This window comes from Vigna umbellata, chromosome 7 (assembly GCF_029865625.1).
Source record: "Vigna umbellata cultivar VRB3 chromosome 7, Vumbellata_1.0, whole genome shotgun sequence".
Classification (NCBI taxonomy): Eukaryota; Viridiplantae; Streptophyta; class Magnoliopsida; order Fabales; family Fabaceae; genus Vigna; species Vigna umbellata.
In genome coordinates, this window is record NC_142171.1 from 14,151,009 (window position 1) to 14,223,097 (window position 72,089).

General features: G+C 36.7%; 3 protein-coding genes and 2 long non-coding RNA genes across 5 annotated transcripts; 3 read left to right on the plus strand and 2 right to left on the minus strand.

Annotated features, from left to right (window-relative positions):
• Positions 1–7,239: 7,239 nt before the first annotated feature.
• Positions 7,240–15,219, minus strand: LOC148195199 (uncharacterized). Its single transcript, XM_088095116.1, has 2 exons — positions 14,031–15,219; positions 7,240–7,562 (listed from the first exon to the last, which is right to left on the minus strand). Exons 1-2 carry the CDS (start codon positions 15,214–15,216, stop codon positions 7,240–7,242), a joined length of 1,509 nt encoding a protein of 502 aa, XP_087951242.1. The 5' UTR covers positions 15,217–15,219.
• Positions 15,220–25,393: 10,174 nt separating this feature from the next.
• LOC148195200 (uncharacterized) lies at positions 25,394–28,481 on the plus strand. The gene is made up of 3 exons (XR_015781041.1): positions 25,394–25,896; positions 26,004–26,093; positions 27,535–28,481. It is a non-coding gene; the product is annotated as an uncharacterized LOC148195200 (long non-coding RNA).
• A 3,699-nt stretch (positions 28,482–32,180) lies between these two features.
• LOC148195201 (uncharacterized) lies at positions 32,181–35,026 on the plus strand. Its single transcript, XR_015781009.1, has 3 exons — positions 32,181–33,139; positions 33,247–33,336; positions 34,778–35,026. It is a non-coding gene; the product is annotated as an uncharacterized LOC148195201 (long non-coding RNA).
• A 5,005-nt stretch (positions 35,027–40,031) lies between these two features.
• On the minus strand, positions 40,032–41,136 carry LOC148195202 (uncharacterized). Its single transcript, XM_088095117.1, has 3 exons — positions 41,074–41,136; positions 40,898–40,981; positions 40,032–40,679 (listed from the first exon to the last, which is right to left on the minus strand). Exons 1-3 carry the CDS (start codon positions 41,134–41,136, stop codon positions 40,032–40,034), a joined length of 795 nt encoding a protein of 264 aa, XP_087951243.1.
• Positions 41,137–53,366: 12,230 nt separating this feature from the next.
• On the plus strand, positions 53,367–55,135 carry LOC124822079 (putative BOI-related E3 ubiquitin-protein ligase 3). The gene is made up of 3 exons (XM_047294044.2): positions 53,367–53,650; positions 53,750–54,125; positions 54,473–55,135. The coding sequence occupies exons 1-3, from the start codon at positions 53,592–53,594 to the stop codon at positions 55,082–55,084; spliced, it is 1,047 nt and encodes a 348-aa protein (XP_047150000.2). The 5' UTR covers positions 53,367–53,591; the 3' UTR covers positions 55,085–55,135.
• The last annotated feature ends 16,954 nt before the right edge of the window (positions 55,136–72,089 follow it).

The following is a 72,089-nucleotide window of genomic DNA, read 5'->3' on the forward strand; positions in this document are numbered from 1 at the left end:
TGCTGGAAGAAAAACAAATCATTCACGGTCCAGAAAAAAAAGAGGAGAAGCGAGAGCTCTCGGTTAGAAGAAAAAGGGGGTTTTGTCCAGTGCACAGGGAGAGCGTCAGCCGCCACCCTTTCTTTTCTGCTTTTCACCTTTGAACATTTGTGGGTGGTCCAGCTGCCATGAAGGAATTTCATTTTGGCAAAAAGGGGGGCACAGCACAGCCAGGGAGAATGGAGGACTACGGGTAGCTTGAAGGCACACGGTCTTGGTGGAGAACTCTAGAGCACCCTTTTAGTTTGATTTTCATTTTAGATAAAACAGTCACTCATTACGCTACTTTCATTTTGCAAGTGCTGGATTTAATAGGAATGTTTGTTTAAATTTTAATTGAATGAAAGGTGCATTTTAATTTTGTTGGAGCAGTGCATACTGTTACGGTGTGGATGGAGTCTTTTATCACATTTTCTTTTAAAAACAAACGGTGCACTCCCTTTTGGAGCAAGAGGCTCACTGTACGTCCATGATGGAGGGCACACAGCTGTCACGTCCAGCTTGGTGTGCAAGGGAATTCTCTTTATTTGAAAAGAATGGCACATGCGGTGATGGACAACGAGGTGTGCAGGGGACGTTTTATTTATTTATTTTTTTTACTTAGAGTCTGCACCGAAATCACTTGGTTGATTATTGATATTGGAATACTACACTATGCTTTTTATTTATTATCTTCATTGCTTCTTGCATTTCTATACGATGCATTTATTACATTCAAGGGTTGATGCGTACTGTGGATTATGTATTTAATTAGTTTAGGCATGGTTCCAAGGCTAACATAGACAGTTCGGTCTTAGAAGCTAGCTCTTTAATGTGTTTTTAGTCACTAATTTGTTATGTTTTATTTCATTTTATTAGCTCATCCTTTTTTCAAGTCCAATTTAATTAACTGGTTGGTGTGCGGTTTAGAATTGTTCGGTTTAATGTTTCCATTTACTTTAAGGTTTCCAAGTATATTCGGTTGTGTTTAATTCTCAATTTTAATTTCGTTATTTGCATTCACAAAACTTTCAAAACCCCCCACTTAGCGTTGACCTGAGACTGAACCACAAATTGGTCCTTGAGAGACGACCTAGGAGTCACTTCCTAGTCTATACTGCATTCTTTTATGCACAACTTTTGTGGGAGGTGCGACCCTCTCATCAGGAAGATATAGAGATACCGCTCATCCTTGGAAGGTCATTCATGAAGACAACTAAGGTTGTCATTCATGTGGATGATGGAGTTATAACATTAAAAGACCAAGATGAAGAGGTGACTTTCAATGTCTTTGAAGCCGGGCAGCCAATACAAGTAACAAAGACTAGTCCTAAAGCTAAAGACGAAGTTCTATCAGTGACTAGTCTACTTGATAAAGCTGCCAAGAGAGTCAAGAGGAATCATAGTTGTTGCTTTCCAAGGATGAAGGAAGATGATGGAGATAAGGAAGAAAAACTTGTTCACTGTGACTCTGTGATGGAAAATATTGAACCCTACCTTGGCAAACCAGTGAAATTCAAGAAAAGGTTATGGGTTATCAAGGATATAAAGGCAAATGGAGTTCTTGAGATTGAGGCTCCTTACTCTAGGAAAGTCAAGTTGGTGACAAGAAAGATGCTGAGATCATGTTGGTGTCATGAAAGGAAGAAGCACATCAACATTGAAAATCAAACTTGAGCTTTATTGGGTCAAGCTAGTGACGTTAAAGAAGCGTTTATTGGGAGGCAACCCAGCTTTCTAAACTTATCTTTTTAATTTATGTTCGTCTGTATGTTATTTAGAATAAGTTATGATGTACTTGGCTTAAAACTTATCTGTGATGCAATGGTTTAATGATGATATGTTGTGTGTGATGAGTATTGCTTTATGATGTTTTATTGTATTGATTGATGTTGAGATGATGCATGATGCTGATATACAAGTGGTTGCTCACAATATTGTGAAATAGATGCATGAGTGATAAACAATTTTTTTATCTCCGAAAATGGAGTCAAAAACTTGTTAAGACCTCGGAAATCGTATCAAGTAATAATAAATGTTAATACCAAGTATCGTTTCCCAAGAGACTCACGACACTAAACAGTTATGTGATTACTCAACTCATTAAGACTCTAAAGAACAAATTTTGGGGTTTTTGGATGCAAATGCAATAAAATAAACATGAATGCAATTTGATCAATTGAGGCTAAACACAAGAATGAATGGATGAAGTTGATGATATTGTTGTTGGGTTTAGATTTCACCTAATTTACTTTCATGCATATATGAATTCATCTTCTTCATTAATGTTAATGACACTTTCTAATTTACCTTAAACCCGATGTCTCGTTAAAGAAAGCCTACTCCCCAATTACTAGTTCACAATGTCTTATCTCCCTAGCATTTAATCAAGCATTACATTGGCACAGAAGCTTAAAGGCAACCGATCCTCCTATTCCTATGTCTAGGTAATATTGCTTCCGGGAGAATTTCCCCAGTTCTAGATTTCCCCGTATGTGTCCATATCGACAAAATCAAAGATCATGCAATTGATTGAGTTAAACAAAGCATGCATAAAGTATAGAGGAAACACCCTAACAATTAATGAAGTAAAGTATATATAATCAAGAATCAATTCAATACATGAGAGTTTAAGAGGTTACATCTTTTCCAACAACAAATAAGGTGTACTTCCCCGTCGTCATGGAAGAACTAGATGAATAATGGAATGAAAGAATGGAAGAGATAGAAAAACCCTAGAAAGAGAAGAGGAGAGTCATCACCATCTCCAAATCTACTCCCAAGGGGTGAAAAGTGTGTTTCTATGCTCAAGCCATCAAAAGATACAATCCCTAGGATGTGCAAATCCTTAAATAGAACATAAAAGTAATAGAAAATTGGTCCAAGCCCACTTAAATGGCGCTCAGCGGCACTTTTGGCGCTCAACGGTAAGTGTGGCTCTTCAAAATTACGCTTAGCGACCATTTTGGCAAGCGTGAGATAGCAAAAATTGGCGCTCAACACCCCTTGCCGCTCAGCGCAACTTTTTATGCACTCTGGTTGACTTTTCTGCACTCTGGTTGACTTGTTGACTTTTCTGGATTTTGGTTGACTTTTCTGCACTCTGGTTGACTTTTTGCATTATGGTTGACTTTTTTGCTTTCCAATCATTCGGTACTTTAACTCTACTTTCAAATCATTCCAATAGCCTACAAAATCAAGGGAATCTAGCACAAAACCATTAAATTCATCTTCAACTCTCTTATTCACAAAACTAAAGCAAAAACATGAGTTCAAGCAAGCTTCTAAGTCAAAAAAAGGGTGTTTTTAATATCAAAATTAAGTATAAAAATAACGGTTTTTCAACCGTTATCAATGAGGTAAACATGTGATTGTGATATTGAGCAGGATGTTTATCTAAATGTTGGAACTTGAAATTAACCTGTGTGAGGATTGGACTCTAGAGTTTTTGTGAATGATTTCTATTACTTTGAAAGCATGAATGATTTTGCCTAGGTTTCTATGATTGAATCACTTGCTTGCTTGTGTCATATGATAAAGGCCATTTGTTGTTATCCTATTTTAGCCAATGCATGTCTTTAGCCAACTAAAAGAGAGCACAATGTGTTCTATCCTTTGAACCTTTAGCCTTAAACATGATATGAAAACCCTTTTTGAAAATCTTTACCTTGAGTTAAGTTGAGAAGATTTGTGTGGTCTTGATAAAGGTTCAAGTTTGGGGTTGTTGGGAAATCTGAAAACGGAAAATAAAAAGAATAAGCATTGAGCTAAGTATTGAGCAAATGAAAAGCAAAAGAAAAAGAAAAGAAAAGAAAGAACAGAAAAGCTCAATGCAAGGGAAAGTTGGGAATAAGTGAGAATGGTTTCTTGAAAACGAAAGATTGTGTTTAAATGATGAAATTATGAATTACTCTCTTAACTCAAGGATTTTGTGATCCAGAAAAACCAATTTTCTTCTTAACCCAACCACATTACAAGCCTTAGAAAAGTCCTTGTGATGACAAATTGCTTGTGAGTTTTATTGATTGTGGTTAAATAAAAGACAAAGTTGATTTATGTGACATTGTGATAATAGAGTGAATGAGTCACCTCTATATACACCTGTGTGTTTGAGAGAAATACTTTTTCCTTGGGGAGGACTAGTTCCATGTATGCCTGATTACATCTTTGCTTGGTTGATTGATCATTCATGAGGATAACATCTCTTGAATATTCTATGATTAGGTCAGCACCACAATGACTTAATTGAATCAAGGCATTTATTCATCTTGACTAATATTCTTTATAATAAACTGATATGAGCGATTACTTGTTGTCAACACCCAATTTCGTTCGGATTGGCTAATAGATTTATTTTTTTCTTAGCATGAAGAGTGACTAAAAAAAAAAAAAAAAAAAAAAAAAAAAAAAAAAAAAGCGTTCGTCCTCTCCTGTGCGTCGTTCGTCCTCCACCATGCTCTTCTCATCTCCATATCTCGTGACGTTCGGCATTTCTTTAGCTACAGGCGTTCCTGCGTTTTGCCGCTCGTTCTCAACCGTTCGTTTTCGTTGACGTTCGTCAATTCTCAACTTCAACCGCTCGGTCATCCACTAGCAACCGAGCCATACCACTACTCCTAGTGCAAACGTTCGTCTAGCCTGCCGGACCGTCCGTCCTCTACACTGAGAAACCGTTCGTCCTTAACCGTGCATGTATCTCTCCATATCTCAATTACGTTCGGCAACCCTCAGCATTGACCGTTCGGTCATGTTGTGTTAGTGAACGTTCGGTCATGTTATGTGTTAGTGAACGTTCGGTTATGTTTTATGTTAGTGAACTTTCGGTCACTTTATGTCAACGTTCGGTCATGTAATGTGTTAGTGAGCGTTCGGTTTATATTGTTTAATGAGCGTTCGGTCTTCACTCGAACGCTCAGTCCTTCATTTGAACGCTCGGTCTCAATGTCGGTTGTCTTTAGCGTTCGTTCTCTTGCTTCATTTCGTCCAGTGTTCGGTTTTAAGCGTTCGGCCAGGAAACAAATAGCGTTCGGCAAAGAGTGTGGTGAGGTGTTCGTCCTAATCATTCCTCCTACCGCTCGTCCATCACTTCCCCTTTCTACCGTTCGCCCAGCTAATTTCTGTCTTCTACCGCTCGTCCTGACCCTCCCTTCCATTCTTCTACCGCTCGTCCTAATCATTCCTGTCTTTCTGCCGCTCGTCCTAATCACTTCGCCTCTTCTACCGCTCGTCCATCCCTGACCATAAGCGTCTGTCCTGCACCTTGCGCGTGCGTTTTCTACGCTTTCAAACGTTCGTCCTCTGTCCTACGTGACCGTTCGTCCTATATTAACGTTCGTCCTATTGGGGAGCGAGCGTCAATAGGTAGCTTTTGGTTTTGATGATGTATATTCTCATAAAGCAATCTCGAGCGTCCGGTCTTGTGGGATTGGTGATTGTGGGCGTTCGTGCTTTAATTTGTAAATCTTAAGCGTTCGGTCCTTGTGGTAGTGTTTGTGAGCGCTCGGTTTTCTCAGGTTTACCTTGTGAGCGTTCGGTCTTATTATCGGTTTGAGTCATAAGCGTTCGGTCTATGTAGTAGTGATTTTGAGCGTTCGGTTTTGGCGTTTGGAATACTCGGGTAACTCTTAAGCGTTCGCGTTCGACCTGGATGAACTTTTACCTTGTGAACGTTCGATCTGGACGTTCGTTCATTTTATGTGCACGGTCGTCCGTTTCCCGTATGGACCGAGCGTCCAAAAGCAGTGGTGGTTGCGTTTTTTAATTTGGCCTGAGCATTACACCAGGGATCCCCACCTTGACCACTAACGAGAATTTGCAGTATGGGTTTCTGCAAGAGAATATTTTTGGCAGGCTTTCACTTTTGGATTTTAATTTGGATAAAGGTAGATGTTTGGCTGGAAGCAGACACGATTGGAAGCATGGGGAGCAACACGCTGGCAACAGCATGGGCAGCTCCATATTCACGGCCTGGCTGGAAGGGAAGCATACCAACGCGGCAGAGCAATTGTCGGAGACACATGATGAAGCAAACACGCGTCCAAAGTGAAAGCTAGCTCATAGTACGGGTTTCTGCAGAAGAGGGGAATCATTTTCTGACACATTCGCTTTTGGGTTTGTCTCCCACGAGCACCCATCCGGAGGCTTCTCTGATTTTTTTTTCATCCTTACACCTTACGGCCAACATCAATCTTCAATCAAGACCTCCACACAAAAAAGTTCTCAATTCCTTCAGTACACTAAAAGCCACAGAACCCACCACTTTTTTTATCCTATCTTCCATTCACTCTCAGACTCTTCTCTATTCACTCAACAAAATCACACCCTCCAAAACCAGGGCAAAAACGATCATCTTGATCATGATACTGGCCTTCATCTCCAACAATATCACACGACCATCATCATTCATACACAGCGAATATACTCTCCAACCCCTCTGCTCCTCCCATCCGTAACCATCCCAACCATTTCCTCTTCACAACTCACTCACTACCTCCACTACATTTTCCCGTCACCATCCTTATTCTCTGGAACATCATCATCTTCATCACATCATCTTCATCTTACTCTTCATTCATCATTCATCTGGAACACCTGGTGACCACGGCTATGGGGGGCACTGGCTCCCCCGCGACACCCTTCCAGCCATCTTTTCCTTCCACTACCACTTTTCACAGACAAGGGAACCAAGCTTTCAAACCTCCCTTCATCTCCAACGCTCACGGCTACTAGGAACACCCATCACCTCCAACATCCATCTCTTCATCCCTACGCCCACTGCTACTAGTAACTGCCCATCCTCTATATTCACTCACTACCATAGCCATCTTGACACGGCCAAACACCCACGGCCACTGGAGGACCATCATTATTCACACAACCAACATGATGATCATCATCTAGAACACACTTTCTACACCTTATACTCGGCCACTACCAACACCGCACGGCCACCATCTATCCTCACCCAGTCGTCATCTTCATCCATACTCACCCACTGTCATAGCCACCCTTCAGCATCCACCCGTAATCGTGAAGATTGAACCGAACCTCCATCACCATCAGCTTCGCGTAACCACACCTCACACCATCACCCATAAACTAACCACAACACAACCAAATAACCCAACCCCTTCCCAAATCACCATCAACAGCGGAGAGGGGGCAAGATCTGACGCTGCGGCCAGCGGCGGCCTTGGAAACGCCTGTGAACTGCCGGCGACATTAGAGATCAGGCAGAGAGCTCTTCGCGGCAGCCGGCTTGGCAGAGGCGGCCTCACGCACGCGAGGAAAAGAGAAAAAGGGGAGCGTGGGACTCCGGTGGTGAGCGGCGGTGGTCAGCGTACCGGCGGTGGCTTTGACTGCAGCTGGCGGAAGCCGGTGTTGGCTGAGGCAGTGGCGTTGCGTGACTAGGTGGAGGGACCTCCGTTGGCTGCCTTGGAAGAGAGACTCTAGGTTTTGCGCTTGAATGAGAAGGTGAGAATCCTGTTCTGAGAAAGAGAAATGGACCTGGGGCCTGGCGTGGGCTGCTTCTTTCTTCCTGCCACCTGCATTCCATTCCCACCCCCATCTCGTTCGGGCTTAAGCCCACTCTTTTTATAAGAAAAAAGGAAAATTGAATCTGGGCAAACATTTCGGGATGCACTCCAAATTTCATGTTTACACCCCTAGCAGATCCAAAGTTGAAGAAGAAGAGTTTTGGGCTCAAACCAAAGAGCTTCATTTCTTTCCACACCTCTGGTTTTTATCTCTACACTTTTATGCTTATTGGTTGCTTTGTTTTATGCTCTTTAATGTTTTTTTTGCTTTTACTTGATTGTTTTCTTTTCATATTATTGTATGTGACTATGTATGCATCTTATGTTTTGCCGGGTTTGTTCATAAAAAAATCTAATAAATATAAAAAAAATTAAAATTAAAAGACAAAACAAAAAGGAAAATACAAAATAAAAATAAAAATTAAAAATTACAAAAATATGTTTTAAAGGGGTTAGGCACATGTGTGATCGCACGCATCGTCCTTGTGCTAAAACCTGTTCTTCTTCTTTTCTCAAATAATAATAAAATATGTTTAAAGGGTTTAGGCACATGTGTGATCGCACGCATCGTCCTTGTGCTAAAAACCTTTTCTCTTTCTTAATTAAAATTACAAAAAAATATGTTTTAAAGGTTTAGGCACATGTGTGATCGCACGCATCGTCCTTGTGCTAAAAACATTTTCTCTTTCTTTATAATAAAATTACAAAAGTATGTTTTAAAGGTTTAGGCACATGTGTGATCGCACGCATCGTCCTTGTGCTAAAAACCTTTTCTCTTTCTTAAATAAAATTACAAAATATGTTTTATAGGTTAAGCACATGTGTGATCGCACGCATCGTCCTTGTGCTAAAAACCTTTTCTCTTTCCTAAATACAAAAAATTCAAAAAATATAAAATCTTCAAAGACTAAAAAAAAAACATCCATACTTTCATACAACAAACAATCTTCCTACCCAGAACTACGTGATCCTTGATTCTCCATCAAAAGTGGAGATACGTAGGAGCAAGGCTAGCCCTTGTCAGGTTCACTTTCCCAAAAATCCAAATTTATCCATAATCATTTTCCAAACAAAATTTTCTAAACAATTTTCAAACAAATTTTCAAGCAGTTTTCTAAAAGAACTACGTAACCCTGATTTCTCATTTTGAATGAGATACGTAGGAGCAAGGTCAATTCTTGTCGGGCCCAAAAAACTAAAAAATATGTTTTGTTTATTTAGAATTTTATTTTAGGGGATAGTTAAACATTTTGAAAACCACATCATATTCGTGCATTTAGTTAAAGGTACTGCCTTAGGGCAGGCGTTGTGGGGTGCTAACACCTTCCCCACGCGTAACCGACTTCCGAACCCAATCTTTGGTTTTCGTGGACCGTGCTTTATCGTTTTATGGTTTTTCCGTAGTTTCCCATAATAAACTATGGTGGCGACTCCAAAATCTCTTTTCTAAAACCCCGTTTCTCTTTTTTGGATCGTCGTCCCGTCGCGATTCCGGTTGCGACACTTGTCTTGAACGAAAAGGTTTTGAAATGTGTTGAAACCATTATATTGATTGTTTGAAAGCTAAGTTACATTTTGTTTGCTTGAGGACAAACAAAGTTCTAAGTTTGGGATTGTGATAATGGTTGAATTTACCGTTATTTGATACTTGATTTTGATACTAAAAACACCCTTTTTGACTTAGAAATTAGCTTGAAATCATAGTTTTGTGTGAATTTAATGATTTTATTCTAGACTTCCTTGTTTTCAACAGGAATTGAGATTATTTGGAAGAAGAGTTGAAGTAGTAAGGAGTTGAACTCAGGAAGAGCTGGAAAAGCATCAGAAAGGAGGATCGCAGCAACTCTGAGCGCCATTTTAGGGGCCCTCAGCGCGGGAGTACACTATCTCACACTTGGTTGCCCTTTTTCTGAAGCCCTTAATGCAGAAAGTCCCTGGCTCGCGCCTGGGCGCCTTTTTTAGGGCGCTGAGCGCCACTTCCTCGAGTCGCACCACGCTTGCTTGCCTTTTGAGCTAACCCTGAGCGTTATATGATTTGGCACGACGCCTGGGCGCCTTAAGTGGGGTGCTGAGTGCCAGTTTCGTGGGCTTGGACCTATTTTCTGTTATTTTTATGTTCTATTTAATAACTGAGACGTTCTAGGGATTGTATCTTTGGACAGAAGAGGCGCAGAAACACACCCTTTGACCCCTCGGAGGAGGATTTGGATGCGGAAGCTCTTATCTTCAACTTCTAGGGTTTTATTTTTCATTCTTTTCCATTATTCATCTAGTTTCACCATGCCAATGGTGAACTAAATTCCATTTGTTGTTAGGGAATGATGTAAACCTTTGTAAACTCTCATGTATTGAATTGATTCTTAATTATATATGCTTCTTTCATTAATTGTTAGGGTAATTTTGCTTCACTCAATGCTTGTTTTGTTTAACTCATTCATTAGCATGATGTATGATTTGCATGAGTACCGGAAGGTATCTTACAATTTAGGTTCTGGAGAATTATTCCCAAAAGCAGTATTGCTCAGGAATGGGGGTATGAGTTATGGTTGTCTTAAGCTACTAATTGTAATTGTTGATGGATTGGCAAGTGTACCAAATCGTACAAGTAATATAAAATGGTAAGACTAAGTATTGTATCCCTGAAGACTCTCAACACTAGACAATTGTGTGATAACTCGATTAATTAAGACTTAAATAAAAAGAGATCATTGGTTTAAAATGCAAAGACAGAAAATTAAATATGAATGCAATTGACCAAAAGCAAAGAACACAACGATGAACGGAGGTTGTTTATAAAATGATATGATTATGTTGTTAGGGTTTGATTTCACCAAGTTTACTCTCATGTATATAAGAATTCTTCTTTTTACATTAATGTTAACGTCACTCACTAAATTACTTAGAACCCGATCCCTCGGTGTAATCAGACTGCCTTACTTCCTAGTTCGTGCAATTCCTAGCCTTCCTAGAAAAGTAAGTCTGAAGATCAAGAGCTTAAGACGACCAAGTACTCATACCCTCATCCTTGAGAAATATTACCCTTGGGAGAATTCAACAAGAACCTGAATTGTAAGGATCCTCCCGACAATCATGCTACTAAATGAGTTAAATAAAGCAAGCATTGAAATAGATGAATTCCCTAACAATTAATGAAAAAGCATATATGATTAAGAATCAATTCAAATACATGAGAGTTCACAAGGTTACATCATTCCCCAACAACAAATAGACTTTAGTTCCCCATATACATGGAGAAACTAGATGAATAATGGAAAAGCATGAGATAGTGAAACCCTAAAAGTAGAAGAGGAAGTTCCCACCTCCAGATCCGCCTTCAAAGAGTATAAGAGTGTGCTGTTGTGTTGCTCCAGCCAGAGATACCAAACCTAGAGCGCCTGGGTCCTTTAAATAAAGTCGGAAAAGAGTAGAGACAGGGCCCGGTCCAAAAGAGTCGAAACAGAGCAAAAATTGGGCCTAATCCACCACGCACGACGCTCAAGCGCCCCATTTAGGGTGCCCAGGCGGTAGACGGTCCTCATGTAGGGCTTGAGCCTTCAATTGGATGCCCAAGCTTAGAGGCCCGGCGCTCAAGCGCCCCAAGAGGGTGCTCGGGCGGTGGACGTCGGTTTCGGGCGCTCAAGCCTCCAAACAGGGCGCCCAAGCCTCGCAGACTGCATTCTGGTTGACTTTTCTGCACTCTGGTTGACTTTTCTGCATTCCAATTATTTGGTACTTTAACTCTTCCTTCAAATCATTCCAATAGCCTACAAAATCAAGGGAATTTAGTGATAAAATCATCAAGTATAACGTCAACTCTCTTATTCACAAAACTAAAGCAAAAACATGATTCCAAGCAAGTTTCTAAGCAGAAAAGGGTGCATTTGGTATCAAAATTACATCACAAATAACCTTATTTTCAACCGTTATTAGTAATGCAGAATTAATTATTAGGGATGCAAGGAATTGTGACCTAGTAATTAAGGATAGGCTTTCTTCGCCAAGGAATCGGGTTTTAAGTACTTTAGATAGCGACATTGACATTAATGAAGAAGTAGAATTCATATATACATGAGAGCAAAATAGGTGAAATCTAACCCCTGTTAGCATAAAGCTAAAGAGAAGAAATTTTGATGATGTCTCAAAGTCAAGTCTCAAGTGCTCTTATTGCAGGAAGATCTTCATGAAGACTTGTTTTTATATTAAAGCTTTTACAATTTAGTAGATTTATGCATAGGATGTGGTTTATATTTGATTCTATGTATTGTTTGTCTTAGGTTGCGTTAAAATTTATTTTGAATCAGAAAACCTCATTTTATACTCAAGATAATTGATTATCAATTTATAATAATCGATTATCAATAATCAATTATGACTTGCCATAATTGATTATAATGAGCAATTATGAGAATTTTTAAGCAAGTTTTTTTAATCGTTGTGGATTCATTAAATGCATAATTAATTACCATAATTAGATAATTGACTATCACACGTTAATTAGTTGACAACGGAATTTTTTGGAGGTATCTTTAAGTGAGATCTCTATAAATCAGATTGGGACTCTCATTCTAAAATACGAAATAAAAAATACAAAGTAAGTGAATTGTAATTTTTACGAAATAAATCAGATTGGGACTCTCATCTCTTGGGGTAACAAGATAGGTGGTTTCTAAACATTTACAAATTGTTTCTTTGTGATTGTAATTTGTAATTGTTTTGTGAGTAGTGAATTGTTTATCTTGTTTTGAGATAAGCGACTGGATGTAGGATTGGTAAAATCCGAACCAGGATAAAATTATCTGTGCAAATTTCTCTCAACCTTACTCTCTTTATTTGTCTTTATTATTTGCTTGGTAAGTTTAATTGAGTAGAAATTAAAAGGCACACGTTCGTATTAAAAACCCTCTTGGTTTGTTATTCCACGCTAACCATTCCGCTGCAGTCGCTCTAACAATCCCAACAATATATTTATATTCCATAATATAAAATTCATCCGTTCATCTCTGCACTTTTGTCCAATTGATCAAGTTGCATGCATATTTACTTTTCTGTATTTGCATTTTAAACCAAAAAATTTTGTTTTCAAGTCTTATTTAATCAAGAAATCACATAACTGTTTAGGCCGTGAGTCCTTTGGGAAACGATACTTGGTCTTACCATGTTTATTACTTGATACGATTCGTACACTTGACAGAGTCTTAACAGATGTTGTGATTTGATTTTTGTCTTTAGAACTAGCAAAGTGCAGAGCCTTAGCTTGTAGTGTAACCCCACTATTTTGAACTCTACTTTTGTCATCTTCTACCTTTGTCTGAAAAGAAATATTATTTATATAGTACCCACCATATGTAATGACATCTGTGTTCGGCCCACGAGATAGCCTTAATAGACTTTCAGAAACATCTGGAGTCATATAATTTTTTTCTTAAACCATTGTAAGAAGGTTTTGACATGTTCATTAAGATGCCATTTTTCACTCATTCTTGGGTATGCTACTTATATTTCATTAACGTGTTCAGAAATGTAAGGAATCACATCAATAGTGTTCTTTAAGATGTACAAATGAGCTTGATCAACTTCTTTTCTACTAACACACTCAATTCTCACACCTCAAACACTCTTATTTTCACATTTTCCTTCATGTCTGCTCTTAGGAAGACCCACTAGTTCACAACTTGGCATATAACTTGAACAAAATTCAATGGCTTCTTCTGCAACGTATTGCTCTAGGATTGAAGCTTCTGGTCGATACTGATTCTTAACATATCCCTTTAAGATCTTCATGTATCTTTCAACAGGGTACATCCACCTTAAGAAAACTGGTCCACAAATTCGAATTTCTCTTACTAGATGAACAATCAAATGAACCATGAAATCAAAAAACGAAGTTGGAAAATACATCTCCAATTCACACAGTATTCTTATTCCTTCATTTTCCAATTGATCTAAACATCTAGGGTCAACAACTTTCTTGCAAATGGCATGAAAGAACAAACTCAGACGTGTCAGAATACCTCTAACAGAAGCAGGTAATATGCCTCGAATAACAACTGGTAACAATTGTTGCATCAATACATGACAATCGTGAGACTTTAAACCAACTAACTTTAACTCTTGCATAGCAACAAGGTTACTAATATTTGAAGAATAACCTTGTGGAACCTTCACACTTCTTAAAGGGTTACAAAAACTTTGTTTTTCTTTTTTAGAAAGAGTGTGACATTCTGGGGGCAGATAGGTGCGTCTTCCAACTGACTGTGGATGTAACTCAGAACAGATTCCCATGTCAGCCAAATCTTGTCGTGTTCTTATTCTGCCTTTTGTCTTCCCTTTCACGTTTAATAAAGTTCCGATGACACTGTCACAAACATTTTTTTTCCACGTGCATGACATTTATACAATGTCTAACATCAAGTTTACACCAGTACAGAAAATTAAAAAATATTGATCGTTTTTTCCAAATGTTTTTTGCAAAGGTACTTTTATGATGTTTTCCGAAGACAATGTCAATGTTTTTGACTTCGTTGTACACTTCTTCGCCATTGCAGCGTCTGCACACAACCTCATGCTCAACACTTCCATTAAATGCCTTTTTCAATCTATGGTAAGGGTGATTACGAGGAAGGAATTTTCGATGTCTTGTATATACTGTCTTTTGACCATGCTTCAATTGAAGGTAACTAGTGTTTACTTCACAAAGGTGACATGCAAAATGACCTTTTACACTATAACCGTTGAAGTTTCCATATGTTCGGAAATCATTTATAGTGCAAAACAACATTGCACGCAAACAAAAAGATTCTTGAACATCAGAATCGAACACTCCGACCCCTTCTTCCCACAACATTTTCAAATCAATTAAAGGTTTCAAGTAAACATCAATGTCATTTCCAGGTTGTCTAGGACCCGATATCATCATGGACAACATCACATATTTTCTCTTCATGCACAACAATGGAGAAATATTGTATATAATCAACATAATTGGCCATGAACTATGTTTGCTACTTAAGTTCCCATAAGGATTGATACCATTAGTTGCAAGTGCAAGTCTTAAGTTTCTTGGATCTACACCAAATTCTGGAAATGTTTCATCGATCTTCTTCCATTGTGGTGAATCAGCTGGATGTCGAAGAAGATTATCGCACTTTCTTTCGGCAGCATGCCATTTAAGGTTCTCTGCATCTTCTTTAATAGAGATACGTTTGAACCTAGGTATTATAGGCAAATACCACATCACCTTAGCAGGTGCACCTTCATTACCTTCATCACTAGTGTTTTTGTCATTTTTCTTTTTAAAACGGGATAAACCACACGTTGGACAATACTTTAGCGAAGCAAACTCCTTTATGTACAAAACACAATCATTAGGACAAGCATGTATCTTTTGATATTCGAGTCCCATTGGACATAAAATTTTCTTGGCCTCGTAATGACGAATAGGTAGAGTATTATTTTCTAGAAGTATCTCCTTCAACAACTCCAACAACGTTGTGAAACCTTTATTAGTCCATCCATTCCTTGCTTTTACACTAAACAACTTCAAAGTTGCAGATAGACGTGTAAAGTTGGGGCATCCTGGAAACAACGGTTGCTCTGAATCATGTTTAAGAGAATCATACAAATTAGCTCTTCCAAAATTATCTTCACCAATATCATGTATCATGTCCTCTAAATGATCACTCATCCATTCTTCCACATAATTTGTTCCTCGTGACATGGTAGGTTGGTCCAGTACTTCTGCATGCCAAGTACAAATGGTATAAGTTCTCATTATGCCGAACATGAATAGATGGTCACGCATTGTCTAAGTCTTGGAGTGTTTGATTAAGACAACGAACACAAGGACAAAAATATGTCTCGTTCACAAACTTAGCATTTTGTTCAACATATTGCAAGAATTCTGAAACACCCTTCTCATATTCTTCACTGATGCGACATTCATTCATCCAGCTTCGATCCATACTATGTTCGTTACTTCATCAGTTTCAATTTTTTAACTCTCACAAGGTTAGACCCTACCCATTCAGAAAAATTATTTTTCATAATTTGCCAAGACACATGCAAAGAAGTCTACATCATGAATTTGATAAGATTTCGGCAGCATTTCACATTAGTCTCCGATATACACGAAATGAGAGTAGTCAAGGATGACCACAATGAAATATGCATCCAGAGAACAATACAAATACTGAACCGAAATTTTATCAATCTTATCCATAAACTCCAACGTACATGTTATAGCAAATTATGAAAAATAATTTTCTCAAATTGTCCAATCGAAAAATTCAAAATTTAACACAAACGATTAAAAGATTAATCATTTGTGTTAAATTTCAAACGGGAACTAAGTTTCACTCAATTAGATACTAATAATCTAACATACCAATCATAACAACACAACAAAAACTTTATCACATGCATATTCAAAAGCCAATAACATGCATACGCAAAAGCCAATAACATGCATACACAAAAGTCAATAACATGTATATATCCAAAAGCCAACAAAATGCAAATCCAAAAGCCAACAAAATGCAAATCCAAAGGCCAACAACATGCAAATTTGACAGTTAATAACATGCATATTCGAAAGTTAATAACATGCATATCCAAATGCCAAAAACATGTATACCGAAAAGCTAATAACATGCATAAACAAAAATTTTAAACAAGAATCCTCACCTTCTTAACCGATTACAAACGTAGTGGAGGAATTGGAGGAGTGGAAAACACAAAAAAAAACGTTGCCCAAAACGCAAGAAATCGCCGCCCAAGGAAACGAGCAAAACTGCACCAAAACACAGCGAAAACTCATTTTAATCAGTTCAAATGGAAGATAATCCATCAAAGACTAATTTCATCGAAGTAAAAGTAAGTTTAAACGGTCCAAAAGAGAAAAAACTTACCTAAAAATGCAAAGCCGCGAGAGAAAACGTGAGGAGGAAGATGATGAATAGTGCGCGTAATTGCCCCGAGTTCGCGCAATGTGTAATAAACAGCATTAGACGTTGGGGATCTCCCCCATCGGACGTCTAAAGATACATCAGACGTCCGACATAGGGGGCCCAAACGTCTATGTGTATTTAAAAAATTAAATTTGGCAGAGGCTATATACGTCCGATATATGGGGCCCAAACGTCTATAGGGACATCAAACGTCCAACATAGGGGCTCGAACGTCTAAAGCAATGGAACAGGGCAACTTTTCACCTACCTGTCAGGTCATTAGGCGTCCGGCATAGGGGCCCCGACATCTATATAGACATTAGACGTCCGACATAAGGGCCCGGACGTCTACACTACGAAATAAAATGACTTTTGGTATTCTTTGCCACCATCAGACGTTCAATTTAGAGGCCCGGACGTCTAAAGCAGTGGAACAGGGCAACTTTTCATTTACCTGTCAGGTCTTTAGGCATCTGACATAGATGTCAGACCTAGGGGCCCGGACATCTACACTGCGAAATAAAATGACTTTTGGTATTTTTTTCCCCCATCAGACGTCGGGGACCAGCCAGGTCGGACGTGTACAACATTAACTTATTTACAAAAATGCCACCGGTCATTTTTTACGTGGGATATTCGAGGGTCGGACGTCTAAAGGGTGACGTTAAAGGCCTTTTCTGCACTAGTGACTTATCAGCCCACCATCGCAACTAATTCCCTATACGAAAGCAAGTGGTATATTCTCCCGCCTCATGAAGCGCCCGCTCGTAGCCTATAACGACTAGGAGAGTATTTACATTTTTGTCCATTTCATTGTATCCATCAATCTCTAGAGCCACATCTACTTTAGCGTAAGTAGCAAACATCGATGCAATAATATTTACATCGTTAACTAAATCTAACGACCGCTCAGTTAATCCCAAAACAGAAGAAGAGGTTGACAATGGCACAGACGACGAAGATGCATCATTAGCGTAGCCCTGGCCACCCTCCCTACGGACTCCTCAAACGATGACAGATCAATGGCTAACATTTTTACTTGAAAGTTCAAAAGAAAACTAGATGCTCTGTGTGTAGATAATAGAAGAAGGCATTGGTGAAAATGACATTGAGGCCCACCACTATTTATAGACACATTAGGGGGGAAGGGGGGGCGCAACAGGTAATCTTCAACCATTGGATTAAGCCATATCCAATGATCCATAACGTGTGACTCTTCGTTTCCTGGAGCACACAAAGACCAATGTGCCACATGTCCTCATATTAGTGGTCACAACTTTTCTTCAACGATCATATTTTCAAACAACGGTAGCAACCGTTAACCAACTGGTTCATCAAAGGTTGAACGACCCTAAAAGAGACAAAACTTTCCTCTAAAGAGGTCAGACGACCAAGACCACATCTTGTCGCAAACCCCTTCGCCTATCACCGTAGGCTCGAGCTTAGGGGCTTATGTACCGTATAATCGTTCGGTCAATTCAGATTCGGACAGTCTAGACAATCAACCATGGGACAAACGCAACCGCGAGTCATCCTCATGACTGTTCAGCTACATCCAAAAACTGGACGGTTAGCCTTTGAAGACATTACTCCTAATACTAATCAATTTAAGAGAAAGTATAATTATTATTTGTTGGGTCATAAATAGGTCGTTGTTAATCAAAGGTCTACCCTGAAATCTATAAATACAAATTTAAGGTAAAAAGGTAAGTTATTACATTTAATACGCACCAGTTGCTTAAGATGTTGAATCTTGATTGACTTTGGCATCAGAGTGTCTTCTACAGGTAACCACTAAGCATAATGAATGAACGACAAAGACAAATGTTATCTAAGGACGAGTATTCAAATCACTAGCAACTCATACGACACTAGATCGTTGATCTTGAACCCCACACCTGAAACATTGACATTATTATCCTTCCAACACTAATAAGAATAATGTTCAAATTTATCACTTGTAGCCTTACAGCTTCCTTCTTTCACAATTTCTTCCTTGGCCACGATATATACTCCTTCTACTGTTACTGGTGTCTTTTTCTATCAGTGTTGTTATCATTTGAGTGGTCTTGAGAGTTTGAATATGTTATTACTAATATTACTAGCTTCACACACACTAAAATAGCTCTCTGCTTGGCCACCTCACAAACATGTCACACACACAACTACTATTAGGAGAATACACACACAGTTAAGATATTATGGAGAGAAATTAAAAGACTATTTTCTCATTAACTATTAAAGTGTAATACAAATTCTAGAATAATGTAGAAACTCCTAAGATAGAAGAATTGAAATGTAATACAAATTTTAGAATATTATAGAAAAACCTAAGAAATGAAGAAAAAATCAAGAACATTCTACATAGGTAGAAAGCCTAGAACTTTCTACATAAGTTCTAGCTAGAATTTTCTAGAATAGTCATGAAAGAGAGATGGGGTCTATAAATACCCATGTGTACTATCATTTGAAACAAGAAGACAACATCTATGACAACTAAGACAACTACAACACTTCTTCCAACTACTACATCCATATTCTACTATGTCCACATTTTCTCTACATTCCATTATCTCTACATTTTCTCTATTCCATCAACTATTCCTTTCATAACCTCTTGTTGAGATTGTTGATAGGGGAGCAAAGGTTCATCTTAACCCACAATCTCAGTGATATCTGTGTTTTTGATGATGACAACACATAATTAATAATACATGTGTATAATGTGTTACACGTTCTATATTTACATGTTATATGTTTTTTATCAATGTGTTAAATTTGTTTAAGCATATATGAGAACACGATTGTGTTGTTCATTGCATATCACTATGTTACATATGTGTTTTTATATGTGAATGCATGACATATGATGTTGAAAGGGAAAACCACAAGCACTTATGTTGAACTTTAAATGTGTGGCAAAATAACAGTTTTAAGTCAATTTCATTATGCGATGAATCGATTAAAACTTGTGTCTTTGCACAAACTATTTCCAAGTGTGCTTTGAGATTTTTTCAAAGAGAAAGTTTTTCAAAACAATGCTTAACATTATCACTTAGTCGATTGCATGCGTTTTGTATTCAATTAAGTCTGTTAGTGTTTTGAAATTCTGCTAATGCTTGACATAACTGTCTAACGGTCATATTTTTTAATTGTGTTGACCAAGCATTAAATGATAGTCGACTGCATTAATTGCGCATTTAATTAATTTTCGTGTTTGCTGCTAACTGTTATAACATAATTGTTATATTCGATTGCTTTAGTAGCTTAGTCGATTAAATTGCGTCTGAAATGTGTTATTCTATAAATTGACACGAATTTGATTTCTATAAGAACTTTTGTGATTCTAACATTTTCATATCTTTTACAGAAAGTTGTGATCTTACAGGAAGAGAGAAAAAGCTCTGAGAAACTAGAGTGACCGTGGTGATCAATTACTCTTGATTTCTTAAAGAGCAAGACTACTGCGTTTTTCAAAGGCTGATCAACTTGCACATTTGGGTGTCTTTGAGAGATCAGAATCTGCAATCTTTTGAAGATTGGTTTGAGGTTCCCTATTGTGATTACATGAAGAAGAGCGTGTGGCGTTCTTGACATTGAGAGTGTCTCAAAGGGTTTAGACGACAGGAGAGGGGATTCTTGTTGTTGGTCTAGTTTGTGTATTGCCTATATTTTGATTAGAGGGTTAGAGAGGTGTTTTATATTTTTGATGTGTGGTCGCTATAACAGCCTTGTTGTAAAAACCTTGATCATTATAGTGCATTGACTTCTTGTGGTTGGAAGGATACTAGATGTAAGCTTGGCTGAACCAGTATAAAAACATAGTGTTTGAATTTTCTCATCCCTACTCTCTTTATTCAATCGATTATGTTATGCATTTATTCGATTAAGTTTCCGCTGCATTGAAAATCTTTTACCTTGCGATTCAAGAAAAGTATCAAGGCATCATTTTTGTGAAAAAGATTTTAAAAGATTTTGTTTTCACATTTCACCAATTCAACCCCCTCTTGGTGTGAGAAATTGAACCATTACACCTCTAAATACTAACAATGGTACCAGAGCTACGTTCGATCATCTATTGAGTGTAGATAAAAAATTTCAACTACCTCAAACAAAACTATAACTCATTATGTACTACTTCCAAAATATTTTCTCAACTCATGGCTTCTACCAATCAAACATCATCAATTCCAAAACCTATTTTCACAGGAGAAAATTATTATTTTTAGAGTGTCAAAATGAAGACATTCTTCTACTCTCAAGATTTATGGGACATCATAGAGGAGGGATTCACTATTCCAAAAGACACCTTCACTCTTACTACAGCTTAAAAGAAGGAGTTGAAGAAAAACAAGCAGAAGGATTCAAGGGCTTTATTTGTTCTTCAACAAGCAGTTGATGACACAATTGTTCCAAGGATAATTGGTGTCACAAGGGCAAAGCAAGCTTGGAGAATAATACAAGAGGAGTTTCAAGGAAGTGATGAGGTATGCAATGTTAAACTTTATTCTCTAAGACGGGAGTTTGAATTAATAAGAATGAAAGAATCTGAGACCATTAAAGACTATTATTCTATAATAAAATAAATAGTTAATCAAATGAGAGCCTATGGGGAAAATATTCTTGACAAAAAAATCGTTGAGAAAATTTTAATTTCTATTCCCCAAAAATATGGTGCAATCGCAACTACGATTGAACAAACAAAAGATTTGGCTACATTGTTAGTAACATCACTAATGGGCTCTCTTCAAAATTATGAACAAAGATTGAAAAGGTGTGAAGAAGACTCGGTTGAAAATTCCTTTCAATGAAAACTGAAATTACGGTCTCAGAATAAAGAATATGAAGGAAATAAGAGTAGAGGAGAAATTTCTAGAAATAAAGAAAATTCTAGAAACTTCTCTATAAATCGTCAAGGAAAATATCCTTCATGTAGCATATGTAAAAAAGACAAGTCACTTGGAAAAATATTGTTGGCATCATGGAAAACCTCAATGTCAGAACTGCAAGAAATTTGGTCACGTAGAGAAGTATATTCTAATAAAAATAAACATCAAGCAAACTTTGCGGAAGAACATAATCAAGAGAAACTCTTATTCTATGTCAATCAAGAATCTTCCAATAGAGAAGGGAGTTGGTACTTGGATAGTGGATGCACCAATCACGTGGCGAAAGATCAAAGCATCTTCAAAGAGATTGATAAATCTGTCAATGTCAAAGTTCGACTAGGAAATGGCACCACAGTGGAGTCTCGAGGCAAAGGAACTATCATAGGGGACAAAGAAAGGTACGAAATTCATGAAGGACGTTTTACTAGTTTCAAATCTTAAAGAAAATCTTTTAAGTTGGTCAAATGATGGAGAAAGGATATTTTCTTCATTTTGTGAAAGATAAGTGCAAAATTTATGACAATAAAATGATAGAAATTGGCCAAGTAAAAATGGAGAAGAGAAATAGAAGCTTTCCTATAAGGTTCAAACCTGGAACTAATATTGCCATGAAGGTAGAAGTTGATGACTCGTGGCTTTGGCATAGGAGATTTGGCCACTTCAACACATATGCCTTAAAGCTTCCATATCAAAAAAACATGATGAGAGATCTTCCATGCTTGAAGAAGAATAATGAATCATGCGAAGAATGTTTGCTCGGAAAACAACACTAATTACCATTCTCGACAGACAAATCATGGAGAGCAAAAGACTTATTGGAGTTGATTCATACTGATGTTTGCAGACCTATGAGAACGCTTTCACATCACAACAACAGGAGGTATTTCATCCTCTTCATTGATGACTTCTCCAGAATGACATGGGTCTATTTCTTAAAGGCAAAGTCAGAAATCTTCGAAGTATTCAAGAACTTCAAGGTCCTTGTTGAGAAGCAAAGTGGAAAACAAATAAAAGTACTTAGAAGTGATTGTGGCAAGGAGTACACATCTCACGAGTTTAACAAATTTTGCGAAGATGAAGGCATAAAGTGACAACTTACAATCGCATATACTCCACAACAAAATGGCATGTCAAAGAGAAAGAATTGTATAGTTATGGAGATGGAAAGATCAATGTTAAAAGAGAAAATTATGCCTAACACTTTTCTGGTTGAAGCAATCTATACTGCAGTTTACATTCTAAACAGATGTCCAACTAAGGCAGTCCAAGACAAAACTCCTATTGAAGCTTGGAGTGGAAGAAAGTCATCAGCTAAACACTTATGAGTATTTGGATCTATCTGCTACATACATGTTCTTAATCAAAAGAAGCACAAGCTTGAAGACAAGACTATACGAGGAATATTCTTGGGATATAACACACAGTCAAAAGGCTATTGAGTCTACAACCTATAAACAAAAAGGCTCATCATCAGTCGAGATGTTGAAGTTGATGAAAATGCTTTTTGGAATTGGGAAGAAGAAAAAGTTGTTAAAAGCAACATTTTACTTCCAGTGCAACAATCTCAAGAAGAAACTCAAGAAGAGGCAAACAATTCAGGTACTTTTTTCTCAACAACAAGATTCTTCAATTGAATCCAGTCCAAGAGGAGTAAGATCTTTCGTAAACATATATGGAAGTTGCAATATGGTCATAATTGAGCCTAATTGTTATGAAGAAGCATCAAAGCAAGAAGTATGGGTCAAGGAAATGGAGGAAGAAGATCAAATTGAAGATATTTTTACGAAGGCATTACCACAACCAAGATTTGAACTACTACGCATATACTTGGAATTACCGAATTTGCATTAAGGAGGAGTATTAAAGTGTAATGCAAATTCTAAAAGAATGTAGAAACTCCTAAGATAGAAGAATTAAAATATAATACAAATTCTAGAATATTATAAAAAAAAGGCTAAGATAGGAAGAAAAAATCAAGAACATTCTACATAGGTAAAAAGCTTAGAACTTTCTACATAAGTTCTAGCTAGAATTTTCTAGAATAGTCGTGAAAGAGAGACGGGGTCTATAAATAGCCTTCTGTACTATCATCTGAAACAAGAAGACAACATCTACCACAACTAAGACAATTACAACACTTCTTCCAACTACTACTTTCATATTTTATTATCTCCACATTTTCTCTACATTTCACTATCTCTACATTTTCTCTATCTCATCAACTATTCATTTCACAACCTCAAAATACTAACAATAACAAATGAATTGAATTACATCAAAGGTTTATATATTATCCAAAATGACATAATTACATCAAAGGTTTATAAACTTTCCAAAATGACAGTTAAGAAAAATAGAAAAACAGATATATAATTCTTTGATAATTTACAACAAAAAATTCTTGAAAAAGGCTTCAGTAGGGTTTTTGTTTTTCATTTTTAAATAGGTACCTAACGTGGATGTGCTAACTCATGTTGAATTCTCATCTAACTTTGCTAGAATGCTCAATACTCTTACACTTTAACACTAAACAACGAACAAATTTGGCAGAAAAAAAAAACATTAGAATTAATGAAATGGTAGAGAATCTAAATTTTTTGCCCAGTTGGACCTATGGGCCTCGTAACACTAAGGGCTGGAATTTTCTAAAAGCCTATGTAGAGAGCAAGATACTATACTGGCCTTTTTGCAGTATTTGAAGAATTTTATCACTAAATGCATTCTCTCAACTACTATATGCACCTTCCTTTAGATTATTCTTATTTTTCTACTCAAATATACCATTTTTGACTTTTGTCAAAACCCTATGGAAAGTATGTATTTGGATAAACCACTTTGATTTGAAACCTACTTTGACAAGAAATTTTTATCATGAATATCCTCATAGTTAAACAAAAAGGTTTCCGTCATTTATATTATATTTGAATTAAAAAATTTTCATAAAAACAAGACGTGAATTTGGCTAATCAATTATAATTAATTGTATTGTGAACTAAACTCCAACTAAACTTAGAATTCCATTCAAGTGGTTTACAAATTAATGTTTAAAATTATCTATTTATTTTAATATATACTGATTATATAAAAAAACTGATTGTCATATATTTTTTCTTCTCTAAACCTAATTGTAATCATTTAAAAAAGTTCACCAATGGGAAATCTTATTTTTCATTCAAATATTTTATTTTTAGCCAGTTGAGATTAATAGTAATTAGAAAAAAAATTAGAGAGAAATTAAAGACTTAAAGTCAACGTGGTATATTTTTTCTTCTCTAAACCTAATTGTAATCATTTAAAAAAGTTCACCAATGGGAAATCTTATTTTTCATTCAAATATTTTATTTTTAGCCAGTTGAGATTAATAGTAATTAGAAAAAAAATTAGAGAGAAATTAAAGACTTAAAGTCAACGTGGGTCTAAGAAAAGTCGAAGGCCCGAAGCAACGTTTCCCACGCCACCAACATGACTGACACCACTTTATAAAAGAGCGAAAGAAGGAAACACAAAAAACAAAGGTCCTCACCTCGCACGTGCTTACTCAGCACCACTCTTTGTACTCTTCTCTCCCACAATCCTGCCACGCACGTGTTCCTTAAGTGGCCCCACCAACCTTTTCTATTCTTCTTTCTCTTCCTTCAAAATAAATATAAAATATAAAATTAATACATAGGTTCTAGGTATATTAATTAAAAGGTATATAAATATCTCTCTTTTATAAGAATTTAATTAAATGTTGTGAAACTGAATAATTTTTATTAACAATTAATACATAATTCAGTTCTAATAAAAATGTATCTTCCCTGAATAAAGTAATTAACATATTACAATTAAAGACACAATGAATAAACACTAATTATCATAAAGAAGTGCTCAATGTTAAAATATCAAAATAGTTATTCATAAAACCAATGAATTTTTTAAAATTAATTAATTAAATTTTATTATCAAGAATATTAATAAAAATATTCTATTTCCTATCTTTTATATAGTACATATATGTGAAGCCCTAAATAATTAACGCACCAAAATCCACTCTTTAATCACCATTAAACACGTTTTGACACGTCAAAACCAATCTGCATGCGCCTGCCATGTGTCACTAAGGGAGCGTTCCGGAAAGCTTGGTGGGAAACAAGTGGCATGCAGTGGATTGGACGTTGGTTCTGCGTAGAGGAAGGAAATTTTTACCCTCTGCATGCGCTGTCACTCTACTGTCACGTCAGAAGCTTCTAAAACGTTAGTGGAAAACCATGTGGCAGTGCGTGAATGCATGGCTGGCTGGCGAGGAAGAGAAAATAATTTCTCTGATACGCTTCACTTCAATTCAAGCTTTCATCTTCTTCCTCACGAAACCCTAACCATTTTTCTCCAACTTCTCTCTAAACCCTTTCCATCTTCTCTCTACGATCACTCACCACCAGCACCTCTGTTTCCATTTCAGAAACCGTAGGATCATTCTCGGAGCTGTAAGCTTTCAATTGAACCGATCAAGTTTACATTCTGTGACTGGTGAGTTCTCTTCCCTGGAACGTTCTTCTCTTCTGTTCCTGCAAACCAAAATTTTGGTTGCATGCGTGAGTTAGGGGTCTGATCTGTCTATGGTTTCGTGATATTAGGTTAAGTGGATTTGGTTGTGTAAGTTGCTGGATAGAAATCTGTGAGAGCAAGAGCGAAACCTTAGCATTTGGAAGTCACTGCTGAACCAGGTAAGGGAAGCTTGAGTAATTTGATTTAATACTTGGTTGATGTTTATGACAGTAAGGAAGTGTGTTGGATGTGAATTGTATGAAATATATGAATTTTGAAGTATGCATGTATGTGTATGTTGTACTGGTTGTATATGACGGTAAATGCTTTGAACTGAATGTTTATGATGTTATTGGTTGAACTGTACGCAGAGAAGTAGAAGCATGATTTAGGATATGATTAAATTTTCTGTATGATTTGGAATGTTAATGTTTTGAACTGGATGTTGATGATGATATGTTAGAACTGGAAAATTTTATATTGATGAGATGATAATATGAATTCTGGAATGTATGAGAATTATGGTGGAGAGAAATCATAAGTTATGAAAATCTGTAAAGTCATTGTAAAACGAGAAGTCGGGAAAAATATTCTGTCTCTGATTGATCAATTACGCTCGTCCTTGTGCGGTCATTTACCGTTCGTCTTCTCTAAATTTGAATTAGAGTCAAATTCTTTCGTTTTGGAAAGGATGCTGTCTTAGAACGAGCGTCCCCATTTGAAATCCTAAATTTAGTGTCAGTACTAAGTGGCGTTCGGTCTTAGACCGAACGTTCGTTCACAAGAATAAATGATTTGCTAGCGTTCGACCTTATGTCGAGTGTGCGTCTTTGCTAGCGTTCGACCTTTTGTCGAGCGTTCGTTGTTGATAGCGTTTGACTTTATAATGAGCGTACGTTCTAAATCACGCAAGGTCTCCTATTCAGCACGCGTATAAATAGCGTTCGTCCTGCTTTCTAAATAGCTTTCGTCCTGCTTTCTAAATAGCGTTCGTCCTGCTTTCGAAATAGCGTTCGTCCTGCTTTCCAAATAGCGTCCGTCTATACAGTGAATTAACGTTCGTATTTTAAAGAAGTGTAACTAAGAATGAAAGTATGATGTTGAGGGAATTGTGAAGTATGCGAACCATATTTGAGATGAAGTTGTGAAATTGGAATTTGAACGAGCGTTCCAAGGAGGAACGTCTCTATGAATGATTATGTTGAATGGTAAAGTGTGACCAAGGAAAAATCGCTGATGGCTGATCATCCTGATATTCCGTGAGTGCTCTCCTCATGTAGAGGGAGTAGGTCATGCGTGGGAATGGCAGGAGGCCATTAGGGTTAACCTCGGTTGGCAGCTGATGGGAATGCCAGTTACTACACCAACCGGGTGCATGAACGCCTGCGGTTACTTGGATTCACACAGTCCGGACGGTCTGTCTTAGGGTAGTTGGATGATTTATATTTTGCTTATACGTATTGGTGCATGTCTTGTGTGTTAAATGCTTGTGTTAAAAATTGTATGTGATATGTATAAATTAAATTACCTAAGCTTACCCTTGCACTCTCCTTGTGTTGTCTACTGTTGCTGTATGTCCGTCTTGTCAATGCAATGATCATCCGTTGTGGATGTGAGCAGATGGGGAGGCGCCACTTGATGCTATGTTGGAAGAAGAAAATTTGGAAGACGCCAACCTGGTCGAAGTGGAAGTTAAAGCCGAGCAGTAGCTCGCTCGTTCTTAGTAGCTGTTAGTAGTTTTATTAGCGTTTTGGACGTTCGGTTATTGTATTGTAAAACCGTTCGTTTTTAGCTTTCGTTGTTTACTTTGGGGCTCGACTTTGTAATCGCTGGAACTTATAGCCGTTCGGTTTCTATCTCTTGTTTAGTTGTAAAGACTGATGACTGATTACTGTTAATTGTAATTAATTCTAATTAATGGTAGTTACTATTTATTGGGATGTTACATTTATTGGTATCAGAGCAGTTTTGTTCTATCAAAGGACATGTAGGGTTATGAGCATACTTTGCTTTCGTTGTGTGCTTGTTATGTACTGGATGAGTTATTGCTCATTTAACTTTTGAACAATTCTGACGCTAGTTTTCTGATGAATCAGAGGACGAATGGCGCCTAGACTCCCTCCACCTCCCCAACCGAGTGAGTCCGATACGTCCAGCAGCACTAGGTTGTTGGAAACCGTAGTTGAACGGCTGCATCAACAGAACACCACGTTGCTGGAACAGAACGCCACCCTGATGCAGCAAAACCAAGCTGCTATGCAAGGTTTGGAGGCCTCGCGTGTCAACTCTGAAAACACGCAAAGGCAGTTGATGGAGATCTTGGCTGCAACTAGAGGTGCGCCTGGAGCATCCTCTTCAAACGTTGCCCAACCGAATGCTGAATGGAGTTTGGAGAGTTTCCTTCAGCATCACCCTGCCAAGTTTAGTGGAAAGTGTCTTCCGGACGAAGCTGACCAGTGGCTGAGGGATATGGAAAGGATATTCAATGCCAAGAGGTGTCCAGATGAGAACCGCTTGGCCTACACTGAATACTTGTTAACTGGAGAGGCGAGCCATTGGTGGGCGAGTGCCAGAGCCATTCTGATGGACACTCAACAGCAGATTACTTGGGAAGTATTTAGAAACAAGTTCTATGAGGAATATTTCCCTAACAGTGTCCGTTTTGCCAAGGAGGTTGAGTTTCTACAGCTCGTCCAAGGAGGAATGTCAGTTTCGGAATATACGAACAAGTTTAAACACTTGATTCGCTTCAATACAATGGCCACTAGTGAGGAGTGGCAGTGCAGAAAATTTGAGAACGGTCTACGCAGTGATCTGAAGGTGGTAATTTCCAGTTTGTGTATCCGAACATTCCCTGCCATGGTTGAGAGGGCTAAGGTGTTGGAGAAGAATTTGGCAGAGGCGGAACGTTTGAAGAAACAACAAACAGTAAGGGGGCCGATTGTCTCGAAGGGGAATGTAAATCAGAGAGGATCCCCTTACGCTCGTCCAGCAGGCAACGCGAGTGGATCCCAAGCCTTGACTACTGTCGGACAGTCTGGACAGTCAAGGAATGTAGCATGTTTCCAGTGTGGAGGACCACATCTTCGGTGGGCTTGTCCTCAACTGAATGGGGGAAAATACTGTACTAAGTGCAGAAGGAATGGGCACTTGGAGAGCGAGTGCAGTGTGGGAGGACGTGCGGCAATGAGACCGCCGAACGCTGGGAGAGCTCAACAAGGCAGAGGTGGACGTGCACAAGCTACGGGGAGAGTGTATGCGATTACTGGTGCTGAGGCCGCTCGTTCAGGTACGCTCATCACCAGCACCTGCTTGTTGTTTGGAAAGCCTTGTGGTGTGTTGTATGATTCGGGTGCAACTCATTCCTTCATCTCGAAGGCATGCGTTGAGAAGCTTGGGTTAGTGGAGAGTGAATTACAGTTCGACCTGGTGGTGTCAACCCCAGCGGCTGGTGGGATTAAGACGTCCACAGTTTGTGTGAGATGTCCAATAGAAGTTGAGGGGCGTAGATATAAGGTCAACCTCATTTGCTTACCCCTTCAAGACTTAGAAGTAATTCTGGGGATGGATTGGTTGGCCACCAATCGGATCATCATTGATTGTGGAAATAAGGAGTTGGTCTTTCCAGGAGAGGAGGAGGAAGAATTATCTGTTGATCGTGGTCAGTTGAAGGAGGACATCATGGAAGGAGCGAGCTGTTTTCTGATCCTGACGTATGAAGACAGCGAAATTGAGCGTTCGTCCAATAACGAGAGCAGTGGAGGACGAACGGTAGTAGATGAATTCCCGGATGTCTTTCCGGATGAAGTTCCTGGTCTACCTCCCATCCGTGAGGTCGAGTTCACGATCGACTTGGTGACCACTGCTGCACCCATCTCGGTTCAACCTTATAGGATGGCACCAGCAGAATTGGCGGAGTTAAAAATGCAGATTGAAGAATTGATGGATAAGAAGTTCATCAGGCCAAGTGCTTCACCATGGGGAGCGCCTGTGTTGTTAGTTAAGAAGAAGGATGGCAGCTCTCGACTCTGCATTGATTATAGGCAACTGAATAAGCTGACCATCAAGAACAAGTATCCCCTTCCAAGGATAGACGACCTGCTGGATCAGTTGCAAGGTGCGTGCATATTTTCGAAGATTGATCTACGTTCGGGCTACCACCAGATTAGAGTGAAGGAGGGAGATATTCATAAGACAGCGTTTCGGTCTCGTTATGGTCATTATGAATATGTGGTGATGCCCTTTGGAGTGACGAACGCACCTGCAATCTTCATGGACTACATGAACAGGATTTTCAGACCGTATCTGGATAAGTTTGTTGTAGTGTTCATTGACGACATCCTGGTCTACTCCAAGAACGTTGAAGAGCATGAAGATCACTTGAGAATCGTCTTGGGAGTGTTGAGGGAGAAAGAATTGTATGCCAAGCGTTCAAAGTGTGAATTCTGGATGAAGGAAATCCAGTTCTTGGGGCACGTCGTTTCTGCAGGAGGGATTGCAGTGGATCCAGCCAAGGTGAAAGCAGTGCTGGATTGGGAGCGCCCACGTTCGGTCACAGAGGTTAGAAGCTTCGTGGGGCTCGCGGGCTACTATAGACGGTTCATTGAGGGATTTTCTAAGATAGCAGCCCCTCTGACTTATCTCACCAGGAAAGATCAGCCGTTTGCATGGACTGATCGTTGTGAGGAGAGTTTCCAGGAATTGAAGAGGAGATTAACGAGCGCCCCAGTGTTGGTCATTCCAGACACGACCAAACCTTTTGAAGTATATTGTGATGCGTCGTTTCAAGGTTTGGGCTGTGTACTGATGCAGGAAAGGAAGGTAGTAGCGTACGCTTCTAGGCAGTTGAAGATCCACGAGAAGAATTACCCCACCCACGACTTGGAGCTGGCAGCAGTCGTGTTTGCATTGAAAATATGGAGACATCATCTGTATGGAGCAACGTTTCAAGTATTTAGTGATCACAAGAGTCTCAAGTATCTCTTTGATCAAAAGGAATTGAATATGAGGCAAAGGAGGTGGCTGGAGTTCTTGAAAGATTATGAGTTCGAGCTGTTATATCATCCTGGAAAAGCAAACGTGGTGGCTGATGCCTTGAGTAGGAAGGCTGTGAGAGTCTCGGCAATGATGGTGAAGGAGCTGAGTTTGGTAGAAAGTTTTAGAGATCTAAGGTTACGGTTCGATTTGGGAGCGAACGTGATTAGATGCTGTAACCTGGTACTTTCCAGTGATGTGTTTGAGCAGATCAGAGTGAAGCAGCGTGAAGATGAGGAATTGACTAAGATATTGAGTGCGCTCGGCACAGATCAGGCTAAGGAATTCAATATTGGTACGGGTGGCTTACTGCGCTATATGGATAGAACTTGCGTTCCAAACGATGGTGAGCTGAAGAGGATTATAATGGAGGAAGGACATCATAGCCGTCTTAGCATGCATCCAGGCATGACTAAGATGTATCAGGATCTACGTTCATCATTTTGGTGGCCTGGAATGAAGAGTGACATTGCACGTTTTGTATCTTCTTGTTTAACCTGTCAACGTGCGAAGGTCGAACACCAAAGACCAGGTGGATTGCTGCAGCCATTGGAGATTCCAGAATGGAAGTGGGACAGTATTTCTATGGATTTTGTGACCCATCTACCGCGCACAGTCAGAAACCATGACTCGATTTGGGTGATCATAGATAGGTTAACTAAGAGCGCTCACTTCCTAGCAGTTAACTTGAAAATGTCAATGACGAATCTGGCAAAGTTGTACGTGAAGGAGATCGTTCGCTTGCATGGAGTTCCTTCGAGTATCATTTCAGACCGAGACACAAGATTCACGTCTCGTTTTTGGCAATCGTTGCAAGGCGAGTTGGGAAGTCAACTACGAATGAGTTCTGCATATCACCCTCATCACCCTCAGACGGATGGCCAATCTGAGCGAACCATCCAGACACTTGAGGATTTATTGAGGACGTGCGTCCTAGATCATGTGGGAGTTTGGGATGAAGTTCTGCCGCTCGTTGAATTCACGTACAACAACAGCTTTCAAGCAAGCATAGGGATGGCTCCGTTTGAAGCTCTTTATGGAAGGAAGTGTCGAACACCTTTGTGTTGGTTCCAAGAAGGCGAGAACGTTTTCACTGGACCAGAGTTAATTCAGCAAACAACCGAGAAGGTGAAACTAATTCAAGAACGACTGAAGACGTCTCAAAGCAGGCAGAAATCCTATGCTGATAAGAGGAGAAGACCCTTGGAGTTCGCTGCGGGAGATCACGTGTTTCTCAGATTAAATCCAATCACTGGAGTGGGAAGAGTTCTCCGTCCAAAGAAGCTTTCACCCAAGTTCGTAGGGCCTTATCAGATTCTGAAGAAGATTGGATCAGTTGCGTATGAACTAGCCCTACCACCTCAACTGTCCAACCTGCATCCAGTCTTTCACGTTTCTCAGCTCCGCAAATACATATCTGATCCATCACACGTACTGGAGTTGGAAGACGTTCAGCTTCGTCCAAACCGAACCCTGGAAATGCAACCAGTCCGAGTGGAAGATAGTCGTATCCAGCTCTACAAGGGAAAACAAGTTAATCTGGTGAAGGTGGTGTGGGATGCGAGGACTGGAGACTCAACATGGGAGGTTGAAGAGGCCATGAAGGAGCTGTACCCTCAATTGTTTAACTGGTAAGTTTTAGAATTTTCGAGGACGAAAATTTTTGTAGTTAGGGAGATTGTGAAGCCCTAAATAATTAACGCACCAAAATCCACTCTTTAATCACCATTAAACACGTTTTGACACGTCAAAACCAATCTGCATGCGCCTGCCATGTGTCACTAAGGGAGCGTTCCGGAAAGCTTGGTGGGAAACAAGTGGCATGCAGTGGATTGGACGTTGGTTCTGCGTAGAGGAAGGAAATTTTTACCCTCTGCATGCGCTGTCACTCTACTGTCACGTCAGAAGCTTCTAAAACGTTAGTGGAAAACCATGTGGCAGTGCGTGAATGCATGGCTGGCTGGCGAGGAAGAGAAAATAATTTCTCTGATACGCTTCACTTCAATTCAAGCTTTCATCTTCTTCCTCACGAAACCCTAACCATTTTTCTCCAACTTCTCTCTAAACCCTTTCCATCTTCTCTCTACGATCACTCACCACCAGCACCTCTGTTTCCATTTCAGAAACCGTAGGATCATTCTCGGAGCTGTAAGCTTTCAATTGAACCGATCAAGTTTACATTCTGTGACTGGTGAGTTCTCTTCCCTGGAACGTTCTTCTCTTCTGTTCCTGCAAACCAAAATTTTGGTTGCATGCGTGAGTTAGGGGTCTGATCTGTCTATGGTTTCGTGATATTAGGTTAAGTGGATTTGGTTGTGTAAGTTGCTGGATAGAAATCTGTGAGAGCAAGAGCGAAACCTTAGCATTTGGAAGTCACTGCTGAACCAGGTAAGGGAAGCTTGAGTAATTTGATTTAATACTTGGTTGATGTTTATGACAGTAAGGAAGTGTGTTGGATGTGAATTGTATGAAATATATGAATTTTGAAGTATGCATGTATGTGTATGTTGTACTGGTTGTATATGACGGTAAATGCTTTGAACTGAATGTTTATGATGTTATTGGTTGAACTGTACGCAGAGAAGTAGAAGCATGATTTAGGATATGATTAAATTTTCTGTATGATTTGGAATGTTAATGTTTTGAACTGGATGTTGATGATGATATGTTAGAACTGGAAAATTTTATATTGATGAGATGATAATATGAATTCTGGAATGTATGAGAATTATGGTGGAGAGAAATCATAAGTTATGAAAATCTGTAAAGTCATTGTAAAACGAGAAGTCGGGAAAAATATTCTGTCTCTGATTGATCAATTACGCTCGTCCTTGTGCGGTCATTTACCGTTCGTCTTCTCTAAATTTGAATTAGAGTCAAATTCTTTCGTTTTGGAAAGGATGCTGTCTTAGAACGAGCGTCCCCATTTGAAATCCTAAATTTAGTGTCAGTACTAAGTGGCGTTCGGTCTTAGACCGAACGTTCGTTCACAAGAATAAATGATTTGCTAGCGTTCGACCTTATGTCGAGTGTGCGTCTTTGCTAGCGTTCGACCTTTTGTCGAGCGTTCGTTGTTGATAGCGTTTGACTTTATAATGAGCGTACGTTCTAAATCACGCAAGGTCTCCTATTCAGCACGCGTATAAATAGCGTTCGTCCTGCTTTCTAAATAGCTTTCGTCCTGCTTTCTAAATAGCGTTCGTCCTGCTTTCGAAATAGCGTTCGTCCTGCTTTCCAAATAGCGTCCGTCTATACAGTGAATTAACGTTCGTATTTTAAAGAAGTGTAACTAAGAATGAAAGTATGATGTTGAGGGAATTGTGAAGTATGCGAACCATATTTGAGATGAAGTTGTGAAATTGGAATTTGAACGAGCGTTCCAAGGAGGAACGTCTCTATGAATGATTATGTTGAATGGTAAAGTGTGACCAAGGAAAAATCGCTGATGGCTGATCATCCTGATATTCCGTGAGTGCTCTCCTCATGTAGAGGGAGTAGGTCATGCGTGGGAATGGCAGGAGGCCATTAGGGTTAACCTCGGTTGGCAGCTGATGGGAATGCCAGTTACTACACCAACCGGGTGCATGAACGCCTGCGGTTACTTGGATTCACACAGTCCGGACGGTCTGTCTTAGGGTAGTTGGATGATTTATATTTTGCTTATACGTATTGGTGCATGTCTTGTGTGTTAAATGCTTGTGTTAAAAATTGTATGTGATATGTATAAATTAAATTACCTAAGCTTACCCTTGCACTCTCCTTGTGTTGTCTACTGTTGCTGTATGTCCGTCTTGTCAATGCAATGATCATCCGTTGTGGATGTGAGCAGATGGGGAGGCGCCACTTGATGCTATGTTGGAAGAAGAAAATTTGGAAGACGCCAACCTGGTCGAAGTGGAAGTTAAAGCCGAGCAGTAGCTCGCTCGTTCTTAGTAGCTGTTAGTAGTTTTATTAGCGTTTTGGACGTTCGGTTATTGTATTGTAAAACCGTTCGTTTTTAGCTTTCGTTGTTTACTTTGGGGCTCGACTTTGTAATCGCTGGAACTTATAGCCGTTCGGTTTCTATCTCTTGTTTAGTTGTAAAGACTGATGACTGATTACTGTTAATTGTAATTAATTCTAATTAATGGTAGTTACTATTTATTGGGATGTTACAATATATAACATAAATATGCTTACAAAAATTTATAAAAGAAACTAATTATACCACATACATATACTAATTTATTACTATACATAATACAAATAAATGTTATATTTTCTTTAATTAAAATATTTCGATGGAAATTGAAGATTGTGTTTTAAAATGCTATTCAAGGATATTCGAAATAGGTGTAAATATAATTAATGTTTTATAATTAACGTTAAAAGTTAAATATTCAAAATATTTATCCACAAAAAAGTATAAGATATTTTGTAACATCCCAAAAATATAGTATAAAGTCATATAATAGGAACATCACATTTATAATACTACATATCAGTTTTTACAAAAGATAGAACGTACGGTTATGGTCGAACGACCTTACAAAATAGCAAGGGGTTAAAACTGTACAAATATACAATCCTAGACCGATCGGTTTACAAAATACTTATACCGAACGGTCCTCTAAGATAATAAAACAGCAGATGGACGAACGTTCTACTGTTCGACCTTAACATCTACCTCTACCAAATTTTCTTCTTCTAGTGCCTCTTCTAGCAACGCTTCTGCATCTGCTCACATCCACACGGATGATCATTGCAACAGAAAGACAACCACCGAACGTACAAAACGGACAAGACAGGAAGTAGGATAAGCTTATGTAATTCAATTCAATTATCAACATAGATTTCACACAATTCAAATAAACGAGATAATTCATTCACTTTTACATGCAAAACCTACTACTAGACTTTGACTGTCCGGACTGTATGAATTATGTGTAGCTACAACGTTCGTGCACCCTGGTGATGTAGTAACTGGGATACCCTCAACAGCTACCACCCGAGGTTAGTCCTATCTGTCCAAATTAACCTTAAGGACTAGGACCTCCTGCCATTCCCACACATGACTTACCCTTCTCTACGTGAGAATGAGTAATCACAGAATATCAGGATGAACCGCCAGCTTAGCGTGCCCACATTCATATTTTACCAATTCCAATATCCATTCATGAGATATTCCTCCCCGGAATACTCTTTCATAATCAAAGTCGTTTCATCCATATCATATTCTATTGAAACTAGCCCAGCACTCTACACGCAAGTCAGTGGCCCAGCCCATGATCGCTTATGTTGGATAAGCGTAAGGCTAATAACCAAGCCACGCCAGTAGTGTGAAACGAGTGTGAGAGGAGAGAGAACGGAGCGAATGGAAGCTTCTCTAGGCGATGAAGCACCAGCGTCGTCAGCGCAGATTGGCGGCGGAGGAGACAGCGGTCGACGACGGCGAAGAAGACAAAGATGAAGAGGACGACTTGAGAGGTAAGAAAAACGTTCTCTTTTCTTATTATCTGGTGTTGAATAATATTGATACAGATGAAATGTATATTGTCTTTCTTACTTTGAACAAAGAGAGAGAGCTCTATTCATAGAGCTCTGTTAACTAACTATTAAAAACCTAAAAACCCAATAACCGTAAATCATAACAGAAAACATTAAATTACTGTCTTCTTGATAGTAAGGAATTAATCTTGATTCCCAATAGCCTCCCCTCAAGCTGGACGATGGATGGTCGTTAATCCAAGCTTGGGAACAATCGACCTAAATCTGACGCGATGAGGAAATTTTGTGAAGATGTCAGCCAACTGCTCGTCGGAGCGCACGGGAAGAAGGTTGAGAAGGTGTTCCTGAACTTTCTCACGGACAACATGGCAGTCAAGCTCGATATGCTTGGTCCGTTCATGAAAGCTCTGGTTGTGAGCTATATGCCTTGCAGACTTGTTGTCGCAATACAAGGCAGGAGTTCCTGACTCTTCTATTTGAAGGTCTTGTAGGAGATAACTAAGCCATTGTATCTCACATACAGTGGCTGCAAGAGCTCTATACTCAGCTTCAGTAGAGGATCTGGAGACAGTTCTCTGCTTCTTAGATTTCCAAGAAATAAGAGAAGATCCAAGGAAGATACAGAACCCTGTTGTGGATCTTCTGGTGTTGGGACATGTCGCCCAATCAGAGTCACTAAATGCCTTTAGCTGCATAGGAGAGTCAGCAGGGAAAAACAACCCCTTAGAGGGCTTGGATTTGATGTACCTGAGAATATGTTGAATGACCCGATAGTGATAATCAGTAGGTGATTGAACAAATTGACTAAGTAAATTAACTGAAAAACATAAGTCGGGTCTTGTATTTGTAAGGTAAAGCAAATTCCCTATTAGCCTCCTGTAAGGTCCTGGGTCATCCAGGTAGCTGTCCAATTTGTATAAGGAGCTTATGTCACTTAGGAAGGGAGTAGATGAAGGCTTACAGCCCAACATTCCCGTTTCTTCCAGTATATCTAAGGCATATTTTCTTTGACATAGGTGGATACCCTTTTTAGATCTAGCTACTTCCAGCCCTAGGAAGTATTTGAGTTCTCCTAGGTTCTTTATTCGAAACCTATTGTGGAGTAGTTCCTTTATGCAGTTGATCTCCATCATAGAGTCCCCTGTTAACACAATATCATCCACATACACAAGGAGAGCAATAAAGCTTGTAGGTGTCCTTTTAATAAACAAAGAATGATCAGATTTAGATTGGACAAACTTAGCAGTGGTTAGAAAGGAAGAAAGTTTTTCAAACCATTGCCTACTGGCTTGTTTCAAGCCATACAAGGATTTGGTCAACTTGCAAACCTGTCCTTTATTACATACATCTAGACCCGGGGGTGGTTCCATGTAGACCTCTTCATTAAGGTCTCCGTGCAGAAAAGCATTGTCAACATCCAGTTGATGTAAAAACCAACTGTTAGAAGCAGCTAGGGCAATAAGTAATCTGACTGTGGTAAGTTTAGCCACAGGAGAAAAGGTGTCTAGATAGTTTATGCCCTCCTGCTGTGTATAACCCTTTGCCACTAAACGGGCTTTGTACCTTTCAATGCCACCATCAGCACTGTATTTGGTTTTATACACCCATTTAAATCCTATTGTAGTCTTCCCTGGAGGCAGTGGAGTCAAAACCCATGTGTTATTGTCTTGTAGAGCTTGGATTTCTCTCTGCATGGCCTCTACCCATTCAGTCATCCCTTTTGCCTCACTGTAAGATCTGGGCTCCTTATTCCCAGTGACAGTCATAGTGTACTTTAAATGTTTTTCTGAAAGGTTATCACAGCATAACAAATCAGAAATGGGATAGGGAGTTTTTAAACCATTTTTAACAGTTGAGGATTGATTCACCTGATTAACATAATCCTTCAAGTATGTAGGAGTCCTTCTGGGTCTGTCAGACCTTATGTATCTCTGACTGTTTGGACTGTTACTGGTTCCAGTACTGTTCTCTTCATTATTAGAGAGCTGCTCTCCTGGCTGCTCCACTTCTGTTTGCTCAGTAATATCGAACTCATCATGTCTGTCATTACTAGTAGGGTATTGGTCCTTTAGGAGGTCAATCAGGGTATCAACTTTGTCTTTTTCAACATCACAGTCTACTATGCTGCCTTGCGGTTCTTTGTAAGGGAAAATGTCTTCATGAAAAACGACATTTCTGCTTATAAAGAGTTCCTTACTATTTATATCAAGCACAATGTATCCTTTCACACCATATTTATATCCTAGAAAAATTCCTTTTCTAGCTCTAGGGTCGAGCTTACTTCTGTTATTTTCTAGAGTTGAGGCAAAGCACAAACAGCCAAAGGTTTTGAGATTTAAAAAGGTGGGAGGTAATTTGTAGAGAATTTCATGAGGTGTTTTGTGGTTAAGAATGGCAGTAGGCAATCTGTTTATTAGATAAACAGCATGGCCAACAGCATAAGACCAGTATGCATTAGGTATATTGGCTTGAAAAAGGAGACCACGGGTCACATTTAGTATATGTTGATGCTTCCTTTCAACAACAGAATTTTGTTCCGGGGTCTCAACACAACTCTTTTGGTGGTTGATTCCATGCATATTATAGAAATCCATACAACTAAACTCAGGGCCATTATCGGATCTTATAGTTTTAATTAGTTTGCCAAACTGATTTTTAATCTTAGCAACAAAATTTTGCAATAATTCTCTAGTTTGACCCTTATTGTTCATAGGAAAAACCCATGTGTGCCTACTGTAATCATCTACTATGGTTAGAAAGTACTTATGACCATGGACAGAAACAGTATTAAGGGGACTCCATATATCACAATGCACAATTTCAAAGCAATCAGTGGTGACAGAAACACTTTTAGGGAAAGGTAACTTTCGTTGCTTAGCATAGTGGCAAGTTTCACAAACAATGTTAGTGTCAACCTTAACATAGGGAAAATTCTCACATATATGTTTCATAACCTTGTCTCCTGGATGGCCCAATCTACAGTGCCACAGGTTTACATTAAGATTCTTAAAAGAAAAGACAGTCTTAGCAATATATCTTTGATCAAATCTGGGAAAAGCTTGTAGATAATAGAGGCCCTTCCAAGAATTAGCACATCCAATCATCTTCAATGTATGATTCTCCCTTATCTGACAAGACTTAGAGGAAAAGGTTAGACTGCAATCCAAGTCTTTAATGAGACTTTGAACATAAATCAAATTAAAACAGAATTCAGGGATGTAGAGAACATTAAAAATGATAAAATCCTTGGAAAAGTGTACAGTTCCAGCATGTTCAGCAGTTAGAACAGTATTATTTGGCAGTTTCACAGAAATAGGTTTAATTTTATAAAAAGTGACAAAATTTGTCCTATCATGTGTCACATGATCTGTGACACCAGTGTCTATTATCCATGAAAGAGTACCTTGTTTATGTTCAGTGTCGCTTCTCTGGACTTGATTGACCTTGTGAGGAGGTTCATCAATTTTGTCCATCATTCTGAGGAGCTTTTGCATCTGCTCGGCTGTGAAAGAGTTAAAAACGTTGCCATTATTAGCTTGATGTGTGCTCTGAACCCCTTCTGTTTCAGTGCTGTTCTGGCAGGCATTGGCAGTGCCCTAGTCAGCCCTCTTGTCTTGATTGTTGTCACCTTTCTTATACCAAGGAGGATATCCGTGCTTAGAGTAGCACTCATCTATAGTTTGGTTCATCTTGTTGCAAAAGGAGCATTGCTTTCCATAGTTGGGATTTCTGCCCCTTCCTCTCCCTTGGGCACGAAATCCAGAGCCCCTTCCCTGGCCCTTCCATTGATTGTTCTTATCACTAGCATTTGCCAGGACCTTGACCTCGGGAGAGCTATGTTTCTCTTGTCTCTCTTGTTGCATAATGAGAGAGAAGACCCGATTGACATTAGGTAGAGGGTCCATCAAAAGAATTTGTGTCTTGACAGTGTTGTAGGAATCATTTAGCCCTTTCAAGAAGCATATCACATGCTCCATTTCCCCGTATTTTAAGGAGATTCTGGAGAGCTCACAACTGCATTGAATCTTACATGTGCAAGTAGGGATGGGTCTTAGAAATTCCAACTCCTCCCATAGGATTTTCAGATCAGTAAAGAATTGACTCACTCCCCTTTCTCCCCGTTTGATAGAATGTATGTCCTGCAGCAAGTCTGAAATCTTGAAATAATCTCCCTTGGAGAAGCGTTCTTTCAGTTCATCCCACAGTTCCTTGGCCTCTTCTATGTATATGACACTTTCAGCAATCTGTGGGGAGAGAGTCTTTATTATCCAAGATAATATCATCACATTACATCTTTCCCATGCATCAAACAGTGCATCAGTTTTCTGAGGTTTCTTTATGGACCCATCAATAAACTTTGTTTTATTCTTGGAGAGCAAGACTCTTCTCATACTTCTGCTCCATGAGGAGTAATTGTTGTCATTTAGAGTCTGTGTAATGAGAGTGAGACCCGGGTTCTCACCTGGATGTAAGTAGTAGGGGCTGGCTGGGCTGGGAGATTCTCCTGGGTGTAAGTAGTAAGAACTGGATGGGTTGTAGGATTGATCTGTTTGATCCATAAGAAAAGAACCCAAGAAACAACCCAAGAGGATACCAAGAAATGAATCAGAGGCAACGGAAACAGAGTAGGCACTATACCTGCTCTGATACCATATTGAAACTGGCCCAGCACTGTACACGCAAGTCAGTGGCCCAGCCCATGATCGCTTATGTTGGATAAGCGTAAGGCTAATAACCAAGCCACGCTAGCAGTGTGAAACAAGTGTGAGAGGAGAGAGAACGGAGCGAATGGAAGCTTCTCCAGGCGATGAAGCACCAGCGTCGTCAGCGCAGATTGCGGCGGAGGAGACGGCGGTTGACGACGGTGAAGAAGACAAAGATGAAGAGAACGACTTGAGAGGTAAGAAAAACGTTCTCTTTTCTTATTATCTAGTGTTGAATAATATTGATACAGATGAAATGTATATTGTCTTTCTTACTTTGAACAAAGAGAGAGAGCTCTATTTATAGAGCTCTGTTAACTAACTATTAAAAACCTAAAAACCCAATAACCGTAAATCATAACAGAAAACATTAAATTACTGTCTTCTTGACAGTAAGGAATTAATCTTGATAAGTAATCACGGAATATCAGGATGAACCGCCAGCTTAGCGTGTCCACATTCATACTTTACCAATTCCAATATCCATTCATGAGATATTCCTCCCCGGAATACTCTTTCATAATCAAATTCGTTTCATCCATATCATATTCCATCATCTTTCATTATTAAACCTCAGCTGAACCAATTTGAACAAAGATCCCTTAGGATACCAAATACCGACCGTTAATCTTCAACCCCGAACGAGACCGAACACTTGGAGTGAGACCGAGAGGTCTCCAATTCCAAAATAGATCAAAACCGAGAGAGTTACTATCGGGGTTGAGAAAGAGACCGATTACAATAATATTTCTCAAAGAGTAATAGAATCGAACGTTATTTACAAGGTGAGCCAATTTAATGAAGTGACTCGTGAGAGTTTAGACTGAACGCCAATAAGCCTAGGCCGAGTACTAAGACTCTAGGCCGAACACCATAGAAACTGATACTGTAGGACATCAAATAATAATGAGTGACGAAATTATATGAAGAAACCGAACGTTATAAATACTTAGCTTATTTATGAGTTTAACATCAAGAAAACCGAATGTCAGTCGAAGACCGAGCATCGTAGAGAGCGAACACTATTGAGTTTGGACGAACGCTCTTATTATCAAGATAGATTACGGAAAGGAGAACGAGCGCTTGGTGTAAGACCTAGCACTTACTTAGTACGAGCGCTTGGTATAAGACCGAGCACTACTTAGTACTATAGAATAAAAGCTTTATAATTATAAGATATCGTTTAAGTAGTGTTCAAGACGAACAATATATATATATATATACACAAATACATATAGATATACTTAAGTTTATAACAGAATACCAAGGAACGAATATCCTTGGTTGAACGCTTATATACAAATATTACTAAACAAAGACGCTTGGTCCTCAACTGGAATTCCATCCAAATGAAAGAATACAGTTCCAACCGAGTCCACAAGAAAACCGAACGGTCAAAGACCTTCAGTGACGAACATCAATTTTCATATGGAATTACATACTTAGAATTCTTTATATCAATTCATTTCTCAACATCTATCTTCATAATTTCATACATCCATATCATAGTAAATTTTCATATTTCTTATAGTCAAAACATAGCAACAATCATATTTCATATTCATTCAGCAAATCAACGAACATACATCCATTCAAAACGAACATAAAATCAAATTATATAAGTGATAACAGTTGAAAAACTGTTATTTTCATGCTTAAAAGTGATACTAAAAGCAACCTTTAGACTTAGAAACTAGCTTGAAATCATGCATTTTGTTTATATTTTCAGAAATAAGAGAGCTGGACAGGTTTATGCTTGATTTGAGTGTTTTTGTGCAGGTTTTGAGGTGAATTTGGTGAAAGAAGTGAAGAATGAGAGAGAGGACATTAGAAAAGACAAGAAAGAGTGCAAAAAGGAGAAGTCGAAGGCACCGCTCAGCGGCAAACTACCGCTGAGCGGCACTCAAGAGGTGACGTTGGAACCGCTGAGGGGCAAAATGGCCGCTGAGGGGAAGAAAGAAGACGCGCAATCACCGCTGAGCGGTAAATACCGCTGAGCGGCACTTTTTGGGCTTGGACTTTTGTAATCTTTTGTAACTCTAGATTAGTATTTAAGGGCTTGCACGTCCTTTAGTTAGTATCTTTGGCAGAAACGAGGCAAACACTCTCTCTTTCACCCCTTTGAAGGAGGATCTTGGATGCTCAGGCTACCTCTTCACCTTTATTGGGTTTATTCTTTCATACTTTCATTGTTATTCATCTAGGTTCACCATGAATATGGTGAACTAAACCTTGTATGTTTGTTGGGGAATCAATGTAATCTCTTGAAGCTCTCATATATGGATTTGTTGAATACATCTTTGAATTAAGACATATGCTTTCTTTTCATCATTAGTTAGGGTTTTTCCTCTTTGCTCAATGCTTGCATTGTTTAACTCATTCTAATGCATGATTATTGGTTTTGTTGATACGGACACGTACGGGGAAATCTAGATCCGGGGAATTTCTCCCAATATTTTACTGACAACATTATATTGGTTGCCTTAAGCTCCTGCACTCATGAACTAATCATTAGGAATGCTAGGAATTGTATGAACTATTTGATTAGGGAGAAGCCATCTAGAATGGTACATTAGAGAGTGGCATTAACAATGATGATTTGAAAGAGGAATTCCTAAAATATATGAGAGTGGATGAGATGAAATTGACCCCCAACAACATATTCATTCATATATTCCATTGAAAGTGTTTATCTTTTGTCTTTGCCATTGATCAAAATTCATGCATACATGTTTATTTTCTGTCTTGCATTTTAAACTCAAATATTTCGTTTGTAAGTCTTAGTTAATCAAGAAACCACATAACTAAACTAGGCCGTGAGTCCTTTGGGAAGAACGATACTTGGTCTTACCAAGTTTTATTACTTGAACGATTCGGTCATACTTGCCGATTGTGAAACAAGTTTGTGACATCATATTTTGGTGCTTACAAATTTGTCCATCAAGTTTTTGGCGCCGTTGCCGGGGATTCGTGGTTTAACTGGTTAATTTGTGTGATTATTGATTACCTTTGACTTTAGTTTTGAATTTCTGTTTTTATTTTTCTGTTTTTATTAGATTTTATTTTTTTTTAGATTTGATTTTTATCTTTTAGGTTAGATTTTATTTTTATCTTTTTAGATTAGATTTTATTTTATTTTCGAATTTTTATTTTATTTTTCTGTTTTCTGTTTTTCTGTTTTCTATTTTTATTTTTAGGTTAGATTTTATTAGATTTTATTTTTATCTTTTTAGGTTAGATTAGATTTTTATCTTTTTAGATTAGATTTTATTTTATTCTTATTCTATCTTTTAGGTTAGGTTTTATTTTATTTTATTTTATCTTTTAGATTAGATTTTATTTTTTAGATTAGGTTTTATTTTATTTTATTTGATTCTATCTTCTAAATCTTTTATCTTCTTATATCTTTTCAATCTTTATTTTCTTCTATATCTTTTTGTGCTAACAAATCTGTTCTAGGGTTTTGTTTTCTTGTGCATGCAGAAGGCAATTCGAACTAGAAGTAAGAAAACAACAGAACCACTACTTGAAGGGCTAGACGAGAGTAGAAGGAGGAGAAGAATCAGAACGTCCAGAGAACTTTTCCCTTCTCCTGAAACTCTCCTACAATCATCACCACAAGGTTCTGTTCACAGCACAGGGAGTATGGAGAACAATAATAATGCTAGAAGAACTCTTGCAGATTACACTAATCTTGCTGGACCTCAGCACTTCAATAGCATAGCTCGACCTAGAGTCAATGCAGCCAACATGGAGGTCAAACCAGCATTAATTCAACTGGTAAAGAGTAATCAATTTACTGGGTTATCACATGAAAGCCCATATGAGCACCTTACAACATTTAATGAGATCTGTAACACGGTCAAGATCAATGGGGTGCCAGACGAAGCTATCAAACTTAGCTTGTTTCCTTTCTCATTGGGAGGCAATGCTAAGCTTTGGTTGAACTCTTTTCCAGAAGAAAGTTTCACGGAGTGGGAAGCAGTGGTTACAAAGTTTCTAAGCAAATACTTTCCCCAATCTAAAGTGACTAAAGGAAAGCAAGAGATATCTTCATTCAAGCAGGGCATGGAGGAATCACTGGGACATGCATGGGACAGGTATAAAAGCTTGTTACGTAAAACTCCCACGCATGGCTTTGAAGATCAAGAAGTAGTCCTAACTTTCCTTGGAGGGCTTGGTTCACAAACCAAGATGATGTTGGATGCCTCAGCTGGAGGCAATATCAAATGGAAAACTCCAGAGGAAGCAACTGAAATTATTGAAAATATGGCTACAAGTGATAATGAGCTTCACAATGAAAGAGGCGCCCCTATGCAACAGAAAGGGGTTCTTCAATTACAAACCCATGATGCTCTGCTAGCACAGAATAAGATTCTAACTCAACAGCTGGAAACTCTGACCAAAACTCTTGCTTCACTACCTAAAGAGTTAAAATCTGCTGCACAGGTACAAACCCAGTTGTGCGAACTGTGTGGAGGTGATCACATCAATGGCCAGTGTGCTTTTCCAGTAGAGGCCTTGGAGGATGTTAACTTCATGGCTAATCAGTTTCCATACCGTCAAGGGAATTATAATCAGGGTTGGAAACCACATCCAAGCATTGGCCAAGGACAAACTGGGCAGGCTAATCAGTTTAATAAGCAGCAGCAGCAACCAACTTTGTGGCAACAATTATCTATACTTAATGACAGATCAACAAAGTTGGAAGAAACTCTTCAGCAATTCATTCAAAAAACTGAATCTTCTCAAAAGAGCACTGAAGCTGCTATAAAGAATCTGGAGATTCAGATGGGTCAGATTACTAAGCAATTGGAAGAAAGACCCAACAGAAACTTTGGGGCTAATACTGAGGTTAACCCCAGAGAAGAGTGCAAAGTGGTCAAGAGTGTAAATGAAGAGATCATTGAGTTGGAAGAAGAAGAAGAAACAGAAGAAAGAAGAGAAATAGAGAGTGAAAATAATTTTCCTTTTCCAATAAATCAGGAGAAACAAATGGATTTCACAGAATTATTTAATATGTTGGATAATGAAGCACCTTGGGAGCAGATTCTACAGAAAATCACAGTTTACACAAAATCTGATGAGAACATCTCTACAAAGAAAAGACGTAGAGATGAGGAAGCAAAGAAGTGTATAGCTGTTAAAAAAGAGCCATTCCCTCCTAAAGCATCTGATCCAGACAGTTTTTCTATCCCTTGTTCTATAGGGAAGAAAAAGGTAAAGAAAGCTCTCCTTGATTTAGGTTCAAGTGTTAACTTGATGCCTTATTCTTTACTGGAGCAAATTGGCAAGGTTAAAATGAAACCTGCAAAGGTTAGAATAGTAATGGCCGATGGATCTTCAAAGGAGTCAAGTGGAATTGTAGAGGACATTATAGTTTGTGTTGGCAAACTTCAGTTCTTGGCAGACTTTGTGGTGATGAAGATGGAGACCGAGAAGATACCTATCATACTTGGAAGACCGTTTATGAAAACGGCCAGGGCTATCATTGATGTGAATGAAGGTATAGTGGTTCTCCAAGACAGAGAGGAGAAAGTGGTGGTGGATGTGTTCAAAGATGAGATACAAGCAAAGGAGGAAGAAGCCAGTTATAAAGCTGCATTTCGAGATGCACCCATAACTAGAGGTAAAAATAAAAATCTTAAGGTTTCTGATAACCATTGTTTGTATTTTCAGGCACCCAAGGTAGAAGAGATTGGGAAAGGAGAAGAAGTTCCTAGAGACTGGAAAAAATTAAGACTCCAACTTGGCACACCTGTAAGACTCAAGAACAAGTTGTGGGTTATTAAAGGCTTTAAAGAGAAGGAGATGATAGAGATAGAGTCTCCATATTCTAGAGAATCTAAGACAGTCCAAAGGAAGCAGTTGAAAGGTTGGTGGAAGGACTACGTCAACTATAAAGAAGATGGAACGTGAGCTTTAACAGGGTCAAGCTAGTGACGTTAAAGAAGCGCTTGCTGGGAGGCAACCCAGTGGATTTACAAATTTTTGATTTGGTTTTGTAATTTATAATTTGTGAATATTATTCTGGACATTATTTTGTTTGATCTAGCATCTACTGAAGGATGCTAGGTGGTTAAGTATCTACTGAAGGATACTAAGTTTGTAACACCTACTGATGGGTGTTGGTGAGAAGATTTTGCACCTACTGATGGGTGCTGGTAAGTTTGAAACACCTACTGATGGGTGTTGGTGGATTGTGGGTCAGGCTCGTGACGTTAAACAAGCGCTACCTGGGAGGCAACCCAGTTGATTGATTGTTTTTGTTTGTTTATTTTTAGTTAGGATTTGCATAAGCATTTTTAACATTGAATTGCAAGAAACCTATGAGAGACATGTAGGGAAGGCACGTAGGTCAAGAAAAGAAGGAGGGGAGCACTTCACGAAAGTGCCGCTGAGCGGCAATTACCGCTGAGCGGTACTATCGCAGAGGGGCTTAAGTTCCCCTTAGCGGGACCCGAGCCCATTAGGGTATTTTTATACCCCAAGCTGCGTTTTAGGGTTTATTTCCAGACTTCTCTCTGCACAAACACTTCCACACACCTTCTCCTAGGTTTTCCACATCTTTTCACTCTTCCCTCTTAAGAAAATCTCTCTTCTATTCACTTTTTCACTAGTGTGCCATCAAAGTTTGGGGTTGGAAGAGAGCATTCTAGTTTGAAGGCATTCTCATTGCATCTAGTATCTCCACCCAAGAATGGCATCCTCTTCAGGAAAGAGATTGAAAACCATGGCATGGAGGAGCTGAAGCAGCTGAAGCTTCAGCCCGAGACATGGATGAAGATGAAGCTGAGGAGGAGGATGCGTTTGATGAAGATGATGATGAAGAGGAAGAGGAAGATACAGAGAGCTCGGACTGATGAGGAGCTGAGATAGCATTTACTGATGAATGCTATCATATGATTATGCTTTTGTGGTTTAAGTTTTCTGAACTTATTTGTTTTTGTTTTTAGATTAGGGTTTGATGTACTCTATTGAACACCTGGTTTGTTATGATGGTTTGCTATTAACTGTGATTGTGTGATAAGTAATGCTTGATGATGCTTATTGATTGATTGATGTTGAGGTGATTTGCACATTAAAATGCTTATACAGGTGATTCACAAGCTTTGTGAACAAATGCATAATATCATGATTGTGATTGTGAAATTAAGCAGGATGTGCATGTCAAATGTGAATGAGCTTATATGTGAGGTTTTGAGCTCCAGAGTTGTTATTGTTGAATGTTGTTACTTTGAAAGCATGAATGACTTTGCCCAGGTTTTCTATGATTGAATCAGTTGCTTGTTTTGCATCATATGATCAAAGGCCGTGTTTTTGAAACCCTTTTTATTGGCCAAATTCATAAAGTTAGCCTTCTAAAAGAGAACACGTTGTGTTCTATCCTTTGAACCCTTAGCCTTAAATATACACTGAACACCCTTGATTGAAAATCTTTACCTTGAGTTAAGTAGAAGATCTTGTGTGGTATTGTTAAATGTTCAAGTTTGGGGTTATTGGGGAAACATGAAAAAGGAAAAAGCATTGAGCTAACAGCTAAAAAGTAAGAATATGCAAAGAAAAGAAAAGAAAAAGAAGCAAAGCTCAATGCAAATGCAAAAGCAAAGGCAAAAGAAAGTTGGGAATGAATAAGAAGATTGTGTTGTTATGATTCTCTTAACTCAAGGATTTTGTGATCCAGAAAAACCAATTTTCTTGTTAGCCCAGCCACATTATAAGCCATTGAAAAGTCCTTGTGATGATGCATGCTTGTGAATGTATTTGATTGTGGTTAAATGAAAGGCAAAGTTGATTCATGTGACATTGTGATAGTGGAGTGAATGAGTGAAACACTTTACCTCTTATACACTTGTGTGTTGAGTGAAACACTTTACCTAGTGAGGAAATATTCCATAAGCACATGAACATCCATGCTTAATTGATTGATCATTCATGAAAAATAGCATTTGTTGGAATTTAAATGACTTTGTGAACACTAAAGCATGTGCACATCTTGAATTAACTCTTGGTCATAAGTTTGAGTGAAGTTATTACTTATCTTGAAAAGAGGATTTTGAATGAGTGAACCATCATATGAATTGGTTTGGAGATGGAGTTACATTTTGTTTGCTTGAGGACAAGCAAAGTTCTAAGTTTGGGGTTGTGATAACAGTTGAAAAACTGTTATTTTCATGCTTAAAAGTGATACTAAAAGCAACCTTTAGACTTAGAAACTAGCTTGAAATCATGCATTTTGTTTATATTTTCAGAAATAAGAGAGCTGGACAGGTTTATGCTTGATTTGAGTGTTTTTGTGCAGGTTTTGAGGTGAATTTGGTGAAAGAAGTGAAGAATGAGAGAGAGGACATTAGAAAAGACAAGAAAGAGTGCAAAAAGGAGAAGTCGAAGGCACCGCTCAGCGGCAAACTACCGCTGAGCGGCACTCAAGAGGTGACGTTGGAACCGCTGAGGGGCAAAATGGCCGCTGAGGGGAAGAAAGAAGACGCGCAATCACCGCTGAGCGGTAAATACCGCTGAGCGGCACTTTTTGGGCTTGGACTTTTGTAATCTTTTGTAACTCTAGATTAGTATTTAAGGGCTTGCACGTCCTTTAGTTAGTATCTTTGGCAGAAACGAGGCAAACACTCTCTCTTTCACCCCTTTGAAGGAGGATCTTGGATGCTCAGGCTACCTCTTCACCTTTATTGGGTTTATTCTTTCATACTTTCATTGTTATTCATCTAGGTTCACCATGAATATGGTGAACTAAACCTTGTATGTTTGTTGGGGAATCAATGTAATCTCTTGAAGCTCTCATATATGGATTTGTTGAATACATCTTTGAATTAAGACATATGCTTTCTTTTCATCATTAGTTAGGGTTTTTCCTCTTTGCTCAATGCTTGCATTGTTTAACTCATTCTAATGCATGATTATTGGTTTTGTTGATACGGACACGTACGGGGAAATCTAGATCCGGGGAATTTCTCCCAATATTTTACTGACAACATTATATTGGTTGCCTTAAGCTCCTGCACTCATGAACTAATCATTAGGAATGCTAGGAATTGTATGAACTATTTGATTAGGGAGAAGCCATCTAGAATGGTACATTAGAGAGTGGCATTAACAATGATGATTTGAAAGAGGAATTCCTAAAATATATGAGAGTGGATGAGATGAAATTGACCCCCAACAACATATTCATTCATATATTCCATTGAAAGTGTTTATCTTTTGTCTTTGCCATTGATCAAAATTCATGCATACATGTTTATTTTCTGTCTTGCATTTTAAACTCAAATATTTCGTTTGTAAGTCTTAGTTAATCAAGAAACCACATAACTAAACTAGGCCGTGAGTCCTTTGGGAAGAACGATACTTGGTCTTACCAAGTTTTATTACTTGAACGATTCGGTCATACTTGCCGATTGTGAAACAAGTTTGTGACATCATATTTTGGTGCTTACAAATTTGTCCATCAATAAGCTTCCCTTACCTCTAACGTGACCAAACACTTTCAGATAAGGTTATTGATTCACCTCTATAAATCCTTCTACCCTCAACGGTCAAAAATTTCCAAAACTAATCCAAGTGAAAACCAAAACACTATCAGAACCACTCATTTTAGAAGAGTGATCAACACATGAAACCAGAACTTGGTTTGCACATCCAGGAAAATGCACGACTGAGTGAAGAGAAGAACTTACTAGCTCAGCTTCACAAACTGATCGGTTCAATCGAAAGCCCTTGAGACCGGAAGAGTGAAAATGGTGCCTGAGTGATGGTCGAAGAAAGGAATGGTTAAGATTTCTTAGAGAGAAGATGAAGAAATCTAGAGAGAAGGAGGAGATTTCAGAAGGTTGAAGATGGATGGTGCATGCAGAGAAGTGGCATGAAAATTTGAAAGTTTCAGTTTTACTCCTACCGTCAAAACCGTTCGTCCAATCTGCATAATACACCTGTCTTCCATTTTCTGAACTTCAGACGCTCCGATCGCTTACACTTGGTGTCCACTCGAATGGAGTTTTTAGTGGATTTTAAATGGGTTATGACATATTCTCATTTTACATGTGTATTAAAATTACAACATTTTGATTTCAAAATTATTACCCAAATATGTATACAACAATAAAAATAAATAATTACACACTATTATTTCATATTATAATTATATTTTCCACCCTTAAATAAATTTCTATTTTATATTATTTCTCCAGCTTTGTCTGAATTCAAAATAAAAGTAATTTATCAAACAGAAAATATAAAATGCACATTTATTTAAATTGTAACTCATAATAAAAAGTTAACAATTAAAAATAACATATACTAACAAACTTCAATTGAAAAAGTAGAATACTCAGCGAAAGCAAACACGCAAACAAAATATTCAAAAAGAAAGAAAAATAAATAAAACAAAAATAATATTTACATAATTTGAGGAAAAATATATAACATAGATTTCCTCACTTTTACCAAGCAATTTGAGTAGGAACATACAAAGATGTGATCAAATATTATGAAAACATAATTGAATAGGAGTTTATATTTTATTAATATTAATATTTTTATTTATTATATTAAATTAAATAATTAATATAATATGATTAAAATTAGAGTAAATTTCCCTTGAATTTCATTTTAATTTTTTTCACTCGATCCTAATCCAAATGACAAAAATAAATATCCAAATTAATTAAGTATAAATAACATTTGATTTTTTAAAATGAATAGTGCAGGAGATAATTGTATAAATATTTTTAATAATATTGCATTTTATTAATTTTAAGATAAAGGTATTGGGAAAGTTTCCCTTGTGAATTAAGTGTTTGTATGTATTTATTGTGTGACAGTGTGAGAAAGAGAAGAGTTGCAGTGTGTCAGTGGAAAAATTGGAAAGTGGATCCAATTTTGGACTCTATTGTGCCAACTTTACCCTCATTACCCACAGTCGGCAGGTCTTACGTGGCACTTCCACATCTGTCACCAATTTACGCATTTCGAAATATAACAATAAATCCTATTCAATTTTGAAAGATAACAAATTAAATACAACTTTCTAAAATCATTAATTCTTCATTGACTTAGCAAATTTCCACTCAATGCATTCAAAAAATTTAATATATTAATAAAAGATACTTTTAATTAATTAATTATTAATTAATTAATGTCTTTGTAAAAGATGCTTTTAATTATCGTCTTTCTGTAACCGTGTGTTTTATTCATTAATAATCCTTACTAAAAAGATTATTGTTTTGAAAACGTATTTGTTAATTATATTATTCATCGTGTTCATAACAATTAATTTTATTAAGGGTGTGTTTAAATTTGAAATATAATCAGCAAATTTGATAAATATAATCAGAACACAGCATAAAAGTTAGAACGCTTTTAATACATTATTTTGCTTTAACCGCGTTCTTCCAAAACTCTAAATCTAATTAATACCAAGAATAATGTCAATTAATAAAAAAATACACTAATAAAAGAATAAATTGTTTCAATTTTAATACATATATTTCAGGGTGTAAATCGGTCTAAGTTAATCTCATTAAAATCAGTTAAAAAAATGACAAAAATTAATTTGATTTGGCATTAAAATAGATAGAAGTTATTTGTTTCTCAAATTAATGTTTCGTCACGAGTAAATATAGCATCCTCCTTTTTAAAAAAAATTTAAGGCTTAAATGTTAATAAGATTTTGGCTTCTTTATTTTTTTTCTTCATGCCAAATCAACTTTTGTAGCAATCCTCTTTTATGGGGTTTAAAGATTTTGAATGTGAAAAGATTGCACAAAATTAATCTTTGTGTGTTTGAAAGCTATTCCAATTAAAACCAATTCCAACACATGCACCAAAAACTCAACCAACACACAAAATGGTTAAAAGTGATGGATTACTCAAATTAGCATGAAGTGTGATTTCAACATTTTAACACTTTTTTTAATTGCATGAATCTCCCAACACTAATTTAATGCTTCAAAATGGCCAAATTGAAAAAAAAAGAGCATATTATTCAAACACTCAAAGATGCTATAACTATAGCATTATTATGAGGATCAAATCTGGGTGGGTTAGGAACTTGGCACTCCATAAATAGACAAAATCTTACAATAAAACAAACTAACACACCACCATTGTCACCTTTTTTTCCTCTCCTTTTTTGTGTAGCAATTTAAAATAGTTAAACATTTAATGGTATAATTAAAATAGAATAAAGTGTGGACAGGACCAAATCCTGAATGAACCCCACCATCCAGCCTTGCTGCCACCCTATTTGCATGCTTTTGTTCATTTCTCTCTGACACCCTTTCCTTCATTCATTCTTCCCATTCACTCACCTCTATCTATCTCTTCATCTCCCATTCTTCTCTCCTCCATTTTCTCATCCAAATCCACCACAAACCCTTATAACAAACACCTCATCTGCATATTCTCAAACCAAAACTTTCACCCACTTCAAACACATCAATGGCAGTTGAAGCTCGTCACTTTAACATCCTCCATCCTCAACAACTCATACCCAATAGGTGAGTACATCTCTTCTCACCCTTTTCTTCTTTTCTGTTTCATCATTCTCGAGTTTAATGTTTTTCTTTTTTCTTTTTCCTCTTCTGATGAACCTGCAGAGAAACCTTAACCAACCCAATGGATGCCACCATCATGAACATGTACGCCACTCAAACGGGTTTGGGTTTGGGTAATTACTCGATGCTGCCTCTCTCCGGCACCACCACCGCGTCGGAGACCTTTTATCCGCCGCCTCACTTCAGCTCTCTCCTCCAGAAACCCGCTGTCTTGGAATCCGACAACAGCACTCTTTCCTACAACAACAAGGTTGTTCCCGTTTCCAGAAAACGCTCCAGAGATTCCATCCACGACAACAATTTCCCTTTCCATCCATACCCTCAGAAGAAAACCGATTCTTTCTCCTTCCTTGGCGAAGACATTTCCTCTCACATCCATCGTCAACAGCTCGACCTCGATGCCCTCGTCTCCCAACACGTAATTCACTTACCCTTCTCTGATTTCATCGAAATTTCAGTTTTCTGAAACACAAATCACTTTTCCGAGTTTTTTCATTTGGGTTTTGTTTAATCAGTCTTCATTTTCATCCCCTCAACTTCTCCGAATTTTCCAAACACAATACTCAATATTTTTAACAAAAATCAACAGTGCAAAAGACTACTTTTCTAACCCATCAGCAATGATCTTAGCATGGTTTTTAATTGTAATAATGCACATCTTCGATATTGATTACTTTTTTCTGTGTCTTGTAATTTTGAAGTTTCTGTGAGTATTTGATTCAGCGAATGAGTTGCATTAACTGATGTAATTTGGAATGTCTGCAGATGGAGAAGGTTAGGATGGAGTTAGAAGAAAAGAGAAAGCGGCAAGCCAGAAGATTGATGGAGAGCATTGAGGTGGAAATGGCGAAGAGGCTGAGAGCGAAAGAAGAAGAGATTTTGAAGATAGAAAAATTGAATTGGGTTTTGGAAGAGAAAGTGAGATCACTGAGCATCGAGAATCAGTTTTGGCGCGACCTGGCTCAGACCAATGAGGCCACCGCCAATGTCCTACGCACCAATCTCGAGCAGGTCTTGGCGCAGGTATCAGCGCCACCGCACACGGCGGATGAAGATGCGGAGTCGTGCTGCGGGAGCAGCGACGAGGGGTGGCGTACGTTAGCCACCGGGGCGCAGGACAAGGAAAAGGAAGGTTGCAGCGAAATAAAAGAAAATATTATTATTGTTAATAATAATAATAATAAAAACAATTATAACGATAATGGAAAAAGCGGTGGGAAGAGATTGTGCAGAAAGTGTGGGGAAAAGGAATCGTGCGTGCTAATCTTACCGTGCAGGCACCTATGTGTCTGCACAGGTTGCGGGTCTAGTTTAGACTCTTGTCCTGTTTGTAAATCCATCAAAAATGCCAGTGTTCATGTAAACATGACATTATAATCATCATTAATTTCTCAAAATGAAATTAGAAAAAAAAAGATTAATTTTTAATTTCATCTATCTTTTATTTTCTGCAAATATTGCTTTGTTTTGAATGGGAATGAATGAGTGTGGTGAGTCACGAGATTTGGATGAGAAGACACGACATGAAGTGGAGAGACATGGAATCTTAAAAGTCATGATTAAAAATGAGGATTTAGATTATGAAATGAAATATCTTAGATTATGAGAGAGGGGTAAAAGAGTAAAAAAGCGAAGGAGGAATGTGGGACCCAGGGCGCACCTACCCGACAGCTACTGATAGTACCCCAATAGAGAAACTAGGTAGTGAGCGTGAAAGTGGCGCGTGGAGTCAACGAGTAGGTGAAAGCGAAAGGTGTGCGGCAAAATCTGACACGTAGGACGCGCGCAAATGTCGCTGTTGGGTGAAGAGTGGCTGCAACAGCAATTTCTCTGTCTTCTTTTATGCGCGACCAGAGTGTTGGGGACCCACGCACCTGGGGCCAAAAGCCTAAGCACAAAACGACACCGGAACTGGTTGTTGGCCAAAAAAATAATACGATAAATAAATAATATATTTTTAGAAAAAAGGGAAATAAATAAAAGGACGCAGGAGTGTCTGGGAATCTGCGAAGGGTAATAATTATTGTGAAAGCAATGCATTGATTCCGAATAGGTGCAGGAAACGACGGCGTTTTCCTGGCACATCGTTTTTATATAATTTTACTGAATCTTGAATAATTTTGATTAATTTATTTATGATTATTACTGTGTGTGGGTGGAAATAGGATAGGGTAGTTGGGATTTCACGGCACCCAGTTAAAATAAGGTAAGGCTGTGATGGCAGATTGAGTCGTCTGTGTTATTATTATCACCTCTTTCTTTTTTTCAACTCTCTGTGTCTCTGCTCTGACTCATTCCGAATTTCCAAGTTCCACCTCCAACAAAACATCAAATAAACACTAAAAAAATACTGCAACGTTTCCTTGTACTGTGTGCTACGAACCACTGCCTTACATTAAGTGTCTCAGAACTACTTTTTATCTATTTTATTTTATATTAAATCACTTTATTTTTATATATTTCTTTAACAAATGTAATTTAAATTTTACATTCTTAAACAAATTATTGTATGACAATGATTTGACTGTAATAATATGATAAATACATCAAATTATAAAAATAATAGAATTAATAAATACTAAAGTTTTCTAAATTTTAAATTTAATCTTAATCTTACTAAAACTTGTAAAATTGATTTATTTTCACTTATTTAGTAGATACTCACTTCCTCATCTATGATGAATGAGATCTCCAACATTTTAACATTTTTTTCGAATTTTTGTATATAATTTAATTATTATTTTAATACTTAAAATTGTATTTGTATTTTTTAAGACTTCCACGTTACAGTGTGATTCTAAAATTTTAAAATTATATGTATTGAAATTTATTTTTATTCTGAAAAATCAGATAAATATTTTCGAAACCGAACTAAGAGAGGGAAAAGAATCACGTAAAGAAAAGATAAGGATAATGTGGGAAGAGGATAAGTACCATTATAAATAAATATCAAATTGAATATATAAATTAATTAAAATTTATGACGTCATCGTCAATTTATTTTTTGAATTTCTATGTCTAGATTCTTCCTCTCCTAAAAATTACTTTTATTTTTCAAACTTTGTTTTTTTAGAAAAGAAAAGGTGAAAAGAAAATGCCTGATATTTCTAAAATGTTAAAGGTAGTAAATAAAAATAATTATAAATAATTTCAATAATGTGATAAAATAAAAAATAATCGAAATAATCTTTATTGCAAAATTAGTCCCTATTGAAAATACCACCATTTAAATTACTTAATTTTATTTTAAATATACTAACTTCATTATATTGCTTTTAGTGATAAACTCATGTTTACGTAACTGGTATAAAATAATTCTAAATAGACAAAATCATTTATACAAATTATAACCTAAGAAGACATTAATCATGTATAAGTGAAAATCAGTTTTCCTTTTAATTTTTCACTTTTACTTCATAAAAATATGTAAGTGTAAAATAATAAAACATTAATAAATTAGCAAAGAGTAATTAATATTATCAAGAACTTTTTTTAAAAAAAATAAAAAGTAGAAAGAAGAAGTTACTAAACAATATTTGCATGATGTTTTCTTGATTAACTTGTCTTCCAAAGCAAAATTTGTTTATATTTTAATAATCTATTCTATATTTTGATAAGATATGTATTTATTATGATCATTTCTTTCTTCTTAGGGTAAGAATCCATAAAATGTTTTTTTAAAATTGATAGTGTGATTTAAGTATTAGATTCAAATATTTTAATGTTAAAGTTCAAAGTATTAATAGAAATTTTATAAGATGAGTTTTATTATTTCAAGTTACATTATTTATTTTAAAAAAAAATTTTAGAGTTTTTTCTTATCTCTAGATATTTTATCTGTTGAGTCATCTGTTTGAAGATTAGGTGTTAAAGTGATCATTGGGCCAAGGTCTTCTAGTCTAGTCGAACAATTTTTATAAAATAGTAAGTTAGTTTCTATTCATTTTTTCTAATTTCACATTTTCCAATGCATATGAGTAGTTTTCCACTACATGTGTCATCTAAGTTTCTTGTTAGGTTCTCCGCTAATTAATGGTTATAACTACGTACCCTAATCATGATTCTGCGGCTTGTAAGTTTAGATAGAGCTTTCTAAGTTGAGGAAGCGACTTTAGGTTCTTTTTAGGTCCTTTAGTCATTTAACTGGTAAAGGAAGCTAAATACCTCTGTTCTATATGTTAATGCTTTGATAATCTGAATTTATATGCTAAAGTTTGATTAAAGAGATTTAGCTTGTGGAGATTTTGTTGTATTGTGGTGCAATTGCTTGGACTTGACCTATATGTGTGATATTTGATATTGAGAAATGATTGCGATGAATGCTTGTTGTATATTGCTAGTTTTGATCATTTGAGTTGTTGCAATTGATGTTGTAATTGGTTAATAACTCTTGTTTAACCTTGAAGTAGTGGAAGGTGAAAGTTTTGGCTAGTCTTGGGTCTGATTTGGGGTTTTAATAGGTGATTTTCTTGAGGAATGGTTTTGCAGAGAAACTTGATGTTTGGGGTTAGTTTTTAGGTCATTTAAGACTTGTGTAGCTTTTTAGTTCAATAAAATCTGATGTGAATTATTTAGAATCTGGTATAGGGTTTTAGATAACCAAAAATACGATGTTGAATAAAGAAGTATTAATTGAGTTCAATTATAGGTTTGTTTTGTGTTAAATAATGGGTTTTGATAGGTGATATTTTGAGAAGGATTGGATTAAGAATTTTGGGGTTTAAAGTATGTTCTTAAGCTATTTAAGACTTGTTTAGAGGTTGAGTTTACCAAATTGTGATGAAGAATGAGTAGAATTATGGGTTATGAAAATGGTGTTTTAGTTTGAATGACTTAGAAATTCATAAAAGGATTAGACTTGTAGAATTTAAGAGGAGTCATAAACACTTTGACGAGTTCCATTAAGGTTTGAAATAACAAATAGGAGGTGTAGGCGAATGTGAAAGTGTGGAAGTTAAAAAATTTAAGATTGGTAGGCTCAAATTCTGCAAAATTCGACAGTCTATCTCAGTGAGAATAATTGCTGAGCGAGTAAAACCAAATTTAGCTGTTACTTGTCGATCACTAGTTCATTGCATGTGTCAATTCTCTTTTCCTTTCTGTTACTTGTCGATCACTAGTTCTTTTGGCATACCTTGATCATGATTCAGTGTCTTATAGGATCTGATAGAGTCGTTGATCTTTATAAGGGTTGTTTTATCTTGTAAAAGTCGTGTGATCTCTTAAAAGGTAAGGGAAACTAACCTTCATCTTTTAATTTTGGTCTAAAGATTTTGAGTTCGTGTTCATGGTTAAAATGTAGTGAAATTGATGTTTTAATTTGATGAGCCATTGATGATATTCACTGGTTTTGGTTATTGGATAATCTATGAATAAAAATTTGGTATTTTATATGATAATATGCTTGTTGTTATGTTGTTCTTGATGAATATTGGTATGAATGCTTGTGTTTGGTTTGTACTCATTTTTGGATCACTTAATTATGCTATTTTGGAGTTTAATTAGCTACAAAATTGTTATAGGATTGAAAGTAGTGAAAATGGAGCTTTTATTGGGTTGGTTTTTGGTCTAAATTAGGGATTTGTCTTTCGATCATTTAGAACTTGTCTAGAACCTTAGTTAACCAAACATCTGATATTGAATGGAAAAGTAGTAAATAGGTATAGTTATAGCCTAATTGTGGTATAGAAATGAGGTTTTGATACGAGAGTTTTTGAGATAAGGGTTAAATGGGAAAAATTGAAGTTTCAAGTATGTTTTTAGGCTATTTAAAACTTTTTTGGACTCTTAGTTCACAAAATATGTTTGGTAATATGTAAAAATATGATATGTTAGCTTTTTAAGGCTTGGTATGAGTTGGTGCAACTAAATCCTGGCCAAAAGATCAAAATGGTATCTTCTTTTGAGTATAAATATGTTCTTGAATCAATTCGAGGGTCAAGGATAAAAATTTTGGTCATTTCGATGAGTCTTAGATGCAACCAAACTAGAAAAATCATGTTAATATCAAAATTGATAAGAATAATTGATTATCTTACTTGATAATCGATTATTTCAGTCAAAAGGTCATATGTGCATGAATTTTCTTCGAAATAATCGAATCCCTAAAAAACAATTCTCCAGGCATCTTATTTCCCGTCTTGATAATTGTTATGAAGTATGAATTTATTTATGATATGGATTGTGAACAAGGCTACATATATTGTTATGTATGATGTGAAGAGATTTCTAAGGGTAAGTTATCGTGGATGATTCAAGTAGTGTATATATTGATATAAGGATTCAGTTTTGGGAGTTATCCTATCGCTCCAATAACTATTCAGGTCTGAGATCAATACATATATCCGGATGATCAAGTCCAGATCTTATTTATATGTTTAAGTTTTGCTTGATGTGAGTGTTAAATTGTGATATTCTGACTTGTTTGGTTGGCATGATTGATTCTTTGATAGATTAGCTTACCTTTTTGTTTTGTTTGTATGTTGCTTGTCTATCTTTTGCAATGATCACCTGATTAGTGTAAACAGATGATGATGTTTTTTGTGGAGCAAGTGCTGGGCAGTTGGAGTTTTAACCTATAAATAGTTTAGATCTTGTAAATCGTAGTTTTATGTTGAACAACTATAGTTTCGATATATATATATATATATATATATATATATATATATATATAAAATTAGATAATTCGATGTATAAATTATGAGTTATAGTTATATTTTGAATAACTGTAATGACTATTTGTAATATCTCTTTTATGTTAATTGTGTTCTTGTTTATTAACTGTGTGATATTTATCTATTAAAACTAGTAAAAAATGGAATTTTACAATAAAGACAAAATGAAAAAATATCTATATATTATTTTTGTATTGTATTTGTATTTCTTATTTGGTAGTCTTGACTTTAAAAATATTTATCAATATAAAATAAAACACCTTCAATAGCATGATTTTTTCTTGTTAATTTATCATTATATTATTTTTATGACATTACTAATAATATAATTATTGAAGAAAACTTTTAGAAGATTTTGAAGAAGAGTTTGATATCTCAAATTAATGTCATTTTCAAGATTTTCATGTGAGGAGCTTATTGTATGCTATAATGCCTACAATTTAATTTACTTGTTGTTATTATGTATTATGTGTGGATAAAAATAAATATAGTACTACTCTAAATATTATAGTGACTAATATTATATTGATTTTTTTTTGTTTTTAGTTAATTACTTTTGTATTTTTAATTGTTCCAAATTGAAAGAAAATAAAATCTCAGTGAAATTGAAAAGTGAATATTTGAGAAGTAATTAATTAATTTATTTAGCATGAGATCTTGTAATTAATGATGTGGCAAAAAGAGTGTGATGAGCATAGATAAAAAAGCAGGAGAAGAAAGGCATGTGTTTATTAATTTGATTCACTTGAGATGGCCCACAAAGTTTTGGTAAAAGGACAACACAAAATAATAGGGATTTTGTTTGTGTGGGGAAAGGATCTTGGCACTCCCATGGACCCCACAGGATCAGGACCATCTGTCCCTTTATCACCGGCATGACCTCCACATCACGTGAATTTGATTCCACCGCTCACCAAATCAATGCTTCAAAATACACTGTAAATAATTACGTGCTTATAAGATTAATCATGTTTTTTCTTTTAAAAAATAAATTAAACTTCAAACAGGAGTATTCTTATTTCCAAATTTTTAATTATTCTTTTACTAGATTTTGATAAATAAGCATTAATTTGAACATGATAGAGTTATTTTATTAAAATCATTTTTTTACCTGTAATAATAATTATGCTATATTACAAATATACTGATATTTAACATTAAAAATTATTATGCAAAAACATGATAAATATAAGTGTAAATATCATATTAACACATTTATTAACCATTGAATATCAAAATCATTTTTTATATAGTGAAAATGAATATTTTTGCACAATCAATCTACAAGAACTACACATGCCACTTTAATTTGGAAAATGATACTTGAACAACCATTTTTGACAACATTTAGACACGCGCACACGTGTCTAAATTTGAGTGGTCCAGTTGGAAAAATTAAATGAAAATGGACCACTCAAATTTAGACACGTGTGCGCGTGTCTAAATATTGTCAAAAATAGTTGTTCAAGTGTCATTTTCCCTTTAATTTTATTGTTCTATCTGAATGTGTGGAAAAGTAAGAAAACACCTTATTTTAGTAAGAAGATAATGCAACATGCTTTTTCTTTGGAAAATTATCCTTTTTCTAATTTAATTTTCACAAGTAAACATGTAACATCTCAAAAATAAAGCAATAAACTATAATATAGAATAATCACATTAATAATAATCCAGATCAGTCATACACTAGAGTCGAGCATACGCTCATAGCCGAACGACCTTACAGGAGGAATTACAAATTTAAACCGTACAAGATAAGCAAACCTGACCGAACGGTTTACAGAAGAAAATACCGAACGGCCATTCTTAACAAAAGGGAAGGTGATCAAACGACCACCTTACTATAACTAAACTATTGACCGAACGTCCTACTCTTCGGTCTTGACTTCGATTTCTTCCGAATTTTCTTCTTCCAACGCCTCTTCCAGCAGCTCGTCTCCTCCTGCTCACATCCACACAGATGATCATTGCAATGACAAGGACGGACGTACAAAACCAGACACGACAGGAAACGCAGGGTAAGCTTATGTAATTTAATTCATGCATAAACATACATTTCAAATAATCCAACACCAGATAAATTTCAACGTACGTATCATACAAAGCCTATCACTAGACTGACTGTCCGGACTGTATAAAATCTATGTAGCTACAGGCGTTCGTGCACCCGGGTGATGTAGTAACTGGAATAATCTCATCAGCTGCCACCCGAGGTTAGTCCTATCTGTCCAAAGTATCCCTAAGGACTAGGACCTCCTGCCGTTCCCACACATGACCTACCCTCCTCTACGTGAGGACAAGTACTCACGGAACATCAGGATGAACCGCCAACATTAGCTTCCCACAGTTATACTTTACAAATTTCAATATTCAAACATGAGTCGTTCCTCCCCGGAACGCTCATTCATAATTCCAACACAATTCATTCATATCATATTCTCCTCATCTTCCATTATCAATCATCTTAGTTTCATCTTTCATTGTCAATCATTTCAATTTCCTCTTTGTTCGAAGATTTATAAAGACACCATATACCGAACGTTCAATCCTCACTCAGAACGAGGACAAACACTTGGAACGAGACAGAGAGGTCTCTAGTTCCAGAATAGAATAAGACTGAGAGGGTTACTATCGGATTACGAAAGAAACCGAGGTCAACTGCATATCGCAAGAATGACTAGAACGGACGTTACTTACAAAGTGAGTCAATTAGATGAACTGACCCTTGAGAGTTCTAACCGAACGCAGAAAGAACTAGGCCAAATACTAAAGCTCTAAGCGGGATCCAAATGGACGTATACACTTCAAGACTTTCAGAGAAGAATACTTAGAAGGATTCACCTGAAGAAACCGAACGCTTAAGAATATTTAGCTTATTTGAATTTACATCAAGAAATCCGAATGCCAGTCAATGACCGATCACGGTAGAGAAGAAAATCCTATTGAAGTTAGACGAACGCTATTTTTCATCACGATAGATTATATAAGAAACGAGCATGAGCGCTTGGTGTAAGACCGAGCACTACTCAGTACGAGCGCTTGGTGTAAGACCGAATACTACTTAGTACGAGAGCTAGGTATAAGACCGAGCACTAATGAACTTAAAATAAAAGGCTTGATAAATATAGTCAGATACTATTGAAGTAGTGTTTACGAACAACGAAAATATACCATTACATAAATATAAAGATTTAAGTTATCACAGGATACCCAGATACAACTGTGCTTGGCCGAACGCTCAAGCATAGTATTACTACACGAGGACGCTCGTCCTCAACTAGGATTCTCTCCAAATGAAAGAATCCCATTTCAACTATGTTTACCAGAAGAACCGAACGGTCGAAGACCGTTCAGTAACGAACGTATACTTTCATATGAGAAATTTCATATTCAGAATTCATTTATATCTGTCTCATTTCTAAACATATAGTTTCATAACTTTATACATTCATATTATAATCGACTTTCATACTTCATACAATCCATATCATATAAGTTTCATATATTTCATACATTATAACATAACTCAGCCATATTTCATTTCCACTCATTAAATAAACGAACGTTCATTCAATCCAATCATATCAACCATCATGCATCAAAATCATTCAGTCAACTAACGATCGTTCATACAGTACAACATCATACAAATTAAATTAAATAAGCTTCCCTTACCTCTGAGCGTGAACGTACGTTCCAGACGCAGAAATACAATTTCACCACTACAAATTCTTCTACCGTCAACGTTCGACAATTCCAACTACACCAATTGACAACCTGACAGTATCAGAACCACTCATTTTAAGAATGGTGATCAACACACGAACCCAGAACTGGGTTTGCATGTTTAGGAAAACGAACGACAGAGCGAAGAGAAGGACTTACCAGCCCAGCTTCACAAACCGAACAGTTTATCTAGAAGCTCTTGACGCCGGAAGTGCTTCTATGGTGCCGAACAGTGATCGAGAAGAGAAAATGAGTGTTTTCTCAGAGAGAAGATGAAGAGGATGTAAAGAGAAGGAGGAGAGAATGGGATTCTTCATAAATCTGAAAAGAGGGTGCATGCAGAGAGCGGAATAGATTTCCTGAAAATCCAAGTTTTGCTTCACACGTCAAAACGAACGTCCCCTCTTCAGTCGACACCTGCTTTCCACTAACTGAGTTTCGGATCTTCTTCGCTTGACACCTGGCGTTCGTCATCCGAGTGTCGAGTCCCCCTCTTGACACGTGAACTCCACTAAACGATACATGCGTGGATTTTACTGGTTCTGACAAAACACCTATATGATATAAAAAAATATAATTATTTGTTGAATAAATTACTATGACTCATTAGGTAATATTACACTCAATTATTTTTTTTATCCTATAAAATATCTTTTAGTTTTTCCTTGAAATAAATTGTAATATTTGGTACATATAAATGAATTGAATGCATTTTTTTTACTTAAATTATTTACATATTTTCAAAACTATAACTACTTACTGATAGAATTTTTCTTCCGTATATAAATTAGAAAAGGGGACATGAAAAGGATAGTGTAATTTATATCATGACAATTTTATTTATGCCTATATAATTTTGTGTGTATACATTTATTTTTCAATTTCACTTTTCAAATAAAAAATTTAAACAATTACTTTATTAATTTTACCATTTAAGTGACCCTATTTTGACTTTAACAGTTTTTTTTATTTGACAGTTTTTTAATTTATTAATTTCTTAATTATTGTCAGAACCATTAAAAATTTATAGAAACCCATCTTAGTGGATTATATGTGTCAAGGAAGGGAAGTTGGAAATCATAAAGTGGAAACAGGTGGCTGAAGGAGAGTGGACGTTCGTTTTTGGTGACGGCAGTAGTTAGTGCCAAATTTTCAAATGTTGTGCCACTTCTCTACATGCTTACCTTCTTCTCCAAATCTCTGAGCGTTTGGTCACGTTAAGAGGTAAGGGAAGCTTATATAATTTGATTTAGTTTCTTACTTTGAATGGATGCATGTTCGTTGATTGTTGAATGAATATGAAAAATGGTTGTTATTGCATTCTTGACTGTATGAGGAACTGGAATGATATTGTGTTTGATGATTTGGTTGATGATGAAATATGGTATGTCGTTTAAAAGTATTGATGATTAATGAAAGCCATGAAATGGGTAGGGATGTTGTAGAGAGTCAATATTAACCATTCAATTATACAAGCGTTCGTTCTCAGTAGTGTTCGTTCTTAATAAGTGTTTGGTATTAGACCAACGCTCGTTCGATATAGTGTTTGGTTTTCTTATGGACTCGGTTGGAACTAGATTCTTTCATTTGGAGAGAATTCTAGTTGAAGACTAGCGTCTTCGTTTCATTTTGTAATATTTGTACTTAAGCATTCAACCAAGGATATTCGTTCCTTGGTATTTGATTATAAACTTTAGTATACCTATATGTATTTGTATATTTCGTTCGTTCTTGAACATTCGTTAAATGATATCTTATATTTATCAAGCCTTTATTCTATAAGTTAAGTAGTGCTCGGTCTTACACCAAGCGCTCGTACTAAGTAGTGCTCGGTCTTACACCAATCGCTCGTACTAAGTAAGTGCTCGGTCTTACACCAGGCACTAGTTTTCATTTCCGTAATCTATCTATATAATAAGAGCGTTCGTCCAAACTCAATAGTGTTCGCTCTCTACAGTGACCGGTCTTCGACTGTCATTCGGTTTCCTTGATGTTTAACTCATTAAGAAGCTAAGTATTTATTGGCGTTTGGTTTCTTCATATGATTCCGTCAAGTGCTATTATTTGATGTCCTATAGTATCTGTCTTACTTGGTTTCAGCCTAGAGTCTTAGTACTCAGCCTAGGCTTTACAGTGTTCGGTTTGAAATCTCAAGAGTCAGTTTATTAAATTGGCTCACTTGAAAAATAACGTTTGATTCTATTGGTCTCTAAGGAGTATTTTTGAATTCGGTCCCTTTCAACACAAGTGAGTAACTCTCTCGATTTGATTAGTTTTGAGTTGGAGACATCTCGGTCTCACTCCAAGTTTTCAGTCTCGTTCTGGGTTAAAAACTAACGTTCGATATTTGGTATTCTATGGGATCTTTATTCAAATTGGTTAAGTTGAAGTTTTAATGATGAAAGATGATGGAATATGATAAGGATTAAATGACTTTGATTATGAAAAAGTATTCCGGGAGGAATATCTCATGAATGGATATTGGAAATTGGTAAAGTATGAATGTGTATAAAGCTAAGCTGGCGGTTCATCCTGATATTCCGTGATTACTCGTTCTCACGTAGAGAAGGGTAAGTCATGTGTGGGAATGGCAGGAGGTCCTAGTCCTTATGGTTAATTTGGACAGATAGGACTAACCTCGGGTGGCAGCTGTTGAGGGTATCCCAGTTACTACATCACCCGGGTGCACGAACGTCGTAGCTACACATAATTCATATAGTCCGGATAGTCAAAGTCTAGTATTAGGCTTTGCATGAAAAAGTTAATGATTTTATCTGGTTAATTGATTGTGTGAAATATATGCTAATACATGAATTAAATTACATAATCTTACCCTATTTTTCCTGTCTTGTCCGTTTTGTACGTTCGATTATTGTCCTGTCGCAATGATCATCCGTGTGGATGTGAGTAGAAGAAGAATAGCTGTTGGAAGAAGCGCTAGAAGAAGAAAGTTTGGTCGAGGTAGAAGTTAAGACCGAACAGTAGAACCGTTCGGTCAGTAGTTAGTTTAATTGTACGATGACCGTTCGATCATCTTTTACCTTTTTCTTTTGTATGACCGTTCGATATAGGCCTTTTGTAAACCGTTCGGTCTAGATTGCTTATTTGTACAGTTTTAACTTTCTCGTTATTTTGTAAGGCCGCTTGGCCATAAGCGTACGTCCTATCTTTTGTAAGACTGATATGTAGTATTATTAACATGTGATTATTCTATTATATAGTTTTATACTATATTTTTGGGATGTTACAATTATAAAATTAGTAAATAATTTTTTTACAATAAAATTATAAAAGTATTTAATTTAATTTTATAATGATAATAATGATAATTTTATTATTTTTTATTATCATACAAAAATTAACACACATTAAACACATATAACTGTTATTAATAGAAGAGTGTCCTTTCATAAGAGAAAATGCATATATTATCATCACATTATTTTTAGAGACTAAAAAAGGTAATAGATTGATTTATTTTTTCTTCACATTTAATGTCAGTTGGGCCATTAATTTGTAATATTGATTTATCTAGGTTTTATTAAGGTTTGATGTGTTTTCGTTTGAAATAGATGAAGAAGAAGCACGTTTTGTTTCCTCTTTGAAATTGTGTGTGCCACACCACCCACTACTTTCTATAGGGATCACACTCTGTCAATGAAATTGACTAATTATTCCTTTTCCATTTTCAATTATAGGCAATGGTGGAAGCTTTTGATTGGACACAACTCCACCATTGCTTAAGGGTGAAATATTGACTCAATCAATTATCATCATATTCCATCACTTTAATTTATTTCTAGTGCCATCAATATGCCGTGTGGAATTTGAGTGTCCTAATTTTACATACAAATCAAATTTCAAGATTGTTCAAACCATTAATCAATCACTTGTGTCTTGCATATTTTAACTTGATGCATGTACTTTGTAATTGAGAGAGATGTCTCAAAATATTAGGTCAAATGTTTGTTTGTTTTCTAATGGCCTATAAAGAGTGTAATAAAATGGTAGGTGAATAAAAATACATAATAGACCATTTTTGCTTTCTTTCTTTCTACCCATCATACATGTCTCTCTCTAGGTAAAAGAAAGTGTCACTTAGCACTTGAGTGTTTATGAATCATTATTCAAAAATTGTTTTTTTATTTGAGGGACTTGTTTGGTACATGTGTAATAAATGATTCTCATAATTTCTCTTTTTCTCTTTTATTTATTATTTTTTTAGAGGTGGTGATAAGTTGCTTCTCATGTTATTGATCACCCAATTTGGTTATAATCAATTTTTACTTAACCAAGACTTTTGACATTAATTCATTTGTTTTGTTTTATAATTTTAAGCATTCTATATGTATAATGTTAGTAAAATAGTTTTTTCATAAACAAATAATTTAATATTTGAGTTATGCAATGTTTTCTTAAACTTGCTTAAAGATTTTAATTTATTACCAATATTATTTATTATAGTTCAAAAGTTATTAGGATTTCCAAGACAAAACTATAAAAAGGTTAATTGTTCATCATTCTTTCTTGATATTCTACTTATAAAGAAAACAAAGTCTTATTCATTAAATCTCTCTTCTTTCTTTGAGCTTTGTTATTAAATATTGAAAACCTGAACTAATATATCTAAAGTTTGTGATTTGTGCAATTTAGTTAAATAAAAAATGATTTCTTATTTTTTAAAAACACCATTCCTAATGACATACTTTATTTTTATACTACCTAGTGACATATTTTATTTTTATACTACCTCGAACTATAGTTGAGAATCCATTATATATATAATGATATGGAAATGTAACTTTCAAGTGAGAAGGATGGTTGAGTTAACACCAAATGAGTACAATCCTTATATAGTACATCCAAATTTATGAATGGGACCCTTTTGGGTATCCTCATCGGATAGAAGAAGAGATGGTGATGGTGCAACAATTAATTTAAGAAAGAAACATTAGAGACATCATTTTTCTGATTAAAGAAAAGGCAAGGACAAGTTTGAAAAAAATAAAACAAAAAATAAAAGGGTTTTCTTTTTTATTAAAGATAATTGGGATTGTCAAAGAGTGATTTCAAGTACTTTGAGTTTTGTCAAATGGCACTATCTCGTGAAGGTGTTTGGTTGAGTGGGTATTTGCAACTTTGGAAATGACCTTAATTAAACAAATGATGAACAAGAACAAAAACCCATGTAATATAAAACATTATTAACAAAGTGAAAGACAAAGCAACACTAACCCACTATGCTCGATGTCCCCTTTCTAAGAAAAAGACGTGTGAATAAACTAACCCACTTTCACTCCTATTTGGTCTCTTTTTCGCATAGAATCACACATCCTTTTCATGTGGGGTCATCCACCTTTTCTCTCCCACCACCTTCTCCAATGACATTCATTTGGATAATGAATTGTTCATTAAACATCATTATCTATGTACATCAACACATATGCATGGTTAATTATAGCATTGAAAATCGAACATCAAAGGGAGTTAAAATCCATATAGTCACGTACGCACCACGCACCTAGCTATAGCCTCTCACCTATTACGAGAATGACACTTAACCTAATGACATAGGAAAAGGAAAGGGTTGTTCTTCTAAGTTTAGGTACCTTGGCCCATGCTTGTTGTTATTGTTGGTTGCTTTCTGTATCTTTATGGGTCTAAAAATGTGTAAATGCGTTAAAATTGGTGCAAAAGGGTTAGGGATGTGTGTCACGTAAGTTGTCTATATCGGTGTTTACATATTCCAAAATTTCAGTTGAAGGTTGGGGTGGACCTACTCCTAGTATTGGGAGGATATAGAAGAAAGCAAAGCAAATAACATGGGTCTAATTAAAGAAGGCATTAGGGTCCATGATGGGACCCTAACTTTTTCTTACCTTGCGAAAGGGGCACTCATGTTACTCCATCATCTTACAATTGATTTTGTTGCTTCCTTTTGTTCTATCCTAATACATGCTTCCTTCCGATGACCCCACATCACAACTCCCTTCAGTATCACAAAAATAAATGATGAGACATTGGGTTAGATACAAGTTCATATCAAATCAAATGAACATCATCATCATAATCATCATCATGCCACCCAAAGTGCCATATCTAACTCTTTCTCCAAAATAAATGTGAATCACAAACTCCAAACCTCCCATAGTTCACAAATTCAAACCATCCAATTCTTCCTTTTCAATACCCTCATACCACCTCTTTCTAATATTAAAAAATACATTTTAAATCTAATTTAATTTAATCTTACAAAACCCATTTTAAGAAAAAATTTATAATCTTATTTATAATCTTAATTTTTTTTTGTCTTCTTAAATTCATGTGCATGCTCTTCGTATTCATAATTTGAAGTGGGGAAGAAGACTTTTTTTCATAGAAATGTTGGGAAAAAGAAGGTGATAAAGCTTGAAGCTGCCGTAATATTGTGAATTTTCCTCCGAAAGTTATTTTTTTCTTTTCCTCTTTATGACAATTATGCATTGCTTTGGAATGATGCAACCCCATTGGCAAGATGCTAACGTTTATATATCTTTTACTTTTTTCACAACGTTTGATTCCGGATTGAATTTGTAAGGATAAGGAGAGTGACATGTTTGTTTTTTAGGAAAAGGCATGGTGGGTCAAGAAACCCACAAACTCCCAAAAGAAAGAGGGCACAAACCATTTACCTTGAAATCATATCTCACGCAATTAAATTTACTTTATGGGGGAATTTCAATGACCTGCCATGAATCTACTTTATAAGAAGGGATTTGGTTTGATGGGTGTGGTATAAGGCTAAAGAAAGGGACAATATTTATTGCAATTTTGAAGGCACAAACACCCTCCACTATGGATGAAACATGGGAGAGAGGAACTGAAGAAAATAAGAAAAAGACTATATATATATGAAAAGGAGGAACATTTGCAACTATTCTTTTTCTCTTCCCTTTTGACAGATTGGAGTGTTCAAGTGTAAACATCACCCTCCCACTAACATAATATCCATGTGTCAATGACTTATAGTCTTGCCCATTCCATTAATTGATTCTTTGGGATTGTGATTGCAAACCCAACTTCCCCATCTTGGCTAAAATGATTATGCTTCTCTCCCCTTTTAATTCTCAGTGGGGCCATTGTCTAAAAGTCTTTTAATAGTAACTTGTTCTCTACTTTAGCCACTCCTACACAAACTATATCCTCTTAACCCACTAGTGCTCTTTGCTCCAATGTCTTAATAGATATGCTTTTTTAATTTATACGTGGATTGTTACTCTATCAGTCACTACCATTATTATTATTAGCATCACTTACTTTAATCTTCAATCTTATAAAAACAACCATTTTCAAGTTACCATTTTCACCCAACACTGCTAATTTTCTTGATTGGTGTGTCAACTCAAAGACTTGTTGTATCTGTGATTGCAAGTCCTTGTTTTGTTATACTGTGAAGAATCTTGTTCTATCTTTGCCTCATAGTTTTCAAGTAAACAATTATTCTGTACGTGAAGAACTTTGAGTATAAACATTTGTAAATTTAATCTGATTGGTAAAAAGATTTAGTTAGAAATAATCTAAAAAGTGAGTCTAGGTCTCATGAGAATATGTGATAAAATTAAACACTATATAATTCATTTTCTGAATATTTGGATTTAAATTGATATGTATATATATAATTTCTACTCATGATTTGAAATAGACCCATGAGATTTTTTTTCTCCCCAACGCTTTCTGATGGCTAGTAATGTTCATGTTCAAGAGAGAGGAGATTGACATTACAGAAATCTTCCAGCTATGACTCCAAGACAAGATATATGAGAGGAAAAAGAAGATGTATTTGGTATTATCATCAATGTGAGAGTGCATCACAGTGTGGTGTCCACAATTCTTGTTGTAAATGAGGAACATTTGGCCCACCCTGGTAGTGGACCATAGTTTTTTGTTGCTGAGGCAGAAACTTGAATTGGATGAGTATGATATGACTCTGTTGCTTTCTCTCT

Bases quoted from the DNA above. Each gene is read 5' to 3' on its own strand.
- LOC148195199 (XM_088095116.1), bottom strand. From the start codon at position 15,216: ATGATACATGATATTGGTGAAGATAATTTTGGAAGAGCTAATTTGTAT. The intron at 7,563-14,030 runs GTACCTTTGCAA...AATGGAATGCAG, and splicing joins CTTCGGAAAACATCATAAAA to GTGGCAGGAAGAAAGAAGCA.
- LOC124822079 (XM_047294044.2), top strand. From the start codon at position 53,592: ATGGCAGTTGAAGCTCGTCACTTTAACATCCTCCATCCTCAACAACTC. The intron at 53,651-53,749 runs GTGAGTACATCT...ATGAACCTGCAG, and splicing joins CAACAACTCATACCCAATAG to AGAAACCTTAACCAACCCAA. The intron at 54,126-54,472 runs GTAATTCACTTA...GAATGTCTGCAG, and splicing joins ATGCCCTCGTCTCCCAACAC to ATGGAGAAGGTTAGGATGGA.
- LOC148195202 (XM_088095117.1), bottom strand. From the start codon at position 41,136: ATGGGCTGGGCCACTGACTTGCGTGTACAGTGCTGGGCCAGTTTCAAT. The intron at 40,982-41,073 runs GTATAGTGCCTA...TGGATCAAACAG, and splicing joins TCAATATGGTATCAGAGCAG to ATCAATCCTACAACCCATCC. The intron at 40,680-40,897 runs GTGAGAACCCGG...CTCTCCCCACAG, and splicing joins CCCCTACTACTTACATCCAG to ATTGCTGAAAGTGTCATATA.